Source organism: Gymnoscopelus microlampas, assembly GCF_963454915.1.
Source record: "Gymnoscopelus microlampas genome assembly, chromosome: 8".
In the NCBI taxonomy this organism is placed as follows: Eukaryota; Metazoa; Chordata; class Actinopteri; order Myctophiformes; family Myctophidae; genus Gymnoscopelus; species Gymnoscopelus microlampas.
This window is the reverse complement of record NC_139945.1, coordinates 13,336,590-13,408,678: the sequence shown is the minus strand read 5'-3', so window position 1 is coordinate 13,408,678 and position 72,089 is coordinate 13,336,590. Positions and strand designations below refer to the sequence as shown.

The following is a 72,089-nucleotide window of genomic DNA, read 5'->3' as shown; positions in this document are numbered from 1 at the left end:
AAACTGAATGCAAAACATCCGTCTCAGCTCTGAAACATTATATCAATTTGCCATTAGAGGGCACTATGATAAAAGAGATGATACATTATATATTTTTGAAAAGGCAGTATCTTCCATAACACTGCTCCAGTGGTACAATCCATCCATCTACTGTTGTACTGCTGTATATATATACTTTATGATACGGACGTTACTCTAAAGATATGTTGCCTTTATGATAGTGTTTTCCGACAATAAAAGAGACACGATACGTTTCTGTACGGTTTTAATATGCGGTTGAGGTTAAATGAATATAGAGGCATGAGGTAAAGTGTAATCCTAGCCCTGGATCTGCCTGCCAAGACGTGCATGAGCATCCCCACTGCAAACAAGGCCCCTTTTAGAGGCCTGACTGGTCCATCACCTGTGACACACATTTTACTCACTCACTCTCTCTCTCTCTCTCTCTGTCTCTTTCTCTGTCTCTCTCTTACACATACTCTGGAATGTCACCTGTTTGGGCCATGTTGGCTGACACCAGATATTTGGAAAATTATCCTGTGCACGCGTATCATTTTCTCGCAAGTCATCGTCACTCTTTTGTGTTTTGTGTTTTTGGTAGGAGCACCCCGCGTATCAGCTCCACCGTTCCGACAGCCTGTCAAGTCTGGACAGCTTGGAGAGTGAGGACCACAACCGCAGCACTGCTAATCCCCAATGTTCTCATTCATCCAATTTGCTCAACTTTGAGAGGCCTCTGTCAGGCCAAAGAAACCCCAATCACCCATGTCCGTCGGCTGATCTCACTTCTTCCTTAACAAAGATGTTTCTTAGCGGCGACACTTTCCAGCAGCGAAAGATGCATTCGGGCCCTCAACCCAAAAAGCAGGAGGAATTTGAGGAATCAAATGAGAGGACGGGCAACCGTTCCCGAGCCACAGGAGGATCGATCACTGCTGATCGAACTCCTAAATCAGAAGCACAGGACCCTCTGGGCTACTGTGGCCTGTTAAGTCTTTGTGAGGTTATTGACTCAGACACAGAGCGCTTTGAGGAGAGCTCCCGAGGAAGCAGTCCAAATGACAAAACCACAGTGCTTACAAATAACAAAGTTGCTTTAGGCAATCGAGCTCTTGAATTCTCTTGTCCCAAACAAGGACAGTTAGATCTCAGACAGCACTGTAGTCATGATGACAGACATGCAAACCATCAGTCAGTGGTGGAAATGTCTCTGCCCGCTAAAGACAACAACCGCAATGACATATTTTTTGAGGCTCGCTCAAAGCCTAATATTTCATGGAATGACTATACAAAACCTAGAGAAGAAACTGTCCTGCACACTGCAAAGGAAAACAATGATCCACCATCCAAGAATAAGTCTAGTGATTCCATGAACAACCTCAATAAGGGCCCAAACTCAGAGCCCAAAGCTCAGAGATTTAAGAATACAGAATTACAGCATCAGGCATGCTCGTCTAATAGCAGGGCAGACATTCCTGGGTGCCTCAAGTTTCCCGGGGAGGAAATACAAGAGCTGGCAGGATTATCTCATTCTGATTCCAAACTATGTGGCGTTCGATTCGTCAAGGGAATTCTTAAAAAGCAGTCCAAGTACGCACAGGGAGAGCGCAAGTCTGCGTACGGCTCGGAAACTTTGCTTTTCGCTAAACAAGTGGCGTTGTCTATTCGAGACAGCGTTGAATTGACGAGGATGAAAGCCAAGGACGCAGAGGGTGACAGGGCCGTTAAGAAAAAGCTCCGCTGGTTTGATGAGGAGAATCTGGATGACGAGGACAAGGAACGGAAGGTAAACGCCTGGCAACAGACCCTGATGAAAAGTAAATCTGTCAGTCCATATCTGCTGAAAGGCCACTCGGATGACCACCAGCCGAGTCTGACTGCAATCTCAGGGGCTTCCAGGTCTGGCCCCAGCCTGACCTTTCCAGCCTCCACTGGTTATCACTTTACAAAGCAAGCTTGGGCAGATGTCGGAGTTCAAGCCGGCAAGCAACAGGAACAAGGGGAGGAGGTCAGGGTGCCACGTAACAGCGCCCGGATAGGCAGTCCCAAAGTCCCTAGGAGAGAGCGCTCGGCCAGAGGCGCAACGGGTCCCGTTTCCTCGAGGGCCCGAAAGGGCACTGTCATGAGACCTCAATCTGCCACTGAGGTGAGCCAGATAGCCAGGGCCCAGGGGAAAATCATCTTGCCTCGACCGCCACCCAGGGGCGAAACCGCAGACGAAGACACAACAGCGTACATCACCAAGACTACTTCCCTCAGTCCCCATCACTCTAGCATGAATTCTAAACTAGCCGAGCAGAATTGGCACAGGGACTACTCCGACTTAAGTTTTGCCTCATCTCACACGCAGCACGTAATCCCAACTGATAGTACTGTTTCCTACGCGCCAATGCCACCCTCATCTCTCTATCCCTCGTCTGAGGTACCTATCATGTCTGGCTCCATTCGTCAGGAGACTCAGGGCTGCGGCAGCGGGAGAAGAGGGTTGGTGTATGATGAAAAAGGCCTCTGTTTAGATTGTACTCCCACAGACGAGGAGATCTCTCTGCTCTGGCAGGGTGTTCGCAGTGCCTTAGCCACCAAGGACGGTAATGTATATCTTGGCTGACAATCCCCCACACACACAACTTACGGCAGGCCTAGTCCGTGTGTCTCCCTTGTTGCCCACAGAGACATAGAGACGCCTTTAAAGAGTATTTTCTCTAGCGTATGAAGCGTCTCTATTAGTATCACCTTTACTACTTTTTATGTTGAAGTTAACGTTATTGTATAATGATGGATGTCTTTTTCTTTTTCCAATGTGACGTCCTGAATTGCCCTTACAAGCGTGATGGCTCGTGAAATCATAATTATACTTTGTGTTTGTATAGATAGTTTCTGTGAGTTCATCAAGATGTTAGCCCCCTTGTGGCTCTTGCCAGCACTCATCGGAGTACTGCTTCATTGGAATGGACCTATGCAAAAATGGAAATGTTGTACTTTTCAGGTCTTCAAAGAAAGGAGGTTGCACAGCTTGTAGCCACGATGCAATCTGTCTTCTGCAATCTGTCTTCTTCAGGGTGTACCTTGAAGAAGACTTTTCACTGTCAAAACGTTGGAAAAATAATGAAATAATTGATTGCATCGTGGCTATGAGCTGTGAGACCACATTTTATCTCCTGTGGTCCACACCTCCTCACTACTGGTGTGTGCTCCTGTTCCATTGTGTACTTTTCAGGTCGTCATGCACACAAAGAAGCAGAGAGGAGGCTGAAGCTTTTAATTACAGTGGTTCTCAAACTTTTTCATGTCTAGGACCCCTAAATTCATATGTATTTTGCACCCCCACCAATCTGAAAATATTTTGTGCCGCCAGGGACCCTCATACAAGATTTGTGTTGTTGAAATGTTTACATGTTCACATTTTTCAAGATTCATTGAAAATAGCCGATCTACAAGCTTACAACGCGTTGCAATGTGATGCGTTGTGAGCTTACATTGGCTATTTTGAAATAGCCAGTGTATACAGTATAGGGTTAAAGTGGATTACACTCATTTTGATGCTATATTAACACATTTTGCTGGGGCCCCCTGGAACCCCCTCAAGGGCCCCTAGTCACTTTGAGAACCACTGTTTTATTACATAGCTGGAGATAGAGAAACTTGTAACTTGTGGAAAAGTGCATGCTTGGATCATTCTCCTAGTCTTTCCCTCTTTTTTTCATATAACCAACGTAGGTGACCCTAGAAACTGCCTGACGCACAATGGTTCATTGTCTGCCTTGCATCAAGCCCGTGCCAATTTGTCCCACGTTACCATCAATGGCGACAGCCTTATCAGCGGTGTCAAAGCCGTCACCAGAATGAGTGGCTTCTTTCTCTCCCCTAACAACGGTGAGATCAAACATCGAAGCTTGACCAATTTTGTCATTGAATTACAGCATGCCACAAAAGAGACGTATTGCTTACCACTTCAGGCTTGTAGATCTGCTATTTCTTGCTATTTTGGAAGAAATTTGAAATATTTTCGACATTTTCACCTACACCTTTTCAACTCAAACTATTGACGTCAGATAGAGAGTGGTTAATTTGTATTGATAGCATATATTTCCATAACGCATATAACCATGGCATATCAGATTATGGATTATACAAAGTGGGGCTGCACAATAACTGATTTTGACACCTATTGTGGTTTGTGATATGACTTGACCACATATGCTCTTATGCCTTTGCTCCATATCACTACCCAACTCTCTCTGTTTCCTGTGTGACTATCAATAGATGCACAAAAAGCAGAACATAAATAACTTGAAAAAGAAAGAACAAATATCTACATCTAACGGAGGGATTAGCATAAAACTAGCTGAATACATTCATGCTCTCCGAAGGATGGTGAACCCTAACCATTTGAGTGACCCCATGGCATGACCTTTCCTCTACCACTATGCACACAATATATCTCTCATAATCTATCAGGCAGATTGCAGGAGGAACCCTAAGGATTTTGCTGACCTCATGGCCGTGTGGTCTGGCACAGGGGTCTTCAACGTTTTCAGGCCAAGGACCCCGTAGCTGAGAGAGAGAGATGAAGCAGGGACCCCCCTCTATATTGTATAAAATTGTGTTTCAGATTAAAGTTTTTTTTTTTACTTAGCCTGCTCTTTTTTTCCTCTACACCTATAGCCTCTTTACTAAAAATAGCCGATCTACAAGCTCTCAACGCCTCGCAGCGTGAGGCGTTGAGAGCTTGTAGATCTGCTATTTTTTGGCTAATGTTCGCCTCAGAAAAGGAATTCTACGGTTCAAGTGGTTAATGTAAAAAAATAAAATCCTATCACACAAAGATTTAGCGGACCCCCTATAGTAGCTCTGAGGACCCCCTAGGGGTTCAGGACCCCCTGCTCTAGCGCCAAAAATAATCCACTTGCACCCAAGAGACGATTACCAAGAAACGTGTTTTTCCAACCCTTTGGTACCAAACAAGGTATCTAGAAAACCACTGCCTGGGGTGTTAGAAGCAGCACAATCTTTAGGGGCAACTAGACAGACTTAATTCATGATGTCAACACTAACAGAAGTCAATTTCTTCTTGTTTTAGCAAGGAGCCTGGTCAGAAGACAGGTGCTGGAGAGTAGTGGAACGAGGAGGAAGACCTGTCTGGAGTCAAACAGAGCAGCTCAGCCTGGCTCACTGAACAGAAAGCTTCCTCAGGTACAGTGGTTCCCCAAACAATGGGTCGGGAGACATTTTCTGGTCGCGGACTCATTTTTATGGGTCACAATTGAAAGCATTGTTTTATATTTATGTTATATTTATGTTATGTTAATACAATATAGCTACAGTTGGGGTGGTTGTATTTTGTCTCTCTGCTCCTCTAATGAGATATTTAGATCGTGTCAAAAGGTCATGTCGCACCTAGACACAGGATCTGTCATGAATTTTGACTTGATGGTCAAGATTCCATTTATCCCCTGAGCAAGCAGGCCGGCTCAATGGTAAAAATGTCAACACTTGCGCAGGAAACCGGGTTAAAATCTGGGGTAGAAGAGGAAAGTTACATAGTTCAGCTTTTAACAAAATCAACAAAATAAATAAAATCTGAAAAAAGAACATTCAAAAGATTTTCTGAAAAACTCAATTTAATATTTTATAGCAATAAAAAATAAATGAAGCTTGTAGAACGGCTATTTTCACACTTTTAGACTATTATTAGATTGGTTATTTTCACTATTATTGAAAGAAATAGTAATACATTCATAATATATCGGTCCTGGGGAGACAACCAAATCTTTTGGGTCTCAACCTAAAACGTTTGAGATGCATGCATGCTTCTGCCCTGTGGGCATAGTAGCGTGAGTAAAGCTCCCTATATATCATGCGTAGGGTGTGTTAGAACTTGTCAAATCGGTTTTGCAATCCCCTGCTTCCACACTAGTCTTGCAGTGTTTGTAGAATTCACTGCACAACATGGTTTAGGCTTGTTCAAGACAAGGCTTTCCTGACAGACTTGAGTTACCTGTACTTGTTTCTTTTTTTCTTACAAAAACGGAAGTTGTTGGTGATTCATGTGTTTGTCTACAGCTTCTGTTTGCTCATATGACTGTTTTATCCCAATCGCCTATATACTGTAAATGTATATGTATTTAGGGTCAATGTAAAATGTCTTGTTTATCTTGTACAGGCCTCAACCCAATTGACACCCTCCTCCAGTACTTATTACCTGGCACTTCCTGATGAAGGTATGTCTTCACACAGAGAGAAAAAGAAAGGAACAAGATACTGTATCAAACTAATTTAATATGGGGCGGCAGTGGCTGGGTAGAGTGAACTTGAAACCGCAAGGTTCCCAGTTCGATCCCGGGCTGGGGGGCTCCCCCAGAGTTAGTGTCGAAGTGTCCTTGAGCAAGATGCTGAACCCCTAATTGCTCCCGATGAGCAGGTTGGTGTTTTGCATGGTTTCCTCCGCCATCGGTGTATGAGTGTGTGTGAATGGGTGAATGTAATGCACAATCTATGTAAAGCGCTTTGGATAAAAGCGCTATATACATGCACCATTTACCATTTACAAACACATAAATAAATACATTGACATGGTACAAAACAACTCACTTGAATACTATGGGAGTTACTTGAGAAGAGGACCCAGAAATTATGAAAGGTTATAAATAAATGTATTCAAATGGTTTTAAGGTATTAAGGCATCTGTATACACAGGACACAAATGTTCAGATGAATGAAGCCCATTGTTGGTGTTTTATACTGGTAACTCCCCCATATCTGATCTCGGAGGATCACAGGAACATTTTACGAGCACTTTGCACTTGAAACAGAAGCTTTCTTATGCCGGTGCACTTGCTGTACGTCACTTTGTCTAACAGCTTAAATCCGCAAATGTGTTTGATGTGCTGTGGACACGCTTCCTCTCCTCGTAGGCTTGGGGAGCGTGACCATGCAGCCTTCGCTGGCAGAGCTGCGTGGAGAAGGCCTGGCGGTAGAAAGGGATACGATGACCACCATGGATCTAGCTCAAGCGCAGAGGCCCGGGGCGCTGCATCAGCGGAGCCTGCACCAAACCGGCCTCGCCACCACCCTGTCCTTAGAGGAGCACAAAATCCTGCTCTCCCTGGAACGACTCAACCACCAGCTGCACTGTAAGTACCACTGTTAGGACGGAGTTGTTGTTGTTTTTGGTTGCTTTTTACCCCAATTTAGTCGTTATGCCAATTGATTCCTCCCCATACACATTTCTGTGTGTTGTCACTCCTGTTGCATACTACTGGCTCATCTGCCAATGAGGAGCCCCCACCAGGTGGACATAGAGTCTTTTGCTTGCAGAAAGGGGCTCAATTGACTCACTGTCGGTTGTCAAAACGCTTGACTTGTGTCTGGCTTATACGTTGCAGGTGTACAGGAATACAGTGGGGGCGATGTCGCTGCCGCTCGAAGCCTCATGCATGGAGATACACCCTCTGTAAGTGTGTGTGTTTGTAAACTAAGCTTGCATTGACATCGCTCTGAACTTTGTGGTTAATTAATTTGATAAGGCGCATTACCTTACGCTACCTTCTTGTGGCCATTTTAGATACGGGAAAGTAAAGCCACGGCCTATCACAAGCACCGTGCGTTCTCGGCTGACAGCCGCTCCCGCAACCTGAGGAGGTTCTGACCGAGGGTCTTTGATTGGCTGTCGTCCACATCCCATCCATCTCACCTGGGCAATAGGCTATACGGAACATGCAGGGTTTGATTTGTAAAGACAACGTAGCGGGGACATTTTCTTAACCACGTAAGAAATATATACTTGATCATATGGCAAATAGCTAAATATAGCCTATCTACAAGCTCACAACAGTTAATTTAAATTTAGTGAAAAATCTGGAAGAAGTTCCGTTGGGGGAAAATGTTGGAAAATGTTCTGAAAATATAGGGACACCAGGGTTAAAGTGGTTAACGTTTAACATACATTGTGAAATTGTGATATTATATAACATAAATATCAAACATATCAGACAGTCTACATTTCCCAAAGATTAATGCATGCATTTAATTCAGTCTGACCAGAAGTAGGAATTAAAGATATCCCTGCCGGAGTGGTCAAAAGCAGCAAATGAAACCCTGTGTCCTGGGCAGACTGTTTTACCAAGCACTTTATCATCATCTCCAAAACGTCCATCATGAGTGCAGCCTTATTTGAAACAGCTAAATTGATATTTATTTTCATTTTGTGGTCACAGAGAATAGATCCTAATTTGACTTTGAAAAGAGGGAATTTGGCTAAATCAAACCAAATGGAGCTAAGGCAATTACTTTTTTTTTTTCATTTGTTTTTTGTTTCCCCCATTTTCCTCCCAATTTAGTCTTTATGCCAATCCCCCCTTGTGCTGTAGTCCCTTTTCAAATGGTTGGTTGGGAGGATGTTTCGCCCCTCCCGTTTTTCTGGGAACTCAGATTAGGAGGATGTAGATACATGTGATGCTACCGCCGTTTCTTTTCACCTGACAGTGAGCTGTTGCACCAGCAGGATAGGACGCACGTGGAGGAACACGCTATTCCTCTACGTCAGTGGTTTTCAACCTGTGGGTCGGGACCCACATTATTATTATATTATTACCCTGACAAGTGCTTGTCAGGGTGGGGTGTCCCCAGTTCAAATATAATTATTTTGGGGGGTCCCCAGTTCAAATATAATTATTTTGGGGGCCGTGGTCTGAAAAGGTTGAGAACCACTGCTCTGAGTTGAGCTGCCCACTGAACAGTCCAAACTGTAGGAGTCATACTAATACAGCGACAGAGGTCACCCTCCCCGCCAGAAATGACTTCTGTGAACGCGGCCAATTGTGTTTGTAGGAGTGCCCGGCCGAGCCGGATGCACCGCGGAGAATATAAACAACTAGTCTCCACAGTTGTGCCACCCGGAAATGTATTATATATTTGCTGTCGGGCAGAAACCTCCTATCTCCATATTCTAACTTTTTGTATTTTTTCGTTAATTAACGCCATACTTGATCATACTACAGCGTCACACAAAAGTATCTAAAGCAGATCCGCAAGCTCGAAACGCGGCGCATAGCGATGCGTTTTGAGATTGTAGATCTTCTACTTTTGCTGCTTTTGAATTTGAATCCTGAAAATGAACAGTTTTGGACATACCGCATGAGGTTTCTTCCCGACAGAGACGATATTTTGTTTATTGTATGGCCGAAACAAGCTGTCATACAAAACTTGTGTAACACTTGCAGTAACATTGATGCACAAATATTCAAAACATGGTTTATCTTTCAATTACATAATTGCTATTAAGCAATGTTATTGTAAGTGCCTAATTACAATTTGTTCGTCTTTTTCTTGTATTGATTTTTGTTATGTTTTACTTTATTAATACCATTATATAATCTATATTGAAGGATGTTGATACAATACAAAAATAGGGCTACAAAGCATAGAATAATACAATTCATACTTGAAATGCTGCACCATGTGTCTTTTGCGTTTTGTTTCTTATAATTTATAAACCCTGATTTGTAAGCAGTTGAATTCTGCTGCATACAAAGATCCCCAAAAATGTACTTCCAGGTTTTTTTTTGTTCCCTTGATGAACCTAATAAAATCAATACATTACTCAAGCATCCCATGGTCAACTCAACTCACTTTGTCCATTTTGTAAGATCCACTTAAACAAAATATCTTACAATAAATGCACCGAATTTATGTAGGCCTACGTCTGTATTCCACGTATCTCGAGAACTGTTCGACCCACCGACTTCAAATTCGACACACGCATCGCAGACGACCCGAGGGAGTGCAGTGACCGGTGTTGAGTCGTTGACTCTGGCCGTGGCCAAAATGAGCCAAATGATGACCAAGGCAACCCCAGCCTTAGCTTGATTTGGCAAATTACTCACACCTGCCGAATTCCACACACCTGCCATTTGACTTCTCGCAGTCACTTTGCACTCTTCAGACATTCTCCACAGATGTTTACCACTGCAGAAGGACTCAAATCCTCAACTGCCGATCCCCCCATATGTCTATATATGGGCATGCCCATATATCACCATATACTGATAACATCAGGGATCTCCATATATGGGCATAAAAGGGATACAGGCAGACAGACATTTCCTATTTTCATTGTTCCCAAGTAGGCCGGTGCCCGACGGGCACAGGTGTAGTAAAAATGTATTCTGAATGTGAAGTCATGTAACAGTGAAGAAATTGCCAGTATTGTTGGACCAAAAGTCAATCCAGACAGACAGACAGACAGACAGACAGACAGACAGACAGACAGACAATTGATCCCACGGGGAAATTCTGCCACTAGAGGTAGCACAGCAGTTAAGATACAGATACAGAGTAGCCTAGTGTCAGGGGGAGAATAACATCCCAAAAAGCACCATAAAAAATGAAGAAATAGCCTGCACTATGCAGAACACACAACACAGCACACGACACATTGCATTACTTGCAGTTTATACCTGCTATAAACTGCTGCAGCCATAAATACATCATTCAACGCATCCTACATGTTCTATTGTTGCTGTCGGGCAGAATTCCTCATATGTCCATGGATCAAATTCTACTGTTTTTCTTTTGTAAGTGAATGCCCTACTTCATCATACAAGAGTAGTGACAATATTTTCGCTCTTTTAAAATGTTTTAGACGGCTTTGGACATACAAGGTTTCCACCCGACAGCAACGATATACAGGTATGTCTTTATTTAATGTAATCAGACTTCTGAATATCACCAATACACACAGCACTTATGAACAGGTTTAGACGTACTAGGTAACGTAGTGAACAAATGGGCTGGGGAAAGGAAAATGATTCATAGAGAGCAATGTTGCAATGTGAAAGGTGTGGATGTTTGCTTTTCCTTGAGGGCTGTAGAGAGGAAGATTATGGTCTGTGTGCTCCAGACTCAATCTACAGGCTCAACGAGGTGGTGATGTCAATCTCTGCCAGAGGCTTTACGACTTCTTTTTACAACTGCATCCACCTTGAGAGCTCTCTCTCTCTCCTGTGCTTTAGGTCTCACTCAAAGTCCTGAGTGATTACTGATTTTACTGTGTACGCCAGGAGGAGTACACAGTAAAATCCTTTGGTGTTAAAAAAAAAGCTGATAGGAAACGCACTCGCACATCACTTGTCAGGCTGCTGGGATAAGATAGGGTCATGAAAAAGAATGGAACCTGCACACTCACATGCTCACCACTCACACACACGCTCTAATAAATTGTAATGACAATGACCCTGACAAAGACAAAAGAGTAACCAAATGGACCTGCAATGGTCTGTTTAACACTAATTAACACTTAGAGGATTGTACTGTGTACTTCCCTTAAAACAATGGAATGGAATGCAATGCAGCAAACCATAATGTAAGATAACAGAGCGTAACACAGATACAGGGATACTGTTGTTTTTGTTGTTTGTAGTGAATTATTGAACTAATTTTGGTCTGTGTCTCAAGGGGAGGGCTGTGAACAGTTCAGAAACCAATGATGTCACTGGTAGGCAGGTTTCTGAACGGTCCACAGCACTCCTCTGAGATACAAAGTGAGTAGACAGTAATGGTGATGGGCATTAGTGAGGACCATTTGAAGATAGATTGAAAATGGGTGAAGTGCTCCTTTAAGTCTTAAATGTCCTGATAATCAGGGGCCAACCATAGGTGACAGGATAGTGTGTTGACCGCACTATATTGCAACGTCCCTTGTTCGATAACGGCTTGGGACCTCAGTTGAATGTCTTTGCTCCTCCCTACCCCTTGTTTCCTGTCTAAATAAAGCAAAAGCTGACAAAATAAACCCCAGAAACAATACAGTAGCTAGATGAGTTTCACAATTTCATCATAATTGCTATTTGAAAGTGAAAGTTGTGATTCTATTTCGCAATGTATTAAATGAAAAGCCATGTAAACTACTGTATTTAAAATACAACAACGTCTTGTGCATTGGTGCTTATAGGGGGTCGTTTGTTTTTATTTTCATAATCCTCAACTGTTATCAAAATGTTGCTCTAGTCTACAGTGCCTCTATCACAAGACAAGCTAAATTCTGAGTGTTAACTCTGACAGTGTACAAATACATTTGTACACTGTCAGATTTTTACAGTGTGCCTTATCTGAGAAACAAAAGGTGGGGCTGTTAGTGAGGTGTATTAAGTTGTCCCTCTCCTCAAACAATCTGCATGTCTGGCTCTGCCCTCGGTTTGCCTGCCAGGACTTGCTCATTTTGAGACCCAAGCTCATTTGAAGAGCCCCCCCCCCCCCCCCTCTGAAATGTGACGACACCTTTTCTTGTGTAAGTTCATTTCATATTATTGTTTTTCTGTGTTTATATTAAACGTCGGTTCAAATGATGTTCTTGAAAAAACCTTACTGAAATTAAGCCCTATATGCATTTCACCCATATAGATGCACAACCATAACTTGATTACTGTTTGTCTTTGCAGTTTGCACTGTACTGTCACACATTTTAGCCTCCCAGCGAACTTCGGCTTCATCACAAGACAAGAGATAACAGACATGGAGAAACACAATATGGCCAGCTTATATCTGATGCCTAGAGCACCACTTCGACAGGCTGTGTGAAAGAAACTTCTTAACGGTCCTAAGATGACAATAGATGCCCACTGTGGTTATTTGAGGAGGGACGTAAATGTCAGCCTGACAGGTGTGACACCTCATGGGCCAGATCCCAGCCTGGGGTCATCTCTGACGGGGCCCTTTTTTGCCATACCAATGACCAGCTTCCAAACAAAAGGTGTCCCAGACACTGATGCCCTGCCAGGCCCCCACTAAAATAGTTAGATTAGTTCATTACTAAACTATAGCAACATCTTTTAAAAGCACAACCTTTATAATTAACACTTAAAAACAAAACAAAACAAAAACGTTCAATATGTTCTCTGGCTTAATCCCTGTTTCCAACGTTATTATTGCTTTCATAATTTTAAAATATGACAACATTAATTATAAAAAAAACAAAAAAACATTTTCAGTGTTAATAATCTTTTGAGTAGTTTGAGTATGTTAATTCTTAAATGATAAAAATGTATTACAAAAAAAAAAAAATGTCAGTGTTAAAACAAGTTATGAAGAGGAAAGATTGTACAATGGCGTGTGCGTGCCTCTCATTTATACAGTCTATGGTGCGTGCTCATTGTTTATGTCCTCCTGCAGACATGCTGTAGGGGGCGCTCACGCTCACATTGTGAGGAGGCAGCAGCCAGCCTCAGTCAGTCAGTATAGCCATTATCTTTCTATTTCCATTCAGTGAAAACACTGGGTTGGATTGAGTTGCGGGCAAATGACTGTCACCAAAATAACGCTGGCTTGATCCTGCAACATTCAACAAGTTTACGCTTAATTGGAGTCGTCGACACGACGTCCCAAAAACCCAGCCAGGATGAAGACATTTGGACTAAATTGCCCCCATTCTGCTAAGTGGGTGGTCCAATAATAATACATGAGACCCTCCATTCACTGTCTCAGTGCGTTAAGCCTCATTTAAACTCCGTAGTACGACGGTGCCGCTTGCCAAAAGGAGCATATCTCAGATCATGGGTCTTCAACAAGGGGTCCGGGACCCCTAGGGGGTCCTCAGAGTTACTACAGGGGGTCCGCCAAATCTTTGTGTGATGTGATTTTCTTTTTTTTACCATAACCACTTGAACCAGCATCCCTTTTCTGAGGAGAACTAGCCAAAAAATAGCAGATCTACAAGCTCACAACGCCTTGCGCTGCTAGGCGTTGTGAGCTTGTAGATCGGCTATTTTTTGGCAAAGAGGTGTTTGGTATAGAGGGAAAAGAGAGCAGACCGACCAAGTCAGCTACACAAAAAAAGTTACATCTGAAACACAATTTGTATTCAATATAGGGGGTCCCTGCTTCATCTCAATCTTAGCTAGGGGGTCCTTGGGCTGAAAACGTTGTAGACGTTGTAGAACGTTGTAAACGCTGAAATCGTCGATAATAGCCGTTTCCTCACTCTGTGTGTGTGTGTGTGTGTGCGTGCGTGCGTGCGTGTGTGTGTGTGTGTGTGTGTGTGTGTGTGTGTGTGTGTGTGTGTGTGTGTGTGTGTGTGTGTGTGTGTGTGTGTGTGTGTGTGTGTGTGTGTGTGCGTGCGTGCGTGGGTGCGTGCGTGCGTGCGTGCGTGCGTGTGTGTGTGTGTGTGTGTGTGTGTGTGTGTGTGTGTGTGTGTGCGCGTGCGTGCGTGCAGAACAGTTTAGCAAACAACAAAGAATAAGTTCCTCGTTCATGCTTTGACGCAAACCACTGTTTTGACTACTTTTAAAATCAAAGCACAGGTGTGTTTTGTGGCAAGTTTGTTTTCTGTCCAAATATAGGCCTGCCCCACCACTCCTGCCCTTTAACATAGTGAAATCCAATAAATCCAATAAAAATACAGATAAAATGTGCAGTGGAGGAAAAAGTACTCAAATGTTTTACTTAAATAAAAGTATCATTACTGCAATGCAATATAGCATACTCTGTTACAAGTAAAAGTATGGAATTCAAAATGTAGGCTAATACAAAAGTATTGACATCAAAATGTACCAAAAGTAAAAGTAGGCTACTCATTATGCAGAATGTCCCATTTGACAAGTTTTCAAATGTATTCAAATATTTTGAAAATAGCAGATCTACAAGCTCACAATGCATGCCATTTCAATGGGTGCTATAGGGCTGAGGTGGATAATGTATGTTTTGTAATAATAATCAATATCTACAAAGTGATTGATTGATGTACTTTATTTAGTAAGACATGAGAACAACAGTAGGCTACATGGAAGTACAAATTCACAATACAAGGTCTACTAAACTGGAAGACTCATTAAGCACTGAGCTTGTTTCAGATGGATCCCCATGCACACAAATCATGATGATAAGTAACTCTAAAGTTTTCAAGATTAATGTAGTGGAGTAAAAGTACAATATTTGGATCCAAGATGTAGGCCTGATGGAGTAGAAGTAAAAGTATTGGAAATTGGAAATACTCTCAAAATTGTACTTAAGTATAGTACTTAAGTATACTTAGTTACTTCCCACTGCTGAAAATGTGTATTCAAAACGACATGCTTTTCAAAATACTTGATGTACAAGTAAAAGCACATGCTTTTAAAAATACTTAAAGTACAATTAAGTACATTTCTTAATTTTTATATCAATGAATTGCTGTAATGTTTTCACCATGAATTTATTGGACCTTGTAACTCTTGTTTCAGAGAAGTAGCTACTCCAGTAAAGTACAGATTCTCAGGATCTGTACTTAAGTACAATACTCTGTTACTGTCCACCACTGTGTATATGTATATGGATGGATGGGAAAAGAGTTGAAACAGAGTCTCTGCATCCAAAGAGTGGATCTTGACAAAATGATTTCTCAATGGAACCAGGGGTCTCATTTGCATAACAATTGTGGGAACTGCATGGATTTCAGCAGCACTGTAAAAAGAGGAGGGGGGGGGGTGGCATTATGCATAATGACAGGAGAGACAACCTCAAGAGTTGTTGTGGGATTATTTATTTTAAATCAAAACTGATTTGTTCATGAGACTGTCTGTCACCCCCCAACATTTAGATGAGACTTTTTCATGTCAAAGACCCCAAAATTGATATATCTTTGGCCGTGGACCCCCATCTGAAAATGTTTTGTGCCAGGGATCTCCAGAAGACAAGATTTGTGTTAAAAAAATCCTAAATTATTCTAAATTTTCCAAACATTTTCTATATTTTCCACAAAGCTCACAGCGCGGCACAAAGTGACACACTGTGAGCTTGTATGTCTGCTATTTTTTAATAGCCAACATATAAATGGATAAAACGATAGTGATGCTATGTTGACTATACTTTTGCTGGGGACCCCCTGGAACCCCCCCAAGGACCCCTGGGGGTCTCCGGAACCCACTTTCAGAACCACAGGCATAAACCACATACAGAAAGCACACAAAAAAGAGAGAACATAATGGAATAATGTTCATGCCACTGGTCAACAGAATATGCCCCTCCAGATTCATGTTTTTGTCCAGTTATTGAAGTAATAATAATGATAGGCTATACATTATCTTTTCAAAACATGAATGCACACACAACATAATGAACCCCAATGAATTTGTATCTCTGTTCTTTTATTTGTGCTATTATTAAAAAAACATAACATTTTAAATGATTTCATTTTCCATTTTACTGTCTAATTGTGCCACATGCATGTGTTCTCCCTGACTATGAGTCCATAGACTTGTGCGTAAATGTGTGTAAAACTGGTGTGTAAAAAGTTCATCTCTTAACTTCAATGTTGGACCCCCAAATAAACATTAATATGTCTAATAGCCTATATGGTTCTCAAAGTGGGGCCCAGGGACCTCAGGGTTCCATGAGGTGGTTCCAAATGGACCCTTTTCAGGTGTCTGAGAGCGTATAAATGGACTCTTGGTTCTATTTGTATACTGTCAGAGTTATAGGGGTCCTCTACTAAATGTAAGATCCGCTATTACAGGAAGCACTTCCGCACAGTGGTGGAAAAGTAACTAAGTATTATTTACTCAAGTACACTTTTGAGGTACTTTTACTTTTCTTGAGTATTTACTTTTTTCAACAATTTTATACAGTACTTCTACTTCATCTCAGAGGAGGCAGATATTGTATTGTTTGCCCCACTACACTTATTTGAAAACTTTACTTACAAGTTACTTTGTATAGGCCTATTTAGTTGACTATTTCAAAACCTGCAATAACCAAAGCCCTATTTTATACTTAGGATATTCAAAAATAGCCAACCTAACCTACTACAAGCTCTATGATGAGCTTATAGATCTGAAATCTTTGAAAAATAATGAGTACTTTTGGTACTTTAACACAAGCTTTTTACTTGTAACAGAGTATTATTATTATTGTTATTATTGTTATTATTGTTATCGGTGAACTCCAGTGGTGGAAAGTAACTAAGTACATTTACTCAAGTTTTTTACTTTAGTGGAGTATTTCCATGTGAGCTTGTAGATCTGCTATTTTCAAAAGGATTTTTGTACATTTTTTTTCATTTGAAAACTTGTGAAATGGGACCTTCTGCTTAATGAGTACTGTCTACTTTTAATACTTAAAGTAGTATTTTGATACCAATACTTTTGTACCTTTACTCAAGTACATTTTGAATACTAAACTTAGTACTTGGGTATTGATAATTTTACTTAAAGTAATGCATGTGAGTACTTTTTCCACCACTGGTGAACTGTACCTTTAACGGCCCTTGTCCCAATTAAAGCCTGGCTCCGCCTCTGGACTGCAGACACATCGCATGAGTCATAAAGTTTGATGTCCTGCCCAAAGTTTTAGACCCGAGTCAAAGAAGACAGAGAAACTTTTGGAAAACTTTTCAGGGGGGGGCAGTGATTTGCACTGCGCACCATCAACAGTTCTTTTCATTTTTATGTTTGTTTTTTAATGAGTCAACAACAGCCCGAACTGAACGGGGGCATGAAAAAAACGCAAGCTGGGACTTTTTATTTTATTTCTAAGCGTTCTGTCGGGGCTTTAGTTGTTACATTGTTACGGTTCGGCTCTTTGACTACGAACTAACGCCAAACGCTTACAGTATCTGCTCTGCGGTGGTAGATCATAGCGTTATTATATCATGCGCTTTGTTACACATTATACAAGTATGCCCTCGAGAAACGGACGGGGAAAGTTGTACTTCACTGCAAACTTCGACAGCTAACACAGCTTGTTGGTGTTGGATAAAAAGACGCTCCGGCTGTTGTCCAACTTGTAGAATGACTCGGAAAAACCATTAAAAGTGGTTAAAATCCTGTAAATTTACTGCGTAAAAAATAAGTTTGGATCGGCTCGAAACTTTCTTCTTTTTGACACCCGGACAGGTTATTATTTATTTATTTTTTGCAAATTTTCTTTTTTTCGGACAGCTCATTTTGTTTTGTTGCATTTTTTTTCTTTTTGGGGGATATACACATACATAATGGATCAAAGCCAGCAGCAGCTTGGCAGCAACCCCCCTGCGGGCCACCAGATCAACCCCCCTGCGGGCCACCAGATCGTGCACGTCCGGGGAGACTCGGAGACCGACCTGGAGGCGCTGTTCAACGCCGTGATGAACCCCAAGAACACCATCTTGCCCCCCTCCGTCCCCATGAGGATGAGGAAGCTGCCCGACTCCTTCTTCAAGCCCCCCGAACCCAACTCCCATTCCAGACAAGTAAGAAACATGATAAGACCCCCTGATGATCACCTGTGTTATAGCCCTGAAACATGACTGTCATACCATGACTGTCATGGTGCCGAGTAGCTCCATAAAGAACCTCTCACTCCGTTATACAGCTCCGAGATGAGGTTCTATGTCGTTCTCATCCAGGATCAGGCGAACGTCCGCCAAGGCTCCGCTGTTTACCCTTTTGTATACATCGTATCCCAAAACTAATGGTAGATTCCAAACTGCACGGATGTTTAAGGTTTGGTCGGAGACATAATATTTTAGGTCGGGAGCGAAACTACCCGTTTAAATCGCTTATTTAGTCAGCCTGTGGCCATGTTTCACATTGTAGCCAAACCGGGAGCAGTACTGGCAGCGGATGTAGGGGGGTTTTCCGGGTTGAATGGGAAACATGGCCACAGGCTGACTAAATAAGCGATTTAAACGGGTAGTTTCGCTCCCGACCTAAAATATTATGCCCCTAACCAAACCTTAAACATCCGTGCGGTTTGGAATCTACCATTAGTTTTGGGATACGATGTATACAAAAGGGTAAACAGCGGAGCCTTGGCGGACGTTCGCCCGATCCTGGATGAGAACGACATAGGTTCTTTATGGAGCTAGGTGCCGAGAGTCCCTGGTTTATAGCGGTGTCCCTGGTTTATGATTTTGTTTACATTGCCAACTCTCACATGTACATAAACGTTCAGATTTCAAATATAAACCCCCGAGCCACGGATGTTACAAGGCGACCCGGACCGCGATAAGTACCCGTATCTCCCGTATTGTTCAATAAAATGCATTTTAATCCGATCATCAGAGTGCAATACACCTCCCAACCATTACTGTCGCATGGTTGAAAGCAATGGAGAACATTTGGAGAAAATGGCTGGCGAGCGGATTAAAATGCTTTTTATTGAACAATACGGGAGATACGGGTACTTATCGCGGTCCGGGTCGCCTTGTAACATCCGTGGCTCATGGGTAAGCACTTTATATTTGAAATCTGAACGTTTATGTACATGTGAGAGTTGGCAATGTAAAAAAAAATCAAAAACCACTATAAACCAGGGACTCGGCCCCATGACGCTTGTATACAAGCGTCATGTGAACCATGGCTAACCTATGTTATATCTGGTGCCCTAAAGCAGTGCTTCTCAACTTGTGGGTCGGGACCCCCAGGGGGTCCCCACTCCCCCTACATGATTTTTTGGGGGGATCCCCAGATGACAGTAAAGTGACAGTTTAAGGACTTTTAATACCAAATACCTAAAGGAAATAAATCGAGGTGATTAGCAAAATATGTGCATACAAAAAACTGAGCCTGGTCTTGTGGGTTCCTAACAGCCCACTATGAAACATATTAGCACGAAAAACAGTTCTTAATACTTAAAAGAATTTATTTATTAACTAAGTTAACAATATTCGCTTGTGGGCCACTTTAAATTACCTACATGACCTGGTTAGTCGGTACTATTAATACTATTTTGTTTGTTTTTTATTGAAACGGGCCTGTTACTTGACAGTAAGTGACGTGACTATGAGATGTAGGCCCGTGTGAAAGTAAGGTCAGTTTGCATTTGCATCCAGAAGAGAGTGTGTAATAGATTAATAACATCATGTAGGATGACTGTCTGCTCCTCTCTCTGTCCAACTGTTGCTGTATAGATTAATAACATCATGTAGGATGACTGTCTGCTCCTCTCTCTGTCCAACTGTTGCTGCTGTGATTTCTCTGAAGTTTTGGAACCAGAGCTCATGCGCAGTCCTGCAGTAGCACAGACGTGTCGGAGCATGCGCACTCACTGTCCCAAAGGACAGGCCCTTTTGAGAGCTGCACTGATTTAGACAGCTTATGAAAACCATGTCATAATCATACATGAATAAAAAGAATGACAGATATCTAATAGTCTAGATCAGGGATTCTCAAACTTTGTCATGTCAAGGAGCCCACATTCCAAATTAATGTATCTGAAATATAAAAAAATGTATAAAAAATAGCCAATGTTTATAGTGGTTAGACCATTTTTCAATATTAACAAATTTGGCTGGGGGACCCCTTGGAACCCATTCAAGGACCCGGCCCTGGGGGTCCACGGGCCCCGCTTTGAGAACCACAGCTCTAGATCATCTGTTAAGATTTAGGAGGAACTCACTTTGAAAAATCAGCATTAGCATTATTATTATATATCAAGGCATTTTTGGTGGTCATTTTGTCAATCACATCCATGCTGTTTGCCTCCCCTCTCCATAGACTAGCACAGACGGAGGGACCGCTGGGGCCTTGGCCCCTCACCACGTCCGCGCACACTCATCCCCCGCCTCCCTTCAGCTGGGAGCCGTCTCCCCTGGCGGTGCGCTGATGCCCCCGCCAGGTGCCTCCCCTCAGCACCTCCGACAGTCCTCCTACGAGATTCCCGATGACATGCCCCTGCCCCCTGGGTGGGAGATGGCCAAGACTGCCTCTGGCCAGAGATACTTCCTCAAGTAAGTGGGCAATGCAAGCATGCGTTCAAGTAGCTATGCAAGTATGCATTGCTGTCAGCGACGTTCAGCGCCGCACGCTCACCCTTTCTTTCCGTCAGCTGCGAAAGAAAGTTTCGTTGTAATAGGCATGCCCAGATTTTTTTGCTCTCCGGGATTTGCAAATGATCTCCATGAGTGTGCAACAGGGGCCAGTGTGCCTTTAAAAAGAGGCCATTGGGATACTTTAAATTGCAGGTTATTAGATTTTTGGGACCCGCTGCAAACAAGAGAACTCCTCTGTAGGAGTACTGCCGCTGCTCTATTTGGTGATCCTTTCCTTGAGCTCAGGTTTCAGTAGAAACAATGGACCACTGTAAGCTGCCCCAGACAGCACAGGACAGCCAGGTCTGCAAAACTCATCTACTACGTGAGTGGATCTCTTCCACATCAATGATCCAAAGGCAAATGGTGGAGATAGAAGTTTAATACCAGAGCCCTGAAAGGAGAAACCCCCTCACTGCATTGTATCAGATATTGGTAATGTTTAGTGGTCAGTGTGAGAGTTTGATTTCTATGCTGCTGTATTCCTTCAATGGGTTCTTTCACTGCAATTGAGTGATTATGTGCTTTGTTTTGGCGCAGAGGTGAGTTCAGAGCGAAAGTCCCTTTTCCTGCTATCGTCCGATACGAGCCACTTTCTGAAAAAAACGCTGTCCTGACCAATGACAGGGTCTGAACAAACATGATAGCCCTCAAATTTACTGGGATAAAAAAGAAAGCTTTGAGGGCCAGATGTTTAAATGTTTCACATCTGGAGAACATCTGGCCTGTTTTGGGGAGGCTCCTCTGAAATTGTAAAAAGGGATTGGGGGGTAGGAGATTGACAGAGAAGGCTGTTCTCACAGACGTTCACAGGATCACTGCAGTTGTTTGGAAACTAATGGATCATGTGTAATGTTGGGCAGGACTAGACTGACATACGGTACTTTTTTTTGGTTGAACGCAAACAAAAACATGCATGGATTGTTGGGGGGGATTCTTGTTTTAACTTCAAAACCCACACACCCACACCCAACAAAAAGCAACTTTGGAAAAAAAAAAACGTAATTTCACTATTTGAAGATCATTTCGTTGTTTCAGTCATTGTTGTGATGACGCTTTAGTATTATTGTTTTTGCACAATTCCATAATCATCTTGTCTCAGTCTTACATCATGTGACACACACACACACACACACACACACACACACACACACACACACACACACACACACACACACACACACACACACACACACACACACACACACACACACACACACACACACACACACACACACACACACACACACACACACACAAAGGAGTTCCAAAATGTACCATAACTACACAGAGTGGTTGCTACACAGAGTGGATTAACTCGAGGCTCAGTATTGGCCTGCATTTGACTCGCTGTGTCACAGCTTGTCCCTGGAGCTCGGCTTCGCTTGTGTCCAGTGTGAGCCAGGGAAGGGGGGAAAAAAATAAAAATCATTTCTCCATCTACCGCGGCAGATCAAAGTGCAGACACTTGATCTGAAATTAAAGGCGGCCTCCGTGGCCACACTGCTGGAAAAGACACTCCCCTATTTATAAACACACGGCTGCCTGACACAGACGTGTTGCAGGGAGGGAAGCGGAGTTCGTGTGTGAGCGTTAAAGAGCGCGTGTGTACACGTGTGTGTGTGTGTGTGTGTGTGTGCGCACAAGTGGTGGAGGGAGGGAGGGAGGGAGGGAGGGGGGGGCTTCACTAGCCAGTAGAGCAGGAGGAGTCAGATTTCAACCAGGTGACCGCTGTTGTCCTTTCACGCATCCATTAACCCTCAGCCAGGGTGAGAGTTGTGCGCGGTGGGGATTTTACGTTTGTCTTTCCCCTTCTCCGTTTGTTTGTGAGTTCACCATGAGTCATTTGGAGGACTCTGATGCCTACAGTTTGGCTATGAATCGGGTCGGTGAGTCACAGCTCCGTGCCGTGGTTCCCTTTAAACCCAACATCCATTTTAGCATGAATGGAGCCACGGCACTGTGGTGGTTCCTTTCCTTTGTCAGCGGAGTTTAAATGGCAATCATGTGGAGATGACTGGAAGAGAGAGGGGGGGAGTGTGTATTGGGGGGGGGGGGGGCGGGGGGGGGTGAAAGAGACTCTGGCCCTCCCTTTGTCCCCTCAGAGAAAAGGTGATCTTTATTCAGTCCACAGGCCTGTTGAGACTCATGTGAGCCGTCCAAAAATAGACAAATGGCTGGGATGAAGTTTAAAGACTGAGGGGTTGAGAGAGGGCAAGGCTTCCTTTACAGTTGGGACAGCTTTTTTTCCTCTTACCACTGTGATTGTTCTTGTTCTGATGACTCCAGAGGTTATTATTACATGTTCCAAGTCTTAATAGGTATCAATACATCATGTATTTTCTTGACATGGAGGCAGTGGTGGGCCATGAGGCAACATTTGGGCCCCTGGTTCTTACCAGTTTCATTTCACTGGCCCCATAAAAAAAGTATTTAAAATAAATATAGTTGGGAACCTTATGTTGGGTTATACTATAGGTGAACATTTTGAAGAAATGTTGGGGGATTTTTTTTTTGGGAAGATCAGTCAAGATCTTTGAAATGGGGCTGAAGTTGTTAAGGGGTCTATACTAGGCCCCCTCCCCTTTCCCGTCAACAAATCTCTTCTACAAAATCTGTTCTTCGGAGAGATTTGGGAGAGTACACCAAATCTCTTCGCAGAAAATACCTCACAACGCGACACATTGATCCCCACATTGACCCCCCCCCCCCCCCCCCCCAAAAAAAAGAAAAGAAAATGGGGACACAAGGGTTCATGTGGTTAAGTAAGGGGAAGATTGGGGAGAATGTCAACAAAGTCTGTTGACCTTTCCTCCTCTTTTCTTCCTGCAGTTTGCTGTGGTCTTTGATTTATAGCAGCAGGGGCAGGAGGTTGGGTCACCTTGCTCATTGCTAGGATGGGGGGCAGGGCTACTCTCCTCCAGGCCGGGGTCATAAACTAATGAAGGTTTTTCTTAAAGCCTGAGTTATACTTGGTCGCTCATCGTATTGCTCACCGAAAATAGCAGATCTACAAGCTCACAACGCGTCACGCTTTGACCGTTGTGAGCTTATAGATCTGCTGTGTTTGGTGTGCAGCACGATGAACGACCAAGTATAACTCGGGTATAATTTAGTTTAGACACACCAGTGGGATAGGAGGGGTAATCAGGGCTTCCGGGGGTGTATTAAATGCAGCTCTAAATTCGTTTTCTTTTTTTTTTCTTCCGTGGGAAGTCAACCTGAACCTGGGGGGGGCCATTATGTGACCTAAAGACCAGGTGTAGCTTTTTGATGATGGGCACTTTACTACTTCCCCACATTTGGTCTTTTTTTTTTGTGAGGATGATGATGATTCTGTTTGGCTATAAAATAGCTCATGCTCATGTGAAATGTCTTGCGTTTCACAATGTTGTTTTCTCCCGTAGTCGCCTGTTTCACATTACTAGTCGCACTAAATTTTCCTAAAGCGACAGCGAGACCACTAGATAATTAACTTACCCTCTTTTGTAGAGTTGCACTGATGCGTCATGCAAATATTCCGTGTCTGCCGACAAATGTGAATGTGCGCAATAAAGTCAGACGTATTCTTTTGAGGCATCTTACTCTACACAATACAAGTTTTAAAAGGACATGTAAGATTTGTTTTGTTTACACTGTAGCTAAAGTAGAAGTTGAGAGAGGCACACATGGCTCAGTAGGTATTAGCATTGTCCATGAATGATTATATTGGTGCATCCCTACTGTCATGGCAAACTCCCTCCGGGATCAATAAAGGTTTACCTTATCTTATTCACAGTGACAACATTTATTGATTACTTCCTCTTCTTTTCAGGGGCTTGGGTTGTGGTTTATGATGCTTTGCCCTGTTGTTATTCTGTGCAATTATACTGTAAAGTCACATGGCCTCAGGTCACAATGAGTACTACACACACACAGGCACACACACACACACACACACACACACACTCATTTTTTCCTGTTCTTAAGAAGAGGTCTCTTTGACTTGTGCGTGATTCAACAGATGTTCAGGAAGCAATGTACAGCAGACAGTCTCTAAACTAGCTATCAAAGCATTTACTGGTAGCCTGTGGACTTTTGGAGACTTGTAATGCAGTAGGATGTATGTGTGGTGCTGATATGTGTGTGTTTGAGATTATGTTTGAATTTCCGGCACATGATAGCACAACTGAGCTGATTTAAGCTCATGTACCAACAAAGGCGACAAAGGTACCGCCATTGCATTCTAATCCACCTCTTGTCTTGTAAACTGTCTATATATGGATCCACAAGTTTTAAATAGTCACGTCCTGAAGATTTCCATGCAATGAAGTTGACCCTCGCTGATTTAAATTTAAGTGGTCTGCCACCTGGCCTAGCTCTCTAGGCTTGCCACCATTTGCACTAACATTTGTGTGTGATATGGTTTAGTGCAGTGAACTGGAGTTGGGTTGTGTAATGAGAACACATCAATCTAACATGAGGCGGTATGCTAGTAGTTTGCTACCCATAGTGTCGAGTGTCAAGTCAACCGGTAAACATACAAACGTGATTTTACATGACGCTATTTAAGGCTACTCACAAACTGTGAGTAGCCTCACAGACTCCCAGCTTCAGCCTGCCCCAAAGTTTGTAAAAGTTTTTGGTTTATTGACCACACACAGACAAGCCCCCTTCCTGTTGAGCTGGGCCCTGTCAGCTCGGTACACAAATGGGACTGTGAGAAAGTCAGGCCAGTGTTTACCAAAGTCCTGATGTAACACCTCTGCTCCAGACATCAATGCCCCCACTGTCAACGGAGGGCATCTCCACAGAGATGCAGTATCTCTCTTCATTCAGGAAGGAGCTTTTCTCGAGTGGGGTTTAGAGTTCCCGAAAGTACTCAAAACTCACAGCACCGCACGGTCAACGGTTTTATTCAAATCAGAATTTGTTAGACTGGAGTTGTGATTTTGGTAGAGAAAGTACCTACTTTTATTTGAGTCAAGACTGGAATACATGGCCTATTCATCAGTATTGTTTGTCAACACATTGACCCATATTGTTTTTAATTAATAATTTAGAGAAGCCCCATTAACCGAACATTAAGCATCAATATTAAAAATGTGAGAAAATAGCTTGTCTTAGAAAGAAACGTACTCGTAGGTGCAGAAATGTCAGGAACATGATTGAATATCCTGTGCTACACTGACAGGGAACTGACACTTGGTTCCTTTGCTGATATGGGGACCCCCTTCAAAGTAGAAACGTAAACCCACCACAGGGTCACAGAGGTTGGTTCAATAATCTCTCTTGATGATGTCCTGCTGATAGAGAGGCAGTGAGGCGTCCCAGGACCCCTGTCCAGTGCAAGTGGAGGTGGTTATCCTCATCTGGGAGACTCCCCCACAGGGCCAGAGCCCTTCTCTGCAGGGCAGCACCACCACAGCTATAGTTAAGGTTGATATACTCAGCTGCCAAGTGTAAATCAGGCACTATTTTGGCTCAACTTTGCAATTGCTAGCTATAGTATATGAACTGCAATGTATGTGGATGCAGTGTTTTTTTTCCTTTTTTGCTTAATTGCGTTCTCTGTTCTACAAAAAGAAGCCAGAAATGGGTTCTGGGGAATGCTAATGCCTATAATTTGCTCAATTAAAAATAAGAGATTTCTCCAATATGCAACTTGAATTGTTAGCCTGTGATGAGATTCTGCGCAACAGCGGAACACAAAGTTTTTAACCATATGTATAGTAGTCATTGTTGTTTGTATGTTGTGCAGCCGTACGTCTTAGTTGCGGGCCTTAACCATCTTCCCACAATATTCTCTGGGTGGAGCCGCTGCGGCCTAGGGAGGGATCCCATTTTTAACATTTGACAACTCAGCTGTGTGGCTGCCTGCACTTCGGCCCTATTTAGAAAAGGAGAAAAGCAAAATCTCACCGTAGCGCAAATGTGGGTAGTGTTTAGATTCAGATCTAAAGCTCAGCTCCTTTTGATAGTGAAAACTAGATTGAGATGTTCTCTATGCATGCATGGGAAATGTTCAATTTTCTATTTGTGCAAAACACCAAGGCCACTGTGTGGGAGCGTTTCACTGTTTCAGCCCAGCACCTAGGCTGCACATGAACTCTGCAGCCGCACTGAGGCCCCTGCTGTAAAGCATCCCAGCCCAAACATTAACGTAACTACTAATTGGGCCGTGCGACCCGGTAATGACCGTAATAATCCTAAAACGGGAGCAAAAATATTTTGCTCAGGAGCAAAAATATATTTGGCCACCCAGCGGTCCACTGGCCATTTGCCCGGTACGCCAAATGGCCAGTCCGCCCCTGTATACTTCTATATAACATTGCTGTCCGGTGGAAACCTTCGAAGTCCAAAACGTTCCTTTTCTATTATATTCAAAAATAATTTAAAATGGCATAAATAGCCAATCGACAAACGCACACCGCCTCCCGACACTCTTTGCGCGACACGCTTGTATGATGAAGTAGTAGGGCATTCATTCAAAAATATAAAACATTGAAATATGTAGATACAAGGTTACTGCCTGACTGCAAAGATAACTGTTATTGTGATGATTATTACAGCGGATAGTTCTTAACATGCTTTGTTGTGCTTTTTGAGTGTTTTACAACAACAAAATAAAGCAACACAGACATCTTGCATGTGTTCAGCCCGGCGGCACTGAAATGGTTTCCGTGCCAAATCGTTGAGCTGAAGTCAGGTTTTTAGTCCTCATGTGAAGAGGACCCAAGAGCCTGGCCAGCCACCCCCCAGCATGTGACATTATAAATAACACTGGCACAATAAACACCACCTTGATAATTGGGCCATCAGTCACAGAAGCCTGGGTGGACCAGGAGTACTCTGTGCTTTCCTGAACCCACAGCAGGCAACCATGATGACAGCGTGAGTGAAAAAGAAGGACGAGCCAAGCCTCATCATTGCTGTATGCTGATGGCTCACGACTCTAAATCTGGGGGACCCAGTCTAGACTTGGCTTTTCATTCTGCAAAACGATTTAATTGTATTCACCTGGTGTCCCAGTATACCAAATGAGTCCCCAATTTGATAGCTAGAACTAGTATATTATACTCGGGGTTGCCTGGTCTGGAGTTGTGAACTGCTGCTTCAGACACCAGAAGTGGCCTGGCCGTGGATCTGTATCAAGTAGGGGTGTGCCGATACACTAATTTCACCAAACGATACGATACGATATTTGGCTCACAACTTCGATACGATTTTGATACGATACGCACTTTTTTTTATTATGAAAATATATGGGGGAGAAAAAAAGGAAATGCAAACGAATAATTCTGTTTTTGCATTATTCAGACATGCAAACTTGTAGCTTTTCAGCTACAATAGCCGTTTTGAATCCAAATAGGGCAATAGTGTGACACCTGACCCGAAAAAACAACAACATGTTGTCACCCTTTTCACCTCGGGGCTGTTTGCATGCCTGATTATAATGATTGTGTAAAAAAAAATATATATATATAATTTTGTTTTTTTCAAAACGATATTTTTCCCCCCCAAAACGATACATATCGTCACGAAAACGTATCGCGATATATCGTGGGACGATATATCGGCACACCCCTAGTATCAAGGTGTTTTCCCAGAACGCATATGCTTTTACCTGGAAAACATGACCTGTACCCCACCCCCTAGCGTAGGGTCTCCAGAAAGAGCAAAGGAATGGGATTTATTGTACAGGCTTTAAAGTGTTGAATGACCTTTTTATTATACATCTCAGTCATACACTCTGAAATGATTGCTCCCAGTCCATATTATTACCATGACAGTGGTACATGGGGGTGGCATTGATGTTTTTGGCCAAATACTACTATCAAAGAGCATAAAAATAAAATCTGCTGTATTAGCCACTGGTAATAATAAATACACATGCATGTTTATTTGCCAGCCATTGTGGATAATGTTTTGTGATGGGAAGTGCCCTGCTTCATACAGAGTTGAGGTCGCTCGTGTGAATGAATTATGCTATTAGTTTGAAATCCTGGTAATAAATGACTGCCCGCCTGTCATTTATTTACCAGGTTTCTCGGTTACCCTGTCCAATACACAGTCTTAAAATACTGCAGCTTTGTGCGTCGTATCATACTGTAGGTTTTCAAATGATCATCTTCATTCTTCTGTTTTTAATGCAAAGCGTTTTCAAACTTGGTTTAATTTGTTTCACTGGGCTACAGTCGGGATGTTACTTTGTGACCCCCCCCCCCCCCCCCCTAAAAACAAGCAACAACCTCTCCCGAAGGCATTCTATTATTTCTGTGGGTGCTGCTGCTGGCTATAGGGTGGTTATTAATGTTTGACTGGCTCATGGCCTGCTGCTAATAGTTCTGTTGTACATGCACAGCAAAATACATCTGTTAAATACATGAGCCCTGGCGTCCTGAGTGTGACACTGTAGTATGATGAAGTAGGGCATTCATTTACGGAAAACAAAACATGCGTTAGAATATGGAGATAAGAAGAGGTTTCTGCCTGACGGCAACAATATATTTATAGTTGTACTGTAGTTATCCTGCTTGGTGTGAATGTTCCTTTAGCCAAAATGAACACTCTGTATTTTACCTTGAGCATGTATTGGCGTACCAGGGTGTGCAGGGCCTCTTTCTCTCATTTATGATACGCCCTCCCTTTTACTTTCCTTATCCCAGCCCTCTCTCTCTCTCCCCCTCTCTCTCTCTCAGCCCTCCCCTCTATTATAAATGTCATAGTTTCCAGGGTGGGAAGGCGGCTACAGAGGGGAGGGGGAGGGGGTTTGGTCGCTGAGAGTGTAAAAGTACCACAGCAACTTACGCAGCCAATGGAGTTCTGAGGGATTGCTTCCGTCCATGCCCTTTTCTTTTTTTCTCTCTCTCTTTTCTTTCGTGGTCGTCTCTCCCCTCCCCGCTTTGACCCTTCTCAAGGGGCCTCTCCGGTCTGAGCAGCTAGAGCTATTTTGCTTGGTTTGGGCGCGAGCGTGTGTGCGCGCGTGTGTGTGTGTGTGTGTGTGTGTGTGTGTGTGTGTGTGTGTGTGTGTGTGTGTGTGTGTGTGTGTGTGTGTGTGTGTGTGTGTGACTGTGTGTGTGAAGGCTGGGGTTGGGGGCTGGTGGGGGATTTGGCAGTTCCTTTGATCAGTAAAGCATAAACAAGAGGGGGCTTCAAAATGGGTCGCTTTGTGTGGGAGGTAGGAGTGCTGAGTCAGGCTCTCTCTCTCTGAGCTGGGATACAGAGCAGGCAGGCAGACAGACAGACAGGCTGGGATTACCGTAGAGGCCAAGAGAAACCCTGAATCTCACACTTCACTCCAGCTGCTCCTAAAATCAGGGCTGTAATGGCACTTTTGGATCAAATAAAGGCAGACATTTAATGGATTGCAGGATTGGGATGAGATATGCAGAGCATGTTAATTGTCTGGTACATGAAATTAAAGTACTAGCAAACTGCTTTGGTTTAGTAAAGAGGGGGTTCTTGGTTTGTTTGCGTTCTATTTACCACGTGCATTGAAATAATCCAGCCATGTGTGAGAGTCATAATGATTAATTAATAGTATTGTCCCTTGTTATATGAATGAAAAAAAGATGGTTGACAAAGCGCTTTAGTCAAATAAAAGGGAAGATGCTAGTCTATAAAATTTAAATAAAAAATAAATGAATAGTTTCAAGTAAGGGTTACAGTGCAGAGTTGCATAATCAACCGGCTTAAGTACGGCGGCCATTTGCATGAAAGTAGGAGGTGTGTGTGTGTGTGGTGGTGGGGGGGGGGGGGGTTAAAAAAAGAAAACAAGTGAATGGTGAGGTTTTAGGTCGTAGCTCAGTCTGCGCCTTTGTCCAGCAGGTGAAAGCTTTGTAAATGTGGCGCCAGATTGTTAAAGCCCCCCGACACTCTGCGGTGTCCGAACAGCTTCCAGGAAAGTAAGGGGGACCCCCTGCGTGGAGGCCTCGCACTGACCCCTCCCACAATGGAGAGGGTCCCGATTCGGGAGAGGAGGTGCTTCCTGTATAAACCCTCCATCTTAATCAAGCAGCAAGTGCCAACAGAACACTAATTATCAATGCCTTCGCAGAACGCGAGACAATGTGGCGGACCCCCCCACCCCTACTCCGCCCTGCCGTACACCCCCACCCCCCCCCCCCCCACCCCCTCCTCTAGTGAAGACAAGCCATAATAGATGGAGAAACAGTGTTTGGGTATTACAATAGCTTGTTTTTCAACCAATCGTGGCCTTGTAGCAGGGTAACGGGTAGGGCTGTTTCTTTTACTTTCTTTTTTCTTTCTTTTTTTTTTTCTTTTTCGAATGGACTAAATCGATTTGCCACTTCGCCCTGTATTAAAGGTTGTTGTACAATGGTCGCGTACAAAATGGCAAATAGTATCTTACTAATGTTATTAACTAGGGGTGGGACGATATATCGATATCGCGATATATCTTCTAATTCCCAACAGTATTCTGAAAAAAAACGTATGTTTCTATATCAGTGGTTCTCAAACTTTTTCATGTCAAGAACCCCCAAAACGGTATGTATTTGGCTGCCGACCCCCATCTCAAAATGTTTTGTTCCAGGGACCCCCAGAAGCAAAGAATAGAGTAAAAATGTTCACTTTAAACGATATATATTCAAAGATTTGCACCCATTTTCATGATTTTTCAAAAATAGCAGATTTACAAGCTTGTAGCGTGGCACTCGGTGCCGTGCTATGAGCTTGTATATCTGCTATTTTTGAATAGCCAACGTGTAAAATAATGCTTCTTAGCTCAAATCAAAACGTGACACAGATGCGTTCCAGGTCTTAATGGGTTAAAATGTTAATTTATCTTTAATATTGAAAAGCTGTTGGCCCAAAGCCAGGTGCATTACAGGAACAACAATTGGGAGTTATTGAATTCTGTGTATTTCAATGGAAATTCAGTGTATGCAAACGGACTTGACTTCCTTTTCTTATTCTGTGCAAGTCATCATTTAGTCATGGGTTAAATTGAGTTTATTGAAACTGCTCTGAGTCATCAGTTCCTGTAAGTTTCACTTTGATAAGACACCCCGATTTAACTAGCTAATCTCATCGCCTGCTGTTCCTGATGGTAATACACCATGCATGGCACCTTTTGAATCACAGAATCTCAATTATTGGACAGTTTATTTGCAGAATCCTTTCTTTTTATTGATTTTAGTGATTTGCCATGATCTTTTTATGGTACGCCCTTGGTCTCTTTTGTGGCGTTTATGTGAAGGCTTTCACATAACGCCACACAACTTTGTATGCTTATCAGCGGCCGGACATAAACAGAGGCTTGACCATCATCATTTTCCTGGGAAAATTTTAATTGCAGTGCTAGATTGCTAATAATAATATTTTAAGCCTAAAGGCAATGCATATGTTTTCTCAAACGTCTTACAGTGGTAGAAGGGCACCCCCACTGTCCACTGTAGGAATATGAAGCAGACTGACTGCATTTTGTCATTGGTGATAAAAAGCAGGTGATAAAAGGCAGTAGCCAATTTGGATACTAGAATGTATGATGTATTTAGGAAGACGATCGACTGGATCGGTTGCTTGCTATGTGAAGAGGACCACAATGGAAACGAGCCCTCAGGCTTTATTGTGCTTTTATCCTCGGTGATGCTATGACTGTTTGCTATTGTGCTATTTTTTTGATGTAATATCACCAAATAAAATCAATCAACCAACACGGAAACAAAATGATCAAAGTAGTTTGAGATAGACAACCCTGTAAAAGAAGCTATTCTTTTTTTTACTCCGTAAAATCCTCAGTGTTAACCACTTAAACCCGTTGACCGGGGTCCTTCTAATACACGTCACCTTCCTTTTTTCACTCTACACCAAAAATGTTGTGAGCTTGTAGATTGGCTATTTTCAGTGCACAACACTGTCGTACAACAGAGCATAAATTAGGCATTAGCCTCCCAGCGAACTATAGGCTACATCACACAAGATGGGTTTCCACAGAATGTTGGCCTATTACGACGGATGTGTAAATTACACAAACAAGTTTTGTGACATCATTTAACCGTCCTTGTCTCCTTGCAGTCACCTGGACCAGTCCACCACCTGGCAGGACCCGCGTAAAGCTCTACTTCAGATGAACCAGGCTGCCCCTGCCAGTCCTGTGCCAGTCCAGCAACAGAACATCATGAACCCAGCCAGCGGTATGTACAATACTGCACTACAGCAGTGCTTCTCAAACAATGTTTGAGAAGCCCTACATGTCAAGGTATAATTGATATATATTTGGCTGCGGACCCCCATCTCAAACACTTACTTTCTGTATCTCTAAAAAAGAAAGTGCGCCGCCGTGATGATCCGCTCCATAGTTATTGGCAGTTGAATGTTGGTTGTTTTTGCCAAAAACAACAGAAAGCAGAGAAAAGGGCATTTTTTCCAAATACATTAGAATGGCAGTGAATGTGGCTGTTTTTTTTTTTGCTATCGCGCAAATTCCTGCTTCACTGGGAGTCAAATGGTGACTCATAGGTTAGCGAAGAGCACCATCTAGCGTAAACACTGAAAACACCAGTACATGTCAAAACACGTCCTTGGTGGTGTGGGCTTTGGATTGACACATGTCAAAACACGTTATTGGCAGTCAATGAGTTGATAAGAAGGCAAAATGCGCTTATTTGTGTTATTTGTCATTTCATTAGTGTTGTTTCCAGGATGTTGTCTACTATTAGTAGTACACCAATAAGTTACTCCTAGTTATACCCACTGTTTTTGCCCAAGTCCAAGTCACAAGTCATGATGTTTGGAACCTAAGAGTCAATGTCTTAAGACTGCAGTTCAGCTCATCCGCATAATGGAATATCCACGGCAGTCTGCCAGTGCCCAGCCAGTTACCATTGTTACTCCAAACAAACCCTACAGAAAGGCACAACTGTGCCAACAAAGCTGTAGGCTAGACTAGGCCTGTGATAATTATGCTTTTAAAGTTGCAATGTTCACAGATTAAACTATTGCTGCTACATTTTTGATACATTTTGGTTAATTGCCCAGCCCTACCGGGCAATTAACCAAAATGTATCAAAACCAATATTTAGAATAATGTAGGTTAATCGAATAATGGATAAGGTTTTTCTTTTATATCAAGGAACCGACGCAACTAAATTGGTTTGCCTAATTAACCACTTAACCCTGTATTATACTTAGTTGTACAATGGTGGCATACATAAATCTACAAGCTCTACAACACATCGCAATGCATTGTGAACTTGTAGATGAGCCATTTTCACTAGTTTTAACATATTTTGACATTTTTTAGCCGCATGCGCTAGCGAGCGGCTCCGTAAACAGCACTAGTCCTAGTCGACACCCGAGTGAAAAGTGTCGACACCTGAGTGTCATTGGCTGTCCTGGCTGTCCATCACACTTCCCCCCTTTTAAGCCCCCCTTTTAAGCCAATGGGGAGACGAAAATGTAATGGACACGTTAGTCAACGAATTAGACGAGACGAAAATGTTAGGGCGGGACGAATGGAGAAGAGATCCAATCAGAATTACTCTTTTTGAGGGACTAGTTGGGAAGGGATCCAATCAGAACGATCCTCATTGTTAAGTTAGGTTGAACCACCCGGAAGCAGACCATATTAGGGGCCAGCATGGACGAACACACATCACAACAAGGCAACGCACGGAGTTAAGGTTGTTACACACCGGGGCGATTTTTTCGGGCGAATAATGCGTTTTTTTTTAAAACCTTATAAAGTCAATGGCTCCGTACATGGAGCGAAAAAGCGAAGCGAAAAAGCGTCTTTTAATTATTCGGAACGAGTCCGAATTTTGCGTATATTCGCTATATTCGCCGGTTTCGCCCGGTGTGTAAGGACCTTTACACAGTAGAGAGAGAGAGAGAGAAAGGGAGACGGCTTCAGCCAGGAGGGTTAGCCTAAATGCTAGCGTGCTTCATTAGACCTAGTTTGGCTATTAAGTTATTATTATTTGCCCATGTTCACACTGACTTCAATCTCAGCTATTGTTGGGAAGAACCGTGTGGTGTCACAAAATGTTGCTACCACTTATATAAAAAACATTCGAGCGTTAATCTGCGATGCTAAGGCTAATGTTGCCAGGTTTGGCGAGAGAAACGAGCAATCCAAAAAACAAGTAATCAGGTCTATGAAAAGATTGGGGCCAAAAAAGCCTGCCCCATGCGGCTTTATTATGACTTAGGTCATTCTTGTTTCCCACTATAATGAATGCCCAAAATAGGGATTGATTATTACATGATTATTTTATTAAGTTATCGGTTTATTGTTTTTAATCAATTTAATTGACTAGTTTGATTAACTGTTTGATTAACTGTTGCACCCCTAATTTCAAAAAAGGTTTTGTAGTGTAGATATACATGTAACATATAGATGCAGTCAGTCTAGTTGTTACATGCACACGGCGTCGCAGTGTGCATCATTCTGTCCAAGGGGCAGGAATTTGCCTTAGGAGGGGTGAGACTGAGGTAGAACGTGACTCGTCCTGTACAACCTTTTTGGGAACTCCTTGACTGGCAGCGTGGTTTATAGTTTATATAGTACTGTATCTCTGTATTCTCCATGATACTGTCACTGTTCTGCTGGGCTCACTGTCAGTCGGTGCATTCATAAACCTCTGGAACATGAAAAATGATTGAGCCTAAGACAGTGTTTACCATGGACAATGCATAGTACACACCCATATATAATATGGGTTTTTATTTGTTTATGTATCATCATCTAAATAATTGAACACAAACAATTCTAACTATTCTATGAAATATGGCTGTTGTGGACAAATGTTATAAACTAAAAGTTGCAGATACTGTACAGTATGCTTTCATTTGGCGGAGAAATATGCATTCCATATGCTGCTGTGCTACATTTCTTGGAAGTCGTTTAACTTGACACTCTTTAGAGTGTTGAGTTATCACATAGATAACACTGAACATTATGAGAGAATACGTGGCAGAATCTTTGCTATCGCCCTTAGCTGTCGCCTGACCTATAATTATTGTCCGAGAAGTGTTGCATCAAAATGCATCCCTATAGCACCGCGGTTCCAGGAAACGTTCATTCTGTGGGTTATTCACCCCATGTTTCAAGCCCATGTCCCAACACCTGCTCCTCTTCCCACGCAACCAGTGAACGTCAACGCTCATCTCTCCCACAACCTAAACTTTTCACCTGTCCTCCTCCTTTAGGTCCTCTCCCTGAGGGCTGGGAGCAGGCCATTACCTCAGATGGGGAGATCTACTACATCAACCACAAGAACAAGACTACGTCCTGGCTGGACCCCAGACTCGACCCACGCTTTGGTGAGCTCATATGTCACTTATACCACTTGTTCTCAAACATTTTCATGTGAAAGCCCCCCCAGATTTATGTTGTTGCTGACAGGTAGAAACCTTGTATTTCCATATTTCAACTTTCAACATGTGTTTTTCTTTTTCTTTCCATAAACTAATGGCCCACTTCATCGCACAACAGTCATGCAACAAGTTTCAAAAATAGCCGATGTACAAGATCACAACACGTCGCGATTTGTTGTGAGCTGTGTTGTGTTGTGATAGGTTGTTTTTACTATTTTTCTTTTTAATAATTGAAAAGCATTAACAAGAGCTTGTGACTAAATAATAACTACATTGGATCCATTGGAACACAGGCATGGTTTTGGACATACAATGTTTCCACCCGACAGCAAACACTATTGTATCAGCAGTGAGAAGGCAAATGCATTCGGTGTGATTCATAGTTCATCTCACCCCAGTAGTACATTGTTTTGTAGTGACGAGTCGGGCCGTGGCGTCTTATAATCAGCGTTTAACACAACCCCAGGACCCTGCTGCTACTAGGTGCCGGAGGAATACAAAAAAAAGCACCTAACCTTTTGTTTGCCATTTTGGTGTTTCAGCAACAGCTGAGTCGCTCATTAACGCTCCACCACCTCCCCGGGCTAAGCTAGTATTTCACAGTTTAGTCTGTGTGGTGGGCACGGGCAGGGGCTGAATAGCTAGTGACAGATTCAGCTACGAGTGAAACTGTAAAATAGTAGATGTTTTTATTTGGGGAGAAGGAGAGGTGTTGGACAGTAATGAATTTCTTTGGGTTGTTTTTTTTTGTTTTTGCTTTTTTCAAAGTAGATTGAAAGTCCTTTTTTTTTTTTTTTTGTAAGTTCTCTCCAGCCATGGGAATGAGCTAATCCTTGTGTGGTGCCAGGGAGGCTCACACAGGGAGATGAAGGCTCCTTGCTTATGTCACTCTGACTCATTTACGCTTGAGGTGCCATCCCCTTCATTAGAGCCACCATTCCCCAGGGAAGCTAGCTCACCCTCGCTTGACAAAGGCAACATGTGTGAACACGCACCACAGCCTGTTATCTTCTTTAATTTTAGCAGTATTGTTACCTAGCTTATAGAGAGCAGTTTTTTTCCCTCCTTCTTCTTCTTCTACCCCCTTGCAAGTAAATGCGTGTCCCACTCTGAGACTGGGCAGGCAGGGAAGTGCAAAAACATGGAGTGGGTTAGAGGACTGGGGCAGCTGGGAAGAGGAGGCAGCTCAGATGGGTTAAGCTCTTTGAAGATTTATAAGTCTTGAACACACAAGCCTGGTGGGCCCCTGAAAGAGAGCGGGAGAGAGGCAGAGAACTGTGTTAACTCATTAGGTGCCATATTGTCCAAGTTGACTACATTGTACATAGTTCTAAATCATTGCTGCACGTCATTATGTTATAGGTTAAGAAATGCAAATATCACTCAACTCTGCTACCGTCTCTACCTTCCTTAAGTACAGCAGTCTCACAAGTGGGAGGACCATCTTATTACCGTCTTATACTTGCTATTTCTTGAGTGGCTATACACTTTTTAAAAGACAGTCTGTCTTCAGAAGTGATGTCTATATCAAGTGATTTCCTGTGCTGTGCATGGGAATTGGGCTGTGCCGGTTTAGAAAGCCTCCACACTACTGCCTGCTATGTGGGTCTCCAATCGTAAGCCAGCTGCTTTGATAATGGAGGCTAATTTGAGCTTTGAGAAGAGAAGCGGCGGAGCGCCTTTAACTGAGGGGTTGTTGCCGACTGGCTTTCCCCCGTGTGAGGCCCAGCACAGGCAGGCAGGCCCGGCCCCATTCTGCTGCTGCTGCAGCCCCAGACAGACTTGAATCACTGCCAGGCCTCTTTATACTGTGGTCCAACTCTTAATCTGTTCCAGACCTTTTCAGTCAAAGAACTCCAATGTGAGGGGAGGAGGGGAGGGAGCAGTGGTGGGGGCGGGGAGAGGCGAGGCAAAAGCAAGGGGGCATAGAGCAGTGGTTCTCAAACATTTTCATGTCAAGGACCCCCAAATTGATATTTTGAAAATATTTAGTGCCAGGGGCCCCCATAAGAGAAGATGAATTTGTTGTTAGATATTTTCTAATTTATTCATAAATTGTCCATATTTATTCAAGATTTTTCCAAATGTTTTGAAAATGGCAGATAGCATAGACAGTATAAAATAGTTTTTCAAGTGATCAAACTGTTCCACATTTTGCTGGGGACCCCCTAGACCCCCCCCCCCCCCCGAGGACCTCTGGAGATCCCAGGACCCCACTTTGAGAACCACTGGCATAGAGGGATAAGCATGACCTAACCACCCCCCTTAAGATCCAAGGAGGTGGTGAGCAGCGAACAAGCCATGAGTGCACTGTGGCGAAGTTCAAGAGGGGGCTGACCTATGTGGGCATATTATACTGCAGCCCTTCTGTTGTTCTCCAGACATGCACCGAAGAAACCGCTGGGCACAAACACAATCGGCAGATATATTCACGCGCACAACAAGAGACAGGGATTGGTTTTCTTCAGGAAACCTTGATTTGTTTGTTTCTTAAGCTGTCTTTTTTTTTCCTGACTTGCTGTAGTCCTTCGCCAGGAGCGAGAGTTGGCACCTTGTCGGCGAGGGCTCGATGATGATGTCACTCTTGTGAAGTGCTCATCTTTTCCAGCCAGCCAGCGGCATGGTAGTTTTTAATGGTCACAACGCGCCGAGCACTTTTCCGCTGCGCTGCGGGGATGGCAAAGTCGTTGTGAAACTCATTTATACTTAGACCTGTTTGAAAAGCTTTAATCTCACCGATAAAACTGCTGCAATTGCATTGGACAAAAAGTCCAATGGATTCTGTTTTTGTTCAAGTGAAAAAGTCAAGTGAAACTTTATATGAATAATTTAGTTCATAACGCAGCAAACTCGATATCAGTAGACATATCTACCTGGAAATAAGAAATATGTTTGTTAACAAACATTCTGATCTGGTCTGTTGCTTTCCTCTTTGCCTTTTTTTGTTTTCCACCTTCTTCTCATCTCCTTGCCAAGTGAAGCCAGCTCTGCTCAGGTCAGCGTTAGACAGTTCTACCCAGACCTTGCCAGGGCACAAGACGGTAAAAGTGTTTGTATCACGTCCAGACTATTTCTCCACTTTCCTTATCTCCAGGATAGAAATGCAACACCCTGCTTTTTTTTGTTTTTTAAACAGGTTATAAACCGACAGCAGATAGGCTACTAAATATTTACCTAGGCTTCAAAGGTGCCATGCCCATGTCACACATACATACAGCACCTCCCAGTGCTGGCACTGGAGCTGCACCATTAATCACTAATCTAATCATAGTATTGATTCATGTAGGGCTGCAACTATCGATTTTTTTAATTACCGATTAATCTATCGATTTGTCAAATAATCCAATAATCCAATGTTTTTGTGTTTTAAGAAAACAAAAACAAAAAATAAGTACACAAGTGCTGTTCTGCTCTCACTATGCGTATAGCCACCCTTGCAGAGCCTAGGGTTCGTGGCCAAAATATCAATTTGGGGGTCCTTGACAGGAAAACGTTTGAGAACTACTTATTTAGAGTCATTTGTAGAATCGGCCTCCGGTTTTAGTGGGTTAATTTATTTGGGTCGGACGTCTGTATGATGCGGTTCAAATTATGAATTAACAATTAAGTTGCAGCCAATTATAGTAGACTATTTGACACTTCAAATGTGGACAAGTGACCTAACTTTGACGTGCTTCAGTGACTCTCGTGTCAATGGTGCTCGCGTCAATGGCGCTTTCCATCTGTCAGGGTCTTGAGAATGGACATGTGTAACCAAATGGATCCGGGAGGGTCCATTTGATTGCATTTGTACATTGTCAGAGTTACTAGTGGATAATTAACACTCCTTTTACTGTCTAGGTCTCACCGTGTACATAACACTGTACAATCCAGGATGTCAATTGACATGCAGGACTTTGTGTGTACGCCTGCAGGGGTGATTGTCTGATAAGTTTCATTTCGGGGGGAGCGTGAAGATGACAAAAGGCAGGCGGCATTAACTTTGTCCCTTATCTCTTGGGCGACCACCTGTCTCCACCTGTATTACCTGTATTATTAAAACATACATTAACCACTTAAGCCCTATTTTGTACTTCAGCTATTCCAAAATAACTCCTACAATCTCACAACGCATTGCATCGCAACACGTTGTGAACTTGTAGATCAGCTATTTTCGGGTCAGTTTCTGCTGTGATGTCTCAGGGGATGTGTGATTTAAAGAAGAAAAGATTGTCAATTTGAAAAATGATAGTACTTTGGTACTGTAAGTATATCTTGATTCCAATACTTTTGAACATGTACTCATGTAACATTTTGAATACAGACCTTTTTACTTGTATGAGTATTGTGGTATTGCTACTTTTTACTTGAGTAAAGAAATCTGAGTATTCTTCCACCACTGCTACACGTCATCCCCCCTGCCCTCCCCTCAGCTCCGCGTGGTCCTAACTCCCACCTGCCTCTGTGCTATCACCATGACCCTGAACTGAACCTCTGCTTCTCTCTTATCCACAACGGGGTTATTATAGTTAACAAAAAAATAAAATAATGAAAACAAAAATTGGGGGAAGAAAATACCCCCCACACATTTCAGTTTACTGAAATAAAAAACTAGAACTAACTGAAACTGTATGGTGTGTTAACAAAACTAACTGAAACTAACACAAATCAGAGAAAATGGCCTTCGTGTCATTCTTTGTCAGTATCCAATATTCTTCTTTATAAATAGCAAAAATTGCAGAAATTGATAAACATGAAGTCAAATAAAATAATAATAATTTTAAACTATAATAACCTGGATTCAGAAACTCTTCCTCATAAAGGTTTAATTCATCCAAGTAAGACATGTTTTGTGTGTTTCAGTTTCTGTACGCAGAAACGCGAGTCATGTGCTTTGCACACCTTCTTTGTATCTACTGATATTGGATTAGTGCTTATGTAATGGTAATATTATGTTAAATGTATGCATCTTTTGTTTTTGCATCTGCCTTGTGTAAAATGTTTCTGTGAGTTTGCAAATTACAATCAATCAATCAATGTTATTTAGATTGATGCATGGTATACTACTATATTTATTTGTACACAGACGCTGGGTATGATATATGATAGGTTTGATTCCTCGATCTCTCCCGGTTGTTGGTCGGCTTAGGTCCATGCCGCTCACTCCGACCTTGCGCTCTCAGTGGCAGACCCAAACAAATGATCGCTGACTTACAGGTACAGCTTAATTTATACTCTGTTGTACGCCGGTGGCGCACCCTGAAAAGAGCAGATCTACAAGCTCGCAAACACATCGCTATGCATGTAACGCCGGTGCACAACATAAATCAGGCTTTGAAGTGCAATGACACATTGCTATTCTGCAGTACATTTCTGACCCTCTGATGTAGGATTCTGTAAAGTGTCCGTCTCAACTTTGACGGACTGCCAACTGCCACTGCCCCCCCCCCCCCCCCCCATGTGCTCTGCCTGGGCTGGGAACGGCTAATGGTGCCCTGATGGTGAGAGCAATCAGGGCCGACAAGGGCCCTGTATCTGACGGAGATAAGAGATGTAACGCACTGCTTCAGTTGATGTGAGGGGGACATGAGAAGTGGTGTGTGTGTGTGTGTGTGTGTGTGTGTGTGTGTGTGTGTGTGTGTGTGTGTGTGTGTGTGTGTGTGTGTGTGTGTGTGTGTGTGTGTGTGTGTGTGTGTGTGTGTGTGTGTGTGTGTGTGTGTGTGTGTGTGTGTGTGTGTGTGTGTCTGTTGCTATACTTGTGAGGATCAAATGTCCCCACAAGTATGGTAGAATGTGAGAAATGGATATTGTGAGGACAATTTTCCTGGTTCACACAAGACAAATCGTTGTTTTACGGGTAAAATGATTGTTAGAGTTGGGCTTACAATCAAGAAAAGATTCAGGTTAGGATTAGAGGTTAGGTTTAGGGTAGGAGTTATGTCTGATCTATACTTTGTTGCGTGCCGTTGTCACAAATAGCAGTTAGGGTTGAAAATTACCATTTATAAAATTGTCGTCCTAAAATGTTGACGTTTTTGCAAGGATAGAAGGATACTAATGCAAACGTGTGCGTGTGGCTGTGTGTGTTGTGGACAATCGGGGGGGGGAGCCAGGGCAGGCAGGCAGGGCGGGCCCCCAGAGCTTCCCAGGGAGAGCCCTGAGCCCAGGGCCCATTCAGTAACACAGATAGTGTAAACAGACAGTGATTGAATGGAGATGAGAGAGAGAACCGGGACGGGGGCAAGGGGAGGGGGGGGGAGTGGTGGTTTTGGGGGCTATGGTGGAGGAGGGGCGACGGGGAGGGGGGGACACTGTAGACAGAAAAGCAGCACCACATGAAAATTGTGGCCCCGGCCCGTCGATGGCTTTGTTTTCGACCGGCTGCCTCGGGCCTTATAAGTAAACACTAAACAGCGCTCCTCATTGGTTCGACGACTGCAAAATACCCTTGTGGGTTTGAGCTCCTTTAGCTTCTTCTCCTGCGCTGCTTACGGTGATAAAAAACAAAACGGCTTGGCCTACTTTGCATTGATTGCCACAATTACGTGTTGTTTTTCACTGATCTTTATTAGACCCCACCCCTCAACGCCCCCCCCCCCTCCCCCGTAGCCCCGTGGGCTACGGAATAACAAAAGATCTTTCAGGGAGTGATCAGGTATTCTGAACTCATGAATTTGTTTTGCAGTACTTGACTCAATAGCCCTTAATGTGCTCACCTTGGCTGAGCGAGTGCTTTGGAAAAGTAAAGACAATAGCGAACGCCGTGTTTACATGGTAAACCCCTGTTGTTGTTGTTTGTCACCCACAGGGCGTAGGGACTAGGGAATTGATTCATTGCACTCGGCAGGGCTAAAGGAAAGCACACACGACTCCGAGCCGAGCCTGATTTTATACTGTTGTCTTGCGCCGAAAATAGACGATCTACAAACTCGCGACACGTCGTGCTGCACTCCGCACTGAGCTTAGTCGGCTATTTTCGATGCACAACCAAGTATATCTCAGGCTTTTATTTGTGTTTGTGTTGATTAACGATGCATGCAAACAGAAAACGTCAGGTCATGGCCGGTCAGTCAAATCTGCAGGGATAATCTGTTACTTGTTTTGAGGGAAACAAAAACCGCTCAATGAGGATCACTCATGACTGATGCAATGTACCAAAAAAAAAACCCTCCTAACAAAGCCTGTCTCAGTCAGCGAGTGGGAGGGAATCAGGTCTTACAGGAATTAATTGTTCTTCGAGACTTGGCGGAAACCCTCCATCGGGAGTTCCTGCTACACTGGCTCTGCTCTTTATGTGCTTCGTGTCAGACTAAATGCTGCAGATGGAGCAGTCATGTCGACTGTGTCAGACTACGCATCAGGATATTCTATATTTGACTCCTGGCTATACTGGATGATGCTCTTTATGAAATTTCCCTACAGGGACTAATCAAGTTTTGTCGTCAACTTTTTACGTCAGAGCCTGACCAATATGCTGCTTGTTGTTGTTTCTTTAGGTAGATAGGAAAGATTTAGCAATTTCGGATTCAAGCTGCTGATGGCAGCTGATATTTTGATTTGTAACCTTTTTTATTATGCAACTATATTGTTGTGCCGACGTATTAAAAAGTGACGGGTTGAAAAAACCTTGTAAACGGCTTTCACACTGCCACATGATTAAAAAAAACACTCATTGGAAACCTGTGTAAATGAAATTCATACATAACCACGCTATCCCAAACTATGTCTAATCAATATTTTTGATATGACAGGCCATTTATTATATATGTTTAATCTTGCTCTCGTCTCTCTACTCTTACCTGTACCCATCCTGTGTTTCACACTGGAAAGTAACTAATTACATCTACCGTACTGTACTTGTGCAATTTTGAAGTTCTAGCGGCACTCGGTGCCGCGCTATGAGCTTGTAGATCTGCTATTTTTGAATAGCCAAAGAAATCTAAAATGACACAGATGCGTTCCAGGTCCTTAATGTTTTTAATTGAGTAAAAATGCCACATTTTTAAACACTTTATTTTTCTACTCCACTACATCTCAGAGGCGAATATTGTACTTTTCCTACACTACAATCGTTTGACAGCTTAAGTTACTTAAGCAATTATTATTACAAAACATAGATTAACCACTTGAGCCCTATTATGCCATACTTGGTTTATTCAAAATAGCTGATCTACAAGCTCAGAATGCACTGTGATGCGACACGTTGTGAGCTTGTACATCAGCTGCTATTATACTTTTATTTTGGTACTGTAAGTATATTTTATACTCTTGTACTTTTGTTTTTATATCTTCTCTTTCGGGTGGAAACCTCATATGCTCCAAACGCGCCGCGTTTCGAGCTTGTGGATCTGCTACTTTCGATGCTTTCGTGTGACGCTGTTGTATGTTCAAGTAGGGCGTTCATTTACAAAGAAAACACACAAAGTTAAAACGTGGAGATAATATATCTAACTTAAAAGAACCTGAGTACTTCTTCCATCCACTGATCTTTTTATCTCATCCTTATCTTCCCTCTTTTTTTATCCTCTTCCTTACAGCCCTGAACCAGCAGAGGATCTCCCAGAGTGCCCCGGTGAAGCTGCATGGGGGGCCGCCACCCGCCCACAGTGCGGTCCTGGGGGGCAACAGCCAGCTCCGGCTGCAGCAGATGGAGAAGGAACGGCTGAGACTGAAGCAACAGGAGCTGCTCCGCCAGAGACCCCAGGTCAGGAGCCACCAGACCTTTAGCAATACTAGACTAGCCCCACCCCCGGCCCCCGCCATCATCATCAGCCATTAACCACTTAAACCCATTGATACCTGGAACGCATCTGTGTCACTTTAGATGTCTTTGGCTATTCAAAAATAGCAGATCTACAAGCTCGTAGCGCGGCACCGAGTGCCGCGCTACGAGCTTGTAGATCTGCTATTTTTGTAAAATCGTGAAAAATATATTTTTATATTTTTTTCCGAAAAATTGTTAGGATTTAGATTTTTTTTTTGATGCGGCCTCAGGTCTTAATGGGTTAAACCCCAGCATCAGTGTTTGGAAAGTTTTCACTGAACGTAGCTATTTTCAGCGAGAACCCCGCAATGACAGAAAATACACTAGTATTGAGCCTTGAGGGACTCCGGTTACCCATATGGGGTTTAAGTGGTTATAATACATATAGGTATCGACTAGAGCCAAGTCATTATGGACATAATATGCGCTTTTCGGGGCGGAAACCTTGTGGGTCCAATACGGTTACTTTTCGGGAAATGGGGGGGGGAGGGGGGTTCCGATGGATCCAGTGTAGTTATTATTTAGTCACAAGCTCTTGTTAAAACCCAAGGTTGTGGTCAAACAGTTACTGAGAAATGGGTCAGCTAGCGTTTTAGCCGGTATCTAACAAAAAAACAGAAACTGGCTATAGCTGACCCATTTCTCACTTACAGTTTTACCTCATTTGTTTCCATTAGCATTGCAACAAAATGCTGTAAAGCTTCCAGAGGACATTTCTGAGTAACATTTTGGGGCCGATTTTTAAAACTGCTTTCAACTATTTGACCAGAACCGCAGGATTTGCGATATCAAGGCCAGAACTCAAAAACAACAACCCCCAAACTATCCATTCTAACCAGGATTTGTACGAGTGCTGGAAATCCTTGAATCTGCCGGAGCTTCAGCGTGTAATGAACCCAGACCATTTAGGAATACCACAATACGTCACAAGACCAATTATTTACTATATAAATTGTTAAAGCTAATATTACAGATAATATTCAGGGTTTGTACTGTTGGGGAAACCTTGAATAGAATTGAATTGAATTGTTATTTTCATGGTCAGCAAGGTGTGAATTATGAATTCAGTTATTGTTGTCTTGTAAATGGTTAAATGTGCTGTATCAATGGCACTCAGTGCTCCTACTAGTTAGGGTGGGTAAATGCAGAGGACAAATTTCATGTGTGTGCAAGTGTAACGTGAGAAAAACACCCCAAAGGAGCGGGGACTTTATTATTATTATTATTATTGAAATTGCTGAAAAAACAGAATACACTTCAGAGGTGCGCAAATGTTTAACTTGAACACCAACTTTCTGGAAGAAAAGAAAATCTGCTCTTGAGCAAGGGCTTTTATTTTGTTAACCACTGCTCAGTGTTTTGGCTGCTCTTGACGAGGGCTTTTATTTTGTCAGGGCTTGCGCTGCAGTGAAACTTGCAGTGAGTCATAGTGTGGTCACTTGATTGCTTCCTGACAGCGATGTGTCACACACAGAGCAGAGCCGCCCACGCTGGGTGGTGGAGCCCAGTTAGGCCGTTTACTCAAGGCCGTGTCAGTGCAGCAGAAAACAGCACTTTCTGATTATGAATGAGGGTTTCCGCTGGCTTTGTTTACCATGCCATTCACTGCAGGCTGTTGGAAAGTTCCCTGTGTAGGAAGTAGGGCTGCAACTATCGACTATTCTATTGTTATAATTTGTATTATTATTATGTCAATGGATCGACGTGAAAAAATGTCTAATTGATTTGTTTTATAAACTAAAATATTGATTAGTCTGATTAACCACTTAACCACCCTCTAGATTGATTAAACTGGACCCGAGTTGGCTCTGTACAGGGACAGCTTTTTTCCCTCTACACCAAATCTCTTTGTCAAAAGTAGCCGATCTACAAGCTCACAACACATCGTAGCGCGTGAGCTTGTAGAACTGCTATTTTTGACTAATGCCACCCCCTAATAGGGTTCTGGGGGTTCAAGTGGTTAAGCCCTATTTAATGGTTTTTCGTACAAAATAGCAGATATGTAAGCTTTCAGAGCTTGCAGATCGGCTATTTAGCGTAGAAATAGGAGGGGGGGCTAGTATAGAGCCCTGTTTGTTTAAGTGGTTAGATTGTCTTTATTGAGAAAGTCGGCTATTCAGGCGTTCTTTCCGACAACAGCATGTGTGGATTTGAATTACATATACAATACAGTCTAAAGACATGAATGATTAACTGGTATGACGGCCAAAGGCACTGATTAAAGATAAAATGAGTCAATAGATGACTTAATTAGCTTGGGGACAGGGTAGCTTAGAGGTCACCCATAACAGAAAGTTTCCAGGCCTGTCCCCACTGCATTTATGTCTGTTTTACCCACATGAACCCTATAGCGTCCCTGTTCTGAGGGGGCGAACATTGGGTAGATCGATTGTTGACGGTTTGTAGATCGGCTATTTTCGGCAAGGATGCTTAGTGTAGAGGGGTGGGGAGTGCCTAGGATAGACGTCAGGGGGGCTCTCTTCAACTAGCCTATAGTTGTACTGCAAGTGGTTAATGAAACTATTAAACTGAAATGAGCTGAACCTCAGATAATCCAAATTGGCCTGTTGACCAGAGGACATAATGAACGAGAACCATGAAGATGTGACAATAAACTACATTCGATGTCTTTGGAATGGATGGCACGTGTACAAGCGTTGCACTTCTGACGATTCTGTTACAAAACGAACACTACTTTAATTCAAACGGCCTCCAAAGTCCGAGCCGTTTGAAACAATGAGGTTGTATCACATTTGCAAAGTTGATCCTGAACAGTATCTCTGGGTTAAATCATTAGAAGGGTTGTGAAACCGCGTGGGCTGTTATGCTTTGCAGTGGAAGCGAACCGTAATCTTACGTTAATACCCGACACACCCGAAGACGTGTGTTCCAAAAAGTGCGACAAAAGCCGGTTAAGATCTGTCAAACTGCCCAGTGGCAGTCAGGCAAAAATAGAGCCGTAAAACCATAAAGGATGTTTACAGTACACAGGGCTGGTTGTAAAGTCAATGTCTTAATCAAAACCAGACTGTTTATGTGCATGCGTGGGATGCGAGGATAAGGCCTTGTTGCTCAAGCAGGAAACACCTTCACATGAACCGTTCATGTCAAATGTACACAGTACACACCTTCACACAAGGAAAATCCTGATTTTCTTTTTCACCCTCCGCCAAACCGATATTAACCAAGATTATCTGAGATCGCTGCGTCCACTTCCCTCTTTTACCACCAGTAAACGGAGAAAAACCAGCATGAAGTATTCCCCATGTTGTTGTTGTTGCCTTTGGCTCGTGAAGTTATAGTGTCTTTAACTTGGCCTACTCCTCAAGGACGTACACTGGCGAAAGGACATAAAGAACAGTCTGAAGTGTGACCTCAGCTTTATCCCCTCACTGCTGCTGCCTGTGTGGAAAATAAATCTCTCCAAACAGTAGTCGGTCTGTTACGTAATTGGAAACTCGGTGTAGAGGGAGAGAAAGGGGACACGGTGACCCGGAGCGTATGTGATCCCTGAATGAAACATTCTATACCATAACAAGAGCACGAGAAGAGAGAAAGTCACAGGACAGCAGGTTCGTTCGGCATTTGTCAGTGATCAATACTTAACAAGTGGTCTCTGAGGAGCTAACAGACGTCCATTGCAAGCAGACCACCCTGAATTGTAGGTCTCTCCGTTAAAGCCTGACCCAATGTCTGATTATTATTATTTTTGGGTCCGATCCCAATTTGGAGGGTCCTAGGCCACCAGTTACCGATGTTTTTAACCGATATTTTGTGAAACGCCAATATCGTCAAAAAAGAAAATGAATGGCAGATTACGGTGCATCTGTCTGGCTTTATACACTCCATTCAGGCAAATAATAATAATAATGTTTATTCTCCCACAGGGGAAAATTGTCTTCACAAGGTCTGTTCGTTAATAACAACAAAAACAACATAACAATCACAAAGACAAAAACACGAGGTCCCCACTGTACGCAGAAAACCCTCCTATGGACGGGGCAGTTGGATTAATGAAAGAAACGAGAACTGATCAGGAGACAGCGTAGGAGAGGATGTTATGTTTAACCTCATGTGCATACTGTATCTGCTGCTAAGTAGATACACATAACACATTGTTCTCTTTGACATGCTTCTTTACTGTTGGACTTTCCTCCCTGCTCTCATTCTCCCTCACCCCTCACAAATATGATGAAGCTTGCTCAAAAAAACACATTTCTCCCACTTCTTTTACACCTGTAGAACCTGTGATGTGACAATAAAGTTGATTCTTGAGAGGAGTAGACTAGGCTCTGTCAGGATTCTAACCTATAGTCAAAGGGAATGCATCTCGGCCGCTACGCCAGTGGTTCTCAAAGTGGAATCCAGGGACTCTCTGGGTTCCTTTTTTTTTTAGGGGGGTCTAAATTGACCCTTACAAGTGTGTAATTCTGACAGTATAGAAATGGAACCAAATGGACCCTGACGGGTCCAATCTGTCAGAGTTAAGGGTAGACCTTGCAATTTAGACGTTTGATCGATGATGGCTCCGCTCAGTTTGTGTTTGTTTTTGTTTTGGTTTGCAGGAACTGGCTTTACGGAACCAGCTCCCCACCAGTATGGAGCAGGACGGTGGTACCGCTAACCCAGTGTCCTCCCCCATGGGCCAGGACGCACGGACCATGACCGCCAACAGCTCTGACCCATTCCTCAACAGGTTGGTTTGGGCACACGCACGCGCACGCGCACACGCACACACACACACCACATGAGCATCACTAATCAAAAAGGACTCAAAGTAGAACCTCGCTTTCTCAAGATATTTGTGGGAAAGAAATATTTGGAAAATGACGGAAGATGATTTCTATCAAGATTTACCAGAGAAAATATTCAGGCTGCAGATGGAAAGAAAATGGGTGGTGTGTAATTTGCCCTTGTATATTGGTGTCTGAGGCGTTGATTCGTGTTGGGAACTAGCTAGGTACCCAGCGTTGCGAGGGTGAAATAGGCAGATAGTACAAATCAGATTGTTGACTTTAGTAAAAGTAGCAATACCACAATAGAAAAATACTGTTACAAGTAAAAGGCCTGTATTAAAAATTTGACTTCAGTAAAAGTACAAAAGTATTGGTATTTAAAATATACTAATATAAGTAAAAGTACCATTTTTTTTCTCCAATCTTTTTTTTTTTGCAGATCTACAAACTCACTATACGTCGACGCGTTGTGTGCTTGTAGATCTGGTATTTTCAAATCGCCAAATGTAACATAGGGCTTAAGTGGCTAATGTATGTTTCGCAATAATAATCTAAATCTGCAAAGTAAATAATTGTAGTCGAGGAAAAAGTACAATATTTAATTCTGAGATGTAGAGCCCTTTTCTGACCTCTGATATCCAGTGTAAAATGATCGAAAAAGTTAAATATTAAAGTATAAAACATTTCAGTTGGCCATGATGACCTTCCCCGGATCATAACACACGGCTATGGAAAGTTTTCAGCCCAATTTGACCTGGAGTGTGGGCTTGCATAAAAAACAAACAAAGACTATTTTTATATTATGGTACGTCTACCACCAACTGATAGAAGATGACATCAGTCTTCCTGGCTAGGTCTTTGGTTCAAGTTAAGCTTATTGGGCTGGCTGTGTTCTCTCAGTCTGTGTACCTGGAAGTTTCTATGTTGAGCTTCCAGTGTGAGCTGCCTGTGTTACACAAGTTGTAAAAAAAAAAGAAGAAAAAAAACCCTCTGGGGTTTTAACCCTCTTCACATGGCAGTGACTCATTGGAACCAGGCAGCTCGCTACTGGATTTGATTGCACAATGTCGACCTCTGGTGTACAGCTGCGGTAGTGCAGGGAGCAGCCGCTCTAAAGCGCTGTCATAATCGTTGGAGCCAAAGTTGTGAAATCACATTTATGTCATTCGATTCATTTAGATATTAAAGAATGTTCTTTTAGATCAGGGGTGTTCAACAGGGGGTCCGGGACCCCTAGGGGGTCCTCAGAGTTACTACAGGGCGTCTGCCAAATCTTTGTGTGATATGATTATTTTTTTTTACCTTAACCACTTGAACCCTAGCATCACCTTTTCTGAGGAGAACTTTAGCCAAAAATAGCAGATCTACAAGCTTGAGCTTGTAGATTGGCTATTTTTGGCAAAGAGTTATAGGTGTAGAGGAAAAAAGCAACAAACGTTTATCTGAAACACAATTTTATACAATATAGAGGGGGTCCCTGCTTCATCTCTCTCTCAGCTAGGGGGTCCTTGGCCTGACAACGTTGAAGACCCCTGTTTTAGATATTGCTGACGGGAATCATTTGAGGTTGTGTCGCCTTTTGAGTTCCACTGACTCGTCTTCAGATTAAGTTAACAATATAAGTTAAAGGCCCAGCTTTATTAACATGTCAATAAACATGAACCCTAGTGTCCCTATTCTGGGACGAAGAGATTTTGTAGAGGGGGGGGGGGGGGGGGGGGGGGCAAGGGGGGTAAAAAATGTCGCTACTTTTATGCCACCAATGACACCATTGTACAACACCATTGTGCAAACACATAATTAGTATTTATTTTTTGAAATACGGTTTGTTATCAAACAAACCGAAAAACGACACACTTCTCGTTTGGTCGATTTAATGGAAAAAGTGATCGTAGCTTGCAGCCGCAGCAAGGGATGAAACGAGGATAGAGATGACCTGCAAACAGGCCGTGTGAGAACATGTGGTCCAGTCGGTGCAGACCGGCCAATCTAATCTCCCTCACTCCCTCCCTCCCTCCCTTGTTCCCTCGCTCCCTACCCCCTTCCACTCCCCTACTCTCACAATAGCCTCATTCATCCTGTCCCTACCATATTCTGCCTACATATTTTCTCTGCTAATTAGTATAGGCTTGTCAAATCTGTCTCTCGCTCTCGCTCTCTCTCTCTCTCTCTCTCTCTCTCTCTCTCTCTCTCTCTCTCTCTCTCTCTCTCTCTCTCTCTCTCTCTCTCTCTCTCTCTCTCTCTCTCGTTCTCTTTCGCTCTCTCTCTCTCTGTGTCCTTCTCTCTCACACTCTTCCATATTTTTCTACTCAAATGCTGTATCCTAGAAATTAAGAAAGTGAAATTCTGCTTTAACCGAGTCATTCTCCATTCCTTGAAATGTAACAAGATATATAAATTCACACACACACACACACACACACACACACACACACACACACACACACACACACACACACACACACACACACACACACACACACACACACACACACACACACACACACACACACACACCATATATTGCTCAAGGCCAACTGGGGGCATTGGCAGGGAAAGGGCTCCTGTTGTTTTTCAGACACGGTTAGGTCTGTCAGATTGCTTTAATTAAATCAAAGGAGCTCATTTTGGGAGCAGAGCTAAGTGATCGTCATCTAAAGCTCTGCTGGGGGATTATTGTAATACATGATCAGTGTTCAGTTTTCATTTCAGTTTAGCTGAGAGTGTACCAAATGTAACCAAAATGGGGTCCATTTGGTACACTCTCGGAGTTACAGACCTATTAGGGTCCATTTGATTCCTAGCTATTTAGCTTAGGACCTCTACAACCCACTGGTTCTCAATGTGGGGTCTGGTGACCCTTAACAGATCCATTTGGTTCCATTTGTACTTACTCTCTTGGTTAAATTGAGGATATTGCAGTGTAGATTGGGGTCCCAGAAATCTAAATCAAATGGGGGGTCAGTGGCCTAATGCATATCGTCTCTGTCGGGTGGAAACCTCATATGTTCAAAGGATTCAAATTGAAAAATAGCTAAAGTAGCAGATCTACAAGCTCAAAACGCGTCGCTTCGCGCCGCGTTTTGAGCTTGTGGATCTGCTACTTTTGATGCTTTTGTTGATCAAGCTGGGCGTTATTTTACGAAAGAAAAAACACAGAAAGTTAAAATATGGGAATAAGAGGTTTCTGCCCGACCGCGACAATATCAAAGGTGGAGAATCATTGTACTGGAGCTTATACCGTTTATTTATCTTTGTGTGTATGATCTCCCCCCCTTTTCCAGCGGCACCTACCACTCCAGAGACGAGAGCACAGACAGCGGTTTAAGCATGAGCAGCTACAGTGTCCCTCGCACCCCCGATGACTTCCTCAACAGCGTGGACGAGATGGACACCGGTGAGCCTCACAACCATCACCCCGGGATGTGTGTGTGTGTGTGTGTGTATATGTATATGTATGTGTGTATGTATGGATGAGGAATTCACTCTCAAGGTGTCAATATATGTTCGGTTCATATTTTTTTAACCCACTCAATCCGGGAACGCATCTGTGTCATTTTCTGTCTGTCTGTCTGTCTGTCTTTCTGTCTTTTGCTTCTGGGGGGGAAGAGGGGGGTTGAGGATACATATGATTTTGGGTGGTCCTTGACAGGAAAAAGTTTGAGCACCACTGATATTATAGCAACATAGTTTTTTCAGAAACCAGTTAGGATTTAGAAGATATTTGTAGATGCGTTCCTACATGGGTTAAATTAATATAAAATAAAAGTTGAGCTGTATAGGTTGTTTTTAAGAAATCAGCACCCTCTGGTGGATACATTATTGTAGAGGGCGGGGGGAATTACAATGTTTGACAGTGACAAACAGCCGACCTCATTGCAATGGTATTGCACTTGCTTTGCGCAGTTCAGTGAACAAAGCCATGTAGGTTATGACATGGAGGCATAGTGTTGAATAGTGAAAAAGATAGTTCAGAGAACATTTACACACATGTGTGTGTGTCGAATATTGACATTTGGCAGATGAATGTCCTGATTATAATAAGTAATATAGCCCAACAGTAGCTAGTAGGCTGTTACATACAACCACTCACTTGGTTGTACGAAAGTACTGGTTACGGCCATTTAGGGCCGCAATTAGCGCAAAAGAAATTTGTGCTGGCTGTTATATTAACCACAAAAAAATCCCTGTATACTTCATGGATGAACAACGACAATAGACGATCTGAAATTTGTTGGAACTTTCTGAAATGTCTAGCCTATAACGAGGTGCCGAAAATCAGGGACGCCAGGTTGAAAGTGGTTTAACGTGGACTCCCTTTTGTCACACAGGGGACTCGCTTCCAGCCTCCATGGTGACGCAGCCCAGCCGTTTCCCCGACTACCTGGATGCCATCCCGGGGACCGACGTGGACCTGGGCACCCTGGAGAGCGAGAGCATGGCCGTGGAAGGAGAGGAGCTGATGCCCAGCCTCCAGGAGGCCCTGAGCTCCGATATCCTCAACGACATGGAGTCCGTGCTGGCAGCAACCAAGATCGACAAGGAGAGCTTCCTCACATGGTTATAAAAGGGTCCACAGCAAGGGGGCGTCAAAGTTACCACCACCACAACCACCACCTGCGCCCAAACGCTCTCGGAACTGCTGAGACAAGACACTAAAGCAGTGGTTCTCAAACTTTTTTTTAATATCAAGGACCCCATAACTCGGAGAGTGTACATAAACGGAACCTAATGGACCCTAATGGACTCTCAGAGTTGCAGACCTGTAAGGGTCCATTTTGGAACCCCCCTCAAGGAACCCTGAGGGGTCCCTGGACCCCACTTTGAGAACCATTGCACTAAAAAGCGAGTCTCTCTGGTCGCCTGTCTCTGTCTCGGCACGCAAGGACGACCTCTGTTTGAGGCAGTGATATTCTGTTATTTTCGTTGTTATATTTTTTGTAGTTTTTTTTTTTTCACATGTATTTTTTGTCTGTGTTTTCAAGGCTGGCCCATGAACAGGCAATTAAACTCGAGGGTCCCCGAATTATTTTTTTCTGTCAGTGTATCCAGATCGTCTCTGCGTGGGGGTTGGGATTGGGCGGGGGGGGGGGGGTCGCACCTTTTCCCTGGTTCCACCCTCATAGCCGTGCTGGGCTGGAGTGTATGTACTATACTTGGTCAGAAAAAGGACTGCCGTCATCCACAGCTGCCTGTGAGCGCCTAGTGCCTCATTTTACTGCAAGCTAGCATGAAACCACGCTACTTGTGTTTGAGACTATTTCTTCCAGCTCAACTACCATTTATACTTGGCCTTCTTTTTAATTAAAGGAACTGTTTTTACTCATTTTAAGTTTTTTTGTGAGCCTGAACCAAAAATGATGTATCTGGTGCGAACAGAACAGTACTGATTTGGAGTACAGGTGACACGAGGCCTAGTTTGGACATGTTGTCTTTGGTGGGGTGGAAAGGTTTGGACTAATGGCGCCTGGTGGGAGGGGGACTACACTACTACATTGCTGCTTGGCTGTGCCAGCAAGTCTAAGTTAAACCGTTGTCAAATCAAGTGCCTTCAATTGTATTTTTTAAATATTTTTCTTCTTTTTTTTGCGAGCAAAACAACAAATTACCACGTTTCTGTGTTGCAGCAACGAGCAATATCCAAGAGGCTGCCTTTCCCGAACATTAACCACATTCTGTTATTTACGCTAATGTTCAGTAATCAAAACAATATTTCTCTATTTTATAAATGTATTATGGGATTTAGGGATTATTTTTTTGAACACTAGCTTCTTTTTATCTCAGTCTTACTCAAGCCTAATTCATGATTCATTCTTGGTTTTAACTTTTTAGTAATCTTTTATTTTAGGATATTACATAATGTATTATAGCTTAGATCAAATGGCCTTTTATGTGCTTATCTTTTGTTTTAATTTCCCTAACCACTTGAACCCCAGCATCTATATTCCGGGGGGAACATTAGCCAAAAATACAAGCTTGTAGAGTGGCTATTTTTGTCGAAGAGACTTGGTGTAGATGGAAAAAAGTGGTCGGAACTCAAGTCCATTTAACTAAGACTAGAGGGTTTAAGTGGTTAATAGATGGATTTTTCTAACGGGGTCAACTTTCACCGCATTACTACAGCTGATGTCATTCACTAATACGGAATCTTCCAAGATACAAAACAATTGAGTCATTTTAATCAGCTAGCTGATGCTGCATCTCTGGCATCATATGCTCGTATCGATGCTATTGTGCAGCTGTTGGTCACATGCAGCATTTTATTTTTCCTAATTTTAAGATATTCTTCAACATTTAACGAAAAAAAGACATCTATAGATTATTAAGATGAACTGTTGCTATTTGATCAATAACATAATCTGATTACAATTCTACAGTTACAATGTTTGAAAAAAATAAAATGGCGGAACTTAGAGGTTGCCTATGCTTTTGAAACCGGCATGGTAAAGTGTTGAGGTGCATTCACACCGGAAGCAATGAAAAATTATCGCGTCGCTTGAATCAAAGGGGAAACGTGTTGCTCTGTTACAGTCACAGCGGAACGCAACATTTTAGCTTAAAGTGATAATTTCCCCACTCACACACTGGCTGTCACTCTGTTCGTTTTGGTGAAAATCACTTGAGTTGAATATTTTTCAGCTTGGGCCATTCGCGCCGCCCTGGGTGGAGAAGTGAAATATTTCTTTACGTCGACTTAACATTGATGTGCGTCGCTCAAACATTGCATCGCAGCTGGTGTGAAAGCACCTTTAGGTTGACATGAGGGCTTCTGGTAGACTGTGGTCTTAGATGTGTTTGAGCAGGTTGTCAGGTAAAGAGCGATAGTGAACATAGACATTTGCCAGGGTTTGACTGACATCGGTGACTCAGATTGTGCAGTTCCAATGATTTTAGCTGGGGACTGTTGTGACTTTGTATTCCAAAGATATTTTTGTAGTGAATCTAACACCGTACCCCCCCCCCCACCCCCTTTTTATGGATTCAGAAATAGTATGATTTGTAATCAACTCTGTATAAACAAAAAGAAATGTATAAGCTAATGAGAAAATTGATGTTGGCCTTCAGTGTGTGTGTTAATGAGGTAATGTCTGAATGAGTTGTTATAGCCGAGATAACAGAGAAAATCTGTACCTAGAAAAAGATTATGATTAATTGAGTGGCCTAAGCAAAATTTTTATCCCATCACATGAGGGTGTTGGTTACCAGAAAGAACAGATCCACAACGTGTTGTTGGTTGTGGAACTGTTCTTTTTTGGCGAGGGACGCCATTGTACTACAGAGAAATTTTGCTTAACCCTGAGAGTTGAGTATGAGATTCTAGTTGAAAGGAAAGTGAATTCTTCCACAGCACCCCCATGTTTACATACTCCTGGAGTAAAGAACTGCTTCAGCAACAGCGACAATATGGAAGAGAACAGCATAGACCTTTCCTCCCATAGTGATCAGATTATTATGTTTACATGACTACACATTTTGCATTACTGCTGTAATCTTGGGCAGATCTGCCTTCACCATGCATGTCCTTTGTTGAGGATTGCCTTACGGTTTGCTAAATTGGCTCTATTCCCAGCCTATACATAAAATTGCCAGTATTAACTACAGACCAATATTAGGTTGGAGGGGAAGAAAACTGTTGTTTTTGAGAAAACTGTTTCTGTTTCAGGAGCTCCCAGTTAGTTAGGATTTTCTTGCTCATTGAGTCGTTTGTTGATGGTGGATATAAGATGGAAAAAACAGTGTTGGTGAGAACAATGCAACTAAAAATGATTTTTAAAAGACTGGTACACTACAGTGCTTGTATTGCACGGCTACAGATTTTTTTTTCTTTTGTGTAAATGATGCCTTTTTTGTCACAGAAACATGATTTTTATGCTTAGTTAGTGCGTAATTGTCAGAAAATAGTAAACAGTTGACTGTCATTGTAGAGGTAGAACTAATTACACAAGTTAAAGGACTGTATTTAGATCTTTTTCTAAATGCACATGAAATGATTTATATTCAGTAATCTGTTTTTTTTAATAGATATATATGTGCATGTGTTTTAGAACCATACATTCTGTTACATTATATCTCTCTTCATATGAAATTGGCCTGAAATAAAGTATATACTTTGTTGTAATACTTCTCCTATGTTGTTGGTAAAGTATATAATTTATGCATGCGTGCGTGCGCACACACAGTAGGATTCCGTCCGTCCTTCATTCTTTTTGCCTATTACACCCTAGCAACACCCAAGCAAACATCTGATGCAACCTAGACACCACTGAATTTGTACTCCTTTTTTAAGAGTGCCTGCCATATAATGGCAAAACACTTATTGTAATCCGCCATACTTATTAATAGTAATAAATATTTATTCTTCCCGCAAAACTGACCACAACTGCCGCATGGTTTACACTACCCCGGCAATATAGAAACGTGCGGCTTGGCCGGGAATAGTGTGCTCGGACGTTTCTTGCCGTTACGCATTACCATTGCGACGTAATTTGCCAAAAACTACGTAAAAACGCCCTTTTTGGCCGCTCGAGGTGGCCAATGCTACTCCTCCCACACTACTTTTTTTTTACCCTGCCAAAATCGACCGCCCAAAAAACAATTGGGAGCACGTTTCAGGCCATTTGGAGTTGATTGGTGGTACTTTGTAGTGACACTATTTTGGGTCCAGACTTGGCGAGCTGCAGGCACACTTTGCACACTTTCTAGTTTTCATCTGTTATTTTTTGAATATACACTTTTTCTTGTAATTTGAAATGTAAAGATGTTTGTGGGGGCCAACCTATCTAGAAGAGGGTGTGTGAGTAACCTCGGGTTAATCTCTGCTAAATGTCTTGTACAAGCTCCAGTAGGCCAAGGCATTAAGGGCTCTATTCTGTGGCACTTTTGCCCGCCCCTAACCCCCATTAAATACGGAAAATGGAGCTGCGCCGCCCCAATATGTTATTCTAGCAATATGTTATTCTAGTGGATTCTAAAAGCACCCACCCGTTTCTGAAACCACCCGCCAAGTGCACACAGACACTGCAATGGCTTTGTGCGTTGGACCATGAGCCGTGTTGCCATGCAGCCTTGGCGAGAAATAAGCAACCGCAGGATATGAAAACAAAAAGAAGCAACTATAAGGCCACATGAGCACTTCAAACTACTAACTAGAGCTTTCATATCCCCTAAATATTTTAGCCCGGCTCGACTAATAATTGACAAATTAGACCCAGCCCAGCCCGTCAGTCATTTTTCTAAAGAAGCTTAATTGCTGCATTAAATCTTGGTAATTCGTTAAGAACAGGAGTCATTCCACCCTATTCCAACATTTTATTTAAAAAACAGCTTGGAGCAAATAGGAAATAATAGCAAATAGCTATATAAATATATACACTGCCCCATAACCATTTTAAGAATGATATTCGGTTATTATACAAAAATATACTTTTAATTGAGATATTTTCGTTTTTTCCATATTGCTGTCATGTCTTAATAAAATCATGCTTTCAGCAAGCAAAATAAGCAGTACAAAACAGTTCGGATTACTTTGTTTGATGGGAAAGAGTTGCATGGAGAAACTCCACAGGGAGTTTTTCGTTGCCACTGTCGCAAACATTGCTTGTTCAGGGTGGGATTGTCGGGTCTCTTCTCTACATGTAAAGTGTCTTGAGACAACTTGTTGTGATTTGACACTATAATAAAATTGAATTGAATTGAATTGACATCCAATGTTACCTCGTACTGCCCGCTGCCTGCTCTTGTCATTTGAAGAAATAATCCAATTTGTCTGAAGATCCATTCTATATGTCATGTTGGTTTAAACTTTAAAGAGTGCTGCGCAGTGACAGAAAGCAGGTGGCTGATTGATTGATTGATTTGACCTACTTTTGCGCTGCTGCCCTGATGATTAATTATTTGGCAACAGCTGTGTAAGAGTATAACTATTTTAAATGGCTTTCATATACTCTTGGAAAGCCGTTGCTTATTGTGAACACAATACGCTACAAATTAATTAATATATGAATTTATTTGGATAAAAAAAAAAACGTCGACCCGGCCCAGCCGGTGCCGACGGGCCGGGTCGGGTCCCGTTGGGTTTGGGCTAAAATCTTAAGCACTTAATTTTTTATAAGATGATCGGATCATCTAGTGTGATTTTCATTTTGGCTGCTGTCTCGTTAAACCCATGCTGCGGGTGAATATTATATTATATATTATATTATTATTATGTTCCCCACGTAAACGCTACGTTCATGTTTACTGTTAAAGGTTCTCAATCTTTTCAGCCCATCGACCCCCAAAATAACCATATTTGAACTGGGGACCCCCCCCCATTTTGTTTGACTCGGTTCCACAGATAAATATTGTGAAAATAGACAATCTACAAGCTCTCAACGGTGGACCCGTTGAGAGCTTGTAGATCTGCTATTTTCAAATATTTTAGTACTTTTACTTTTGATACTTTAAGTACATTTTGATGCCAATACTTTTGTACTTTTACTCAAGTAAATTTTGAATTCTGGACTTTTACTTGTAACAGAGTATTTCTATATTGCAGTATCGGTACTTTTACTTAAGTAAAGAATTTGAGTACTTTTTCCACCACTGCATCCAACATACATGCGGCATCCAACATACAGAGCACACTGCTAGCACCTACCCTAGCACCGGTTTAAAAAAAAGAAAAAAGACGCACCGACATTCCATAGGCTAAATCAATGCATTTTGTCATCGCATCGCACACTGCTCTACCAACCCGGTCTCCCCCCAAACACGTACAAATAGCACGGATTCACCAAAATAAATCCGTGCAAAGATTACTAGAAACTCCGAAACTCTGTGCATAGGAGACCCATTATCCCCTCCATTCACTTCAATGCGAGGCGGAGACAGTCACGTGACTCTCTACGCTCTCCACACCACGTATAAATAACACGGATTTCAATTCCGTAAATACACAACTAGAAAGGTCCGGTACTACCCCCCCCCAACCTCTCTACACTCTCCCCACCACGTATAAATAACACGGATTTCAATTCCGTAAATACACAACTAGAAAGGTCCGGTACTACACCCCCAACCGCATTGCCCCGACCGCTGGCATAGCGGTCCGGGCACCTAGGCTCCAAAGCAGCCTGACAGCGTTTGTGAACGGCGCTCACAAATGCAAAATATAAGATTGCCCCAAATATTAACTAGGTGTCCGAAGTATTTGTGCAATATATTAGTCCACGTTTTTCAATAAAGAAGTGTTTTAATCCTGTCTGTGGCCGAACGCCATTTCCCCCCTCGTTTACTTTCTGTTTACATTGAGTGTAATTTCGGCTTTCACCGGATGCGCCCCGTCTCAGAATCGGCCACAGACGGGATTAAAACACTTTTTGGTAGCACTCTACAATAATGACCCGTTATAAAGCATTTATAAACGTTTATAGATAGATAGATAGATAGATTTTTATTATAGTGTCCTGCACCACATGATGCCCAGCCCGCACGGGCTTATAAGACACTCACACAATGTACATATACACCAAGATACACCACAGACAGAATACATAAACATTTTGATTGTCCAAGTTACGGGTACATCGTCCTCCATCTCAACTGCCATGCTTTCTCTATGAATTTTCCTAAAACAAAAACTTCCTTATTGAACAGCCAACTTAACATATAACATTCATACATCCAAAACAAATCTGGATTCTTATCCTGCATTTTTTCAAATAAAGAATTTCGTACATCATTGTACAGTGGACAGTGAAAAACAAAATGAACCTCATCCTCCACAACTCCCAGGTCACACAGAACACACAATCGCTGCTCCTCAGGAATGCCAGTATATCTACCCACCTCAACTTAGTTTGTAGACTATTAACAAATCATTAACAACCTGTTTGTTGACATTCGTAAATGATTACTAAAACCTTTATAACTACAGTTACAAATCATTTGTAAAGTATTAGTAAGTAGTGAACTATTCATGAATAAGCCATTTATATACATCTGTAAAAGATTATTAAATCATTTGTAACGACCCATTCTGAAGCATCTATACATTTTTAAAAGCAGTTTGTAGACTATTAACAAATAATTAACAACCTGTTTATTGACATTCGTAAATGATTACTAAAACCTTTATAACTACGGTTACAAATCATCTATAAAGGTATTTTATGACTATTCATGAATAAGATATGTATAATACATCTGTAAATGATTATTAAATCATTTGTAACTGATGTTACATAATATATACAAGCTATTGGTAGCTTGTTCATGTTTAACATATGCTTTGTTAAACATTCCTAAAATATCTAAGACTATGCATTATTATACTCTACCAGGAAGGCTGTACTTGTCAGCCATCTGTTAGCTCAATGGGTTGAGACGCAGTATTCATGATCCAGAGGCCATGAGTTCAAATCCCATTGATGTCTTTCCTATGATTCTTTCCTTTGCAGACTGGCTTCCAGAAGATCAACTGAAAACTACCAGGAAGGCTGTACTTGTCAGCCATCTGTTAGCTCAATGGGTTGAGACGCAGTATTCATGATCCAGGGGCCATGAGTTCAAATCCCACTGGTGTCTTTACTGTGATGCTTTCCTTTGCAGACTAACTTCTAGAAAAACAAGTTAAAACCACCAGGAAACCTGTAACTCTCAGCCAACAGCTTAGCTCAACTGGTAGAGCGTCTGTCCAATAACATGACTTGACTTGACTTGGTTCGATTCCCACTCGAGTCAAGTGCCCCCGGTAACTTGGGGCAACGGATAAATTGACTGATATCCTTAGTGATGCTTCCCTTTGCAGACTAACTTCTAGAAAAACAAGTTAAAACCACCAGGAAACCTGTAACTCTCAGCCAACAGCATAGCTCGACTGGTAGAGCGTCTGTCCAATTCAATTCAATTTTATTAAAGTGTCAAATCACAACAAGTTGTCTCAAGACACTTTACATGTAAATAACATGTAAAGTGACTTGACTTGACTTGACTTGACTTGACTTGACATGACTTGACTTGACTTGAGTGGGTTCGATTCCCACTCGAGTCAAGTGTCCCCGGTAACTTGAGGCAACGGATAAATTGACTGATATCCTTAGTGATGCTTCCCTTTGCAGAATAACTTCTAGAAAAAACAAGTTAAAACCACCAGGAAACCTGTAACTCTCAGCCAACAGCTTAGCTCAACTGGTAGAGCGTCTGTCCAATAACATGACTTGACTTGACTTGAGTGGGTTCGATTCCCACTCGAGTCAAGTGTCCCCAGTATCTTGGGGCAACGGATAAATTGACTGATATCCTTAGTGATGCTTCCCTTTGCAGACTAACTTCTAGAAAACAAGTTAAAACCACCAGGAAACCTGTAACTCTCAGCCAACAGCATAGCTCGACAGGTAGAGCGTCTGTCCAATAACATGACTTGACTTGAGTGGGTTCGAGTCCCACTCGAGTCAAGTGTCCCAGGTAACTTGGGGCAACGGATAAATTGACTGATATCCGTAGAATAACTTGTAGGAGTGTCCTGGTTCGAATCCAGTCACCACCTTAGTAACTGAAACCGAATCTGGCCAATTCGGTCTCAGTTACTGACCGTATCCGTCACACTAAGAGCTGGTGTGTGGACTTCACGTCTGATAAACCATTACAATACCAGTGGTCTTCAAACTTTTACGTTTCAAGGACCACCATAACGGGTCCATTTGGTTCCATTTGTACACTAAAGAGTGACAGACCTGTAATGGTCCATTTGGTCATCAACAATTATAATGATAATGAAGGATCCCAACCCTACACAATGAACATAAAGAATAAAACAAACCATGTAAGGGTAAATACAACACAATGAACATAAAGAATAAAACATAAAACCATAAAGGGTAAATACAACACTATGAGTAGGGCACTGCAGGGAATTGAACCCCATCCTGGTAAACCAGGAGAACCACACCAGAGCCTTTGTTTTTATGTTGTTATTTACAAATCACATGGTAACATTCACTCATTTAAATTTCAACAGTAAAGTCACTTCACAATTTTCTATGTAGATATTCATCTATACTCTTTGTCCAGAGTGACTCACAATAAACAAGGCACATACATAGAATACCATCACAGTAAATGGAAGTTAGAACAAAACATACATTACAACTGAAATATTTTTTGTGCAAATATTGCATAATTTCCAATGATATTATCCATCAAAGACTAATGCTATTATGTAATTTTGACAAGCCTATGAAGTCATGACGACCAAGAAGAAAACAGGAAAACAATAACCCAAAATACATGTCAATAATTAACATTACAACAATAAAAAAGGAGAAAAACTAAAACAAAATACAGATAAGATACAATAAACTAACAGAAATTCAAATTAATATTTGCACAAAAAAAAAACTCTTGCTGACTTCCCTCATCTATCCCGTCACAGTTCATCCATTTACCAATTTAGTTTATCCACGTTTATGCCATGTTAAAGGACAAGTCCGGACTAGAATAACAGCCTTTTTTCCTGCTTTTATTGATCCCAAATGTCTGGCCATGGAAATTCATGAACAGGCCATAAATAGGTAGCCATGTTTTCACTCCACACAAACTTTAAGGAAAACTCCTTAGACAGAGATTAAGAAAATATATTTGCATTTATTTGTTCATGCTCATAAAGTGCTAAGTGAAAAGTGCAGCAGCAAACTTTTGGGTCAAAGGACCATCGTCAGTGCCTCGCCTACTGACCGCCGTGAATAATGAAGCTTTACCCGCAAATGACAACACATAAATCCACATCACATACAGCGCCTATGGTCATATGTGATGTGGACTGACGTGATGAAGACTTACCTGCACATGACTGAAGTGACGTGAAATGATAAGACGAGACGCACATCAAGTTCAAGTTCAAGTATTTATTTGCCATTTCAAAACAAGTTTGATAGGAAATTGTCTTGGTGCTTCCTCTCACATACAAGACAACACAATAAACAACAGCACAAAAAGAGACACAAGAAACAGAACCAAACCAGGACCAAGCTGCAGCTTTGGCTCATGTATACAGTACAGACAGTAGAAGAAACTGCTTAGTGCAATTATGTAGCAATTTTTAAAGTGCATAATTAAAGTGCATACCATATTACACTGCATCACATACTACACTACACCAGACATACACTATGGTCATATGTGATGTGGACTGACGTAATGAAGCTTTAACCGCAAATGATTAGATCTGATGATATAGCACTGACGATGGTCCTATGACCTAAATGTTTGCTGCTGCACTTTTCACTTTGATCCCTTGGAGCACTTTATGATCATGAAACGAATAGAATAAAAATAGCTTTTCTTTGTCTCCGTCTAAGGAGTTTGTGGAGTGAGTCTTTTTTTCTGCCAGTTTTGCTTTGTTTTTGAGACCAGCTACAGTCAGTAAATAGTCCTCTTTTTCCTTTTAGTTTCCCACAATAAAAAAAAAAAAGAAGAAATGTACAGAAATAAAACGTTATTTTTCAAAGGAACCTCATATATTTAAGGAAACATGGAACAAAATGACGCGTTTTGAGCTTGTAGATCAGCTATTTTGGAATTTGAATCCTGACAGTTTTTTTTTAATTTAATTTCAAATGGATTTGCTTATAATTAAGTTAATTGCTTATAATTAAATTAACTTTATGAACTTAAATACAAATACATTGGATATAAAGTCATTGAACTAATAATATAGACTGAAGTAATTAAAGCGGGTCATGATTGCATGTTTGGAATTGGAACAGCTGAAATCAATAATATATCACTATTAACCTGCGGGCCGCATTAAGTTAAGGTGAGGGCCGCGTGTGGCCCCCGGGCCACACGCGTAATTTTTCGTCACCAGCATTTTTTCGTCACCAGCATTTTTCGTCATTTTTCGTCACCGTCATTTTTCGTCACCAGCATTTTTCGTCATTTTTCGTCACCAGCATTTTTCGTCATTTTTCGTCACCAGCATTTTTCGTCACCAGCATTTTTTCGTCACCAGCATTTTTCGTCATTTTTTGTCACCAGCATTTTTCGTCATTTTTCGTCACCAGCATTTTTCGTAATTTTTTGTCACCAGCATTTTTTCGTCACCAGCATTTTTCGTCATTTTTTTGTCACCAGCATTTTTCGTCACCAGCATTTTTCGTCATTTTTCGTCATCAGCATTTTTTCGTCACCAGCATTTTTCGTCATTTTTCGTCACCAGCATTTTTTCGTCACCAGCATTTTTCGTCACCATCATTTTTTCGTCACCAGCATTTTTAGTCACCAGCATTTTTCGTCATTTTTCGTCACCAGCATTTTTCGTCATTTTTCGTCACCAGCATTTTTCGTCATTTTTCGTCACCAGCATTTTTCGTCACCAGCATTTTTTCGTCACCAGCATTTTTCGTCATTTTTCGTCACCAGCATTTTTTCGTCACCAGCATTTTTCGTCATTTTTCGTCACCAGCATTTTTCGTCATTTTTCGTCACCAGCATTTTTTCGTCACCAGCATTTTTCGTCACCAGCATTTTTCGTCATTTTTCGTCACCAGCATTTTTTCGTCACCAGCATTTTTCGTCACCAGCATTTTTCGTCATTTTTCGTCACCAGCATTTTTTCGTCACCGTCATTTTTCGTCACCAGCATTTTTCGTCATTTTTCGTCATCAGCATTTTTTCGTCACCAGCATTTTTCGTCATTTTTCGTCACCAGCATTTTTTCGTCACCAGCATTTTTCGTCATTTTTCGTCACCAGCATTTTTAGTCACCAGCATTTTTCGTCATTTTTCGTCACCAGCATTTTTTGTCATTTTTCGTCACCAGCATTTTTCGTCATTTTTCGTCACCAGCATTTTTCGTCACCAGCATTTTTCGTCACCAGCATTTTTCGTCATTTTTCGTCACCAGCATTTTTTCGTCACCAGCATTTTTCGTCATTTTTCGTCACCAGCATTTTTTCGTCACCAGCATTTTTCGTCATTTTTCGTCACCAGCATTTTTCGTCATTTTTCGTCACCAGCATTTTTCGTCATTTTTCGTCACCAGCATTTTTTCGTCACCAGCATTTTTCGTCACCAGCATTTTTCGTCACCAGCATTTTTCGTCACCAGCATTTTTTCGTCACCAGCATTTTTCGTCATTTTTCGTCACCAGCATTTTTCGTCACCAGCATTTTTTCGTCACCAGCATTTTTCGTCATTTTTCGTCACCAGCATTTTTTCGTCACCAGCATTTTTTCGTCACCAGCATTTTTCGTCACCAGCATTTTTCGTCATTTTTCGTCACCAGCATTTTTTCGTCACCAGCATTTTTCGTCATTTTTCGTCACCAGCATTTTTTCGTCACCAGCACTTTTCGTCATTTTTCGTCACCAGCATTTTTTCGTCACCAGCATTTTTCGTCACCAGCATTTTTCGTCATTTTTCGTCACCAGCATTTTTTCGTCACCAGCATTTTTCGTCATTTTTCGTCACCAGCATTTTTCGTCATTTTTCGTCACCAGCATTTTTTCGTCACCAGCATTTTTCGTCACCAGCATTTTTCGTCATTTTTCGTGACCAGCATTTTTTCGTCACCAGCATTTTTCGTCACCAGCATTTTTCGTCATTTTTCGTCACCAGCATTTTTTCGTCACCAGCATTTTTCGTCACCAGAATTTTTTCGTCACCAGCATTTTTCGTCATTTTTCGTCACTAGCATTTTTTCGTCACCAGCACTTTTCGTCATTTTTCGTCACCAGCATTTTTTCGTCACCAGCATTTTTCGTCATTTTTCGTCACCAGCATTTTTCGTCACCAGCATTTTTTCACTAGCATTTTTCGTCATTTTTCGTCACCAGCATTTTTTCGTCACCAGCATTTTTCGTCATTTTTCGTCACCAGCACTTTTCGTCATTTTTCGTCACCAGCATTTTTTCGTCACCAGCATTTTTTCATCAGCAGCATTTTTCGTCATTTTTTGCTGGTGTTAACCCTTTAAGACCGGGAACGCGTCAGTGTAAACACTTTAACCTGCTGCAATTGGAAAATGGCCCCTGTCTAAGTCCTAACCTTACCTACCCCCCCCCCCCTCTCCTTCTTCTTTTGTACATATTTCTCACTCTTTATACCAGTAACCTGTAAACTGATTGTATGACATTCTATAGTAGTTGTGTATAACTGTCTGTCTCTTATATGTCACCATGATTTGTGTGCATGGGGAACTCATTTGAAACAAGCTCAGTGCTTTTATGAGTCTTCCAGTTTAGTAGACCTCGTATTGTGAATTTGTACTTCCATGTACTGTTGTTCTCATGTCTTACTAAATAAAGTACATCAATCAATCAATCAAACCATTATCTTATACCTTGGCTATTCAAAAATAGCAGATCTACAAGCTCACCGAGTGCGGCGCTATGAGCCTGCATATCTGCTATTTTTTGAAAAATTGTGAACATTTCTGAATTTCTTTTACTCAAATTTTTGCTTCTGGGGGGTCCCTGGAACAAATATACATATCATTTTGGGTGGTCCTTGTCCTTGACATGAAAAAGTTTGATTATAGCAACATAAGTTTTTTTCAAAAAACGTATGATTTAGAACATTGGTTCTCAAAGTGGGGTCCGGGGACCCCCAGGGGTACTTGAGGGGGTTCCAGGGGGTCCCCAGCTAAATTATGGACAGGGACCAAATGGACCCTTATGGGTCTGTAACTCTGAGAGTGTACAAATGGAACGGGTCCATTTGGTTCCATTTGTACACTCTCAGAGTTAAATTAACATTGATTTTACAATATGAATTGGGGTCCCAGAGACATACATGCCATTAAATGGGGGTCTGTAGCCCTAATGCATGTCAAACTGGGGGGTCTTTGAAATTAAAATGGTTGAAAATCACTGCTAGAGAGCCGTAAAAATCTTCTATTATGGGGGTCCCTGGCTTATCTTTTCAAATGGGGGTCCGCGGGCTAATACATGTCTATTTGGGGGTCCTTGACACGAAAAAGTTTGAGAACCACTGATTTAGAAGATATTTGTAGAATCCCCCCAGAAGCAAATATTAGTGTTAAAAATGTTCGCTTTAAAAAACATATTGAAAAATGTGGACACATTTTCAAGTAGTACCATCAACAGGAGCAGATCTACAAGCTTGAAACGTGGCACAAAGCAACACGTTTTGAGCTTGTAGATCTGCTACTTTTGCCATTTTTTAATCCTGAAAAGTAACAGTTTGGGACATTCTATGGTTTCCTCCCGATAATATAGTTTCATCTTAGCCTTAGATCAAGACTCAGATTTCGTATCGATTTTGATATCGATATTTAGTTTAGATTACTTATTCTCCTGCCTGAGTGTTATTTATCTTATGTTACAATTTAGCTCAGTTTAATCTCTATCCTTAGGCTTTTACATTTGTTTTGTTCTAGATATTTCATGAAAAGTATGAAATGTGAAAAGTGCTGTACAAATAAAATGACATTATTATTATTATTATCATCCTATCTTTGACATTCTTAACACTCTCCAAAAATAGTGTTTGTAGTTAGTTCCATGTTAAAGTCTCAAACATCTTGATAAATGTATGTTACTCTAAATATAACGTGTTTATCCCAAAGCCACAGATGTTATCCCACCATACAGACCCTTTATGTTCAGTAATATTCGGTATTATTCAATAAATAAATGTTTCAATCTGGTCTGTCTGAACATCACTGTATGACATTCTGTATAGTAGTGTGTATATCTGTCTGTCTCTTATATGTCATCATGATTTGTGTGCATGGGGATCTCATCTTAAACAAGCTAAGTGCTTAATGAGCTATCCAGTTTAGTAGACCTTGTATTGCGAATTTGTACTTCCATGTACTGTTATGTACTGTCATGTACTGTTCTCATGTCTTACTAAATAAAGTACATCAATCAATCAATCAAACTGTATATATCATTCAGTGGGTGTAAGTGGCGCTGTTGCAGGTGAACACCGGTATTACACCCCATGTAATGCAGGAAATACAATGACGTTCATCCACAGAGGGGATTAAAACACTTCTTTATTAATCTATACTGAACATTAACTGAACACTAACACCCCGTATGTACGGATAACATCTGTGGCTTTAAGATAATCACTTTATATTTACAATGCATACATAAGTATAAAGTATAGACGCACGAGCCTTTAACACAACTATTTGGTAAAGTGGCTGTTGCAGCAGGTAAATAAATGTCCATGTAAATGTGGAACTAGAATGGCGTTCAGACACACACGGGACTAAAACGCGTCTTTATTAAACTCTACGTAATATTACGGAACACAACAGACCCGTATGGACGGGTAACATCCGTGTCTTTGTGTTTAAACACTGTATGTGTTGGATTGGGTTCATTTATGGGTGTTACGACCCCCTGTCTAGGGTAGGGGAGGTGACATAATAATGGAGGACAAAGTCGCTTTCAAAAATGGATTGTTTTTATTTCCTTTTTTTATGCAGAGATTTCAAACTCTTTTTGTCTTTTTTTCACCAGTGCCAAAGAACTTCAGGGTGCCGGTTTACATTTGTAAAAAGGCTGCCTAATAAAGAAAATTACCCCTAACCTAAACCTAACAAAAGAAAAATATACATTTACTAAACTTACTTACCTAACTAAAGAATATACAAAAACAAAGTGGTTTAACCAACAAAAAGACCAAACACCCCTACAAGGCGAGTGAATAACTAAATACAAGAAATAATGGAAGTGGACAAATAGTTACAAGATAATGCTTAACTCAAAATAATACTGGGCAAAAAGCAACAAGTTTAACTATAATTAAATTATAGATTAAACTAAGAAACTGAAAAGTATAACTGAAGGGCAAACAAAAGTAGCTGAAGAACAAACAAAATAACTGATTGAATCAAAAGTCACTGATGGACAAATGAACAAACAGAAGGCAAAGAAACAGAAACAAAACAAAACAGAACAGATCAGACCAGGCTACATGGGTTCGGGGAGACAGAGGGATTGAATCTCTGCAGCTCTTTCAAGTGAGAGCAACCAGTCCCCATGACAGACAGAGCAGAATGAGCTTTTGTAGGTGAGCTTCAGAGAACAGCCAGCCCTGGCTAGGGCGGAGACAAAGGGGCGACGAATGGGAGCAGGAGAACAGGGCCAGAGGCTGGACCTGTCAATCTGGACAGCTGGAAGGCAATCACTCACTCACTCATACCAGCACCACACCCAGACTCAGACTCACAGCTTCCACCACCACTCATGACCTTATATGGAACACAGAAAGACAACAATATAACACAAGCCACACATAGCACAGACATATAACCAAAATATAACCACACATAATATAACCATACGGCTAGGGCCGTAACACCCCCCCCCTTAAAGAAAACCTCCCCCCCCAAAAAGAAGTTTCTTAAGCTGGGGCATAAACACGAGAAAGGGCATCTGCCAAGACATTATCAACTCCTTTCTTGTGACGAATCTCTAAGTTGAAATCCTGTACCAGTAATGACCATCGCATGAGCCTTTGATTCGAATTTTTCATCTGTCTCAGAAAAACCAAAGGGTTATGATCAGTATAAACAACTACAGGCAATGGGCTAGATCCCACGTAAACCTCAAAAAATTGCAGAGCAAGCAATAAAGAGAGAGCCTCTTTCTCAATAGTACTGTAATTACTCTGAGGTGCATTAAATTTCTTTGAGAAATAACAGTTTGGATGGTCAATACCTACGTCATCCTCCTGCAGCAGTACTGCTCCGGCTCCACTTCCACTCGCATCCACCTCCAACTTAAAAGGCATTTTGAAGTTTGGGGCAGCCAGGACAGGAGTGCTGCAAAGAAGAGCCTTACAGGACTCAAAAGCATGCTGGCAAGCAGGCGACCAAACATAAGGCTTTTTCACACTGGTCAAACTGGTAAGGGGAGCAACTACATCAGCGAAATTTTTACAGAAGGCACGATAGTAGCTCGACATTCCTAGAAAACGGCGGAGACTACGGCGTGACGTAGGTACAGGGTAGTCCACTATGGCCTTGACCTTGGCATCAATGGCCCGAACTTGACCCTGACCTACCTCTTTTCCCAGATACGTAACGGTGGCACGACCAAATTCACACTTTGACAAATTTAGAGTCAGATTAGCGCCCGCCAACCTGCCGAAGATTAAACCAAGAGTGTGCATGTGCTCAGGCCACGTATCAGAAAAAGCAACAACATCATCGAGGTACACCTCACAATTTTCCACCCCAGCTAACACATTGTGCATAAGCCGTTGGAACGTAGCAGGTGCATTACGGAGTCCGAATGGCATCACAGTATACTGATAGAGACCATCGGGGGTAACAAAGGCAGAGATATCTGAAGCACGAGCAGTTAAAGGGACCTGCCAGTACCCTTTAAGTAAATCAAGTTTTGTAACAAATTTAGCAGCACCAACACGGTCTACACAGTCCTCCATGCGAGGCAGAGGATACGAATCAGGTTTGGTAACATTATTTACCTTTCTGTAATCTGTGCAGAAGCGTTGACTGCCGTCAGATTTTGGCACGAGCAGACAAGGCGAACTCCATGCG

General features: G+C 42.1%; 1 protein-coding gene across 1 annotated transcript; it reads left to right on the top strand.

Annotated features, from left to right (window-relative positions):
• Positions 1–17,327: 17,327 nt before the first annotated feature.
• Positions 17,328–57,691, top strand: yap1 (Yes1 associated transcriptional regulator). Its single transcript, XM_084065569.1, has 8 exons — positions 17,328–18,196; positions 20,445–20,677; positions 32,780–32,898; positions 35,915–36,028; positions 44,599–44,765; positions 49,391–49,521; positions 52,846–52,958; positions 53,893–57,691. The coding sequence occupies exons 1-8, from the start codon at positions 17,960–17,962 to the stop codon at positions 54,126–54,128; spliced, it is 1,350 nt and encodes a 449-aa protein (XP_083921695.1). The 5' UTR covers positions 17,328–17,959; the 3' UTR covers positions 54,129–57,691.
• Positions 57,692–72,089: the final 14,398 nt, after the last annotated feature.

Bases quoted from the DNA above. Each gene is read 5' to 3' on its own strand.
- yap1 (XM_084065569.1), top strand. From the start codon at position 17,960: ATGGATCAAAGCCAGCAGCAGCTTGGCAGCAACCCCCCTGCGGGCCAC. The intron at 18,197-20,444 runs GTAAGAAACATG...CCCTCTCCATAG, and splicing joins CCAACTCCCATTCCAGACAA to ACTAGCACAGACGGAGGGAC. The intron at 32,899-35,914 runs GTATGTACAATA...CTCCTCCTTTAG, and splicing joins CATCATGAACCCAGCCAGCG to GTCCTCTCCCTGAGGGCTGG.